Source organism: Melanerpes formicivorus, unplaced genomic scaffold (genome assembly GCF_026170545.1).
Source record: "Melanerpes formicivorus ecotype bairdi unplaced genomic scaffold, bMelFor1.0.p_v2 SCAF_3, whole genome shotgun sequence".
NCBI lineage: Eukaryota > Metazoa > Chordata > Aves > Piciformes > Picidae > Melanerpes > Melanerpes formicivorus.
In genome coordinates, this window is record NW_027142355.1 from 35842054 (window position 1) to 35914142 (window position 72089).

General features: G+C 42.6%; 2 protein-coding genes across 2 annotated transcripts; one reads left to right on the forward strand and one right to left on the reverse strand.

The window, feature by feature from the left end:
• Positions 1-12691: 12691 nt before the first annotated feature.
• Positions 12692-36557, reverse strand: RPAP3 (RNA polymerase II associated protein 3). The gene is made up of 17 exons (XM_068170372.1): positions 36422-36557; positions 35172-35366; positions 34462-34602; positions 33863-33985; positions 32043-32170; positions 30228-30349; positions 29822-29892; positions 28523-28654; positions 26495-26622; positions 24426-24547; positions 23894-23964; positions 23643-23759; positions 20444-20655; positions 18123-18318; positions 16812-16909; positions 15303-15403; positions 12692-13185 (listed from the first exon to the last, which is right to left on the reverse strand). The coding sequence occupies exons 2-17, from the start codon at positions 35322-35324 to the stop codon at positions 13094-13096; spliced, it is 2007 nt and encodes a 668-aa protein (XP_068026473.1). The 5' UTR covers positions 35325-35366; positions 36422-36557; the 3' UTR covers positions 12692-13093.
• A 173-nt stretch (positions 36558-36730) lies between these two features.
• Positions 36731-42228, forward strand: ATP23 (ATP23 metallopeptidase and ATP synthase assembly factor homolog). Its single transcript, XM_068170374.1, has 6 exons — positions 36731-36942; positions 37616-37661; positions 37770-37851; positions 38922-39059; positions 39355-39438; positions 41824-42228. The coding sequence occupies exons 1-6, from the start codon at positions 36765-36767 to the stop codon at positions 42025-42027; spliced, it is 732 nt and encodes a 243-aa protein (XP_068026475.1). The 5' UTR covers positions 36731-36764; the 3' UTR covers positions 42028-42228.
• Positions 42229-72089: the final 29861 nt, after the last annotated feature.

The following is a 72089-nucleotide window of genomic DNA, read 5'->3' on the forward strand; positions in this document are numbered from 1 at the left end:
GAGCCATCAGTGTGCACTTGCAGCCCAGAAGGCCAATTGTATTCTGGGCTGCATCAAGAGATGTGTGGCCAGCAGGTCAAGAGAAATGATTTTCCCCCTCTACACTACTCTTATGAGATTCCACTTTGAGTGCTGTGTCTAGTTCTGGAGCCCTTGGTACAGGAAAGATATGGACTTGCTGGAATGTGTTCAGAGAAGGGCCACAAGGATGATTAGAGGGATGGAGCTCCTCTCCTATGGAGACAGACTGAGAGAGTTGGGGCTGTTTAGTCTGGAGAATAGAAGGCTTTGAGGAGACCTTATTGTGTCTTTCCAGTATCTCAAGGGGGCCTACAGGAAAGCTGGGGAGAGACTTTTTAGGATCTCAGGTAGTGATAGGACTAGGGGGAATGAAGCAAAACTGGAAGTGGGTAGATCCAGATTGGATGTTAGGAAGAAGTTCTACACCATGAGGGTGGTGAGACACTGGAACAGGGAAATGGTGGAATCCCCATCCCTGGAAGTTATTAAGGCCAGGCTGGATGTGGCTCTGGGCAACCTGATGTAGTGTGAGGTGTCCCTGCCCATGGCAGGGGGGTTGGAATTGGGTGAGCTTTGAGGTCCCTTCCAACCCTGACAAATTTATGAGTCTATGATTTTCTCCTGATATTGGATTTTATGGCAATTCTGTGGAGTTCCCAAGTGTCCTGTCAAAACACACATTGTTGGTAGGCTGTTTGGTACGAAGGTGAATTGGGTTTCTAATTTTTTAACATTAGTTTGAAGAGGAAAACTCAACACTGATCTTGTATGACAAGATGATCCAGGTCTGTGTGATAGGAAGCAAATATCAGGCTGAGACTGAAATAATTGAAGTCAAAGGTTTTCTTTGCTGGCAGAAATAATTCAGTGAAGATAAAGGCCTTGTGTTCTATTTTCCTGCTACCATTTCTTTGCCCCCAAGCTGGGTCATGATCAAAGCTTGTCAAATAAATTAAATACATCAAATATAGTTCATAGCTATCCCTTCCCAAAACCCACTTCATAAATAGTCTGCAGATATTCTTGAATTGTCATGCCAGCTAATTAGGAAATGAAATGGGTATTTCATGCAAATTTCATCAAATATGATCTTCAATGAGTAGCACTTCTACCTGTGACATGAGCCCAAATGTTACCTAGAGGTTTTCCCCTCCTAATTTGCAGTTTTCCTCTGGCTCCTATGAGAATCTTCTGCCCTACCATGAAGTTCAGTGCACCTCTGCCCATCCCATCTCTCCCACAGACTAGAGCTGCCTTCCCCAGCACCAGAAAACATTTTTGCCTTCTCCTGCCAATGAAGAGAAGCTCATCTTCATTCCTAGGCAACATTCTTCTAATTACCTCTGAAAACCTCAGAAGCTCCTCCTCCTGTGTACAGCAGACTCCAGTTGCACCACTGCATCGCAACTTCACATGCTGATGATTTGTTTCTTAGGCAGAAGTGAAAGCATGTGAGTGAGTGATACAGGTATGGTGAGATGACAGAGGCTTCAATGCCAACTTAGTAGTACCATAGTATCATAGTATCAGTCAGGGTTGGAAAGGACCACAAGGATCACCTAGTTCCAACCCCCCTGCCATGGGCAGGGACACCCCACACTAGATCAGCCTGGCCACAGCCTCATCCAGCCTGGGCTTAAACACCTGCAGGGATGGGGCCTCAACCACCTCCCTGGACAACCCATTCCAGGGTTTCACCACTCTCATGGTGAAGAACCTCCTCCTCACATCCAGCCTGAATCTCCCCACCTCCAGCTTCATTCCATTCCCCCTAGGCTGTGCTCAGGTCCAAAGCCTTCGACACTGTCCCACACCACATCCTGGTCTCCAAACTTGATGCCCCTTTCAAAGCCTTCACTTTGGGAAAGTTTTACCATATCTATTTTTCAAATTTCCAGCAGCTTTAGCAAAGAACTTAACCTGGAGGAAGACTTCAATACAGGTTTGCAGCCTGATGTCAGATTTGACATACTTAAGAAAGGTAAAGTTGAAAGGCGTTGAGAACAAGAGACATCAGGAAAGCAGGCATCATTTATCTAACATGCAAGAGCACGTAAGTGAACAGCCTGGGAGACAATCTGAAGAGACTAGCATCCCAGTGGGGTCACACGGCTGTGGCATTGTTGTAGGACTGGAGAGCTGCTAGAACTGCCTGCTTGGATGGGCACCAGCTCTGCAGGTAGGACAGGCAGTGAAAAGAGAGGAGACACCTTCTGTGTGAAGATGCAGTTCAGAGGTGTAGAGCATTTCCATGGGACAGATGGTGGGCTGGGTGTGGAGTCACGAATCATAATTGGAGGAGAGATTGGTAAGGGTAGTATTACAGTGGGGGTATGTCGTCTCACATGATCAGGGTGAGGGCAAACACAAAGGCTTCTTTAAACAGTTCAAGCCTCTGTATCACAGACACTTGTTCATTAAGGCAATTTAACCTCCTTTAATCTGCTGGAAGGGCAACGCAGAAAGACACCAGTGCTGAAGGGGAGTTGTGGAGGTGACAGGGCAAACTTCTTGATACAGGTACTGGGTGTGCCAAGCAAGGCAATGCTCTCCAGCATCTGGAGGCAGAGCTGGATGGCAATGTGATACCCAATGGCAGCCATGGCTCTAGTGACCACACAATAGAGGAGGGTCAACATTCTGTGAGAAGTGAGAAAAGAGTGCAGAGCAACACAGATACTGAACTCCAGCTGAGTAGACGGCTGCTTGTTCAGGGGATGGCATCTCTGAAAGGATCTCAGGACAGCTGGCAAGCCCTTGAGGACAGGATGGTGTTAACAGGAGACTTTCAGCAGACCTCCAGTACAGAAAGGCAACGTACAAGAAAACAGCAGGTATGGGAAAGAGAATATTTACTGGAAATAGTCTATTTTTGACATGGAACAGAGTATTTATAAGAACCTAGGGGGAAAAAAAAAAACACCACACAACACAGGAAGAAATACCAGTCTGTCCTCAGGCAGAATTATCTAAAAAATATTTCCTGAGGGAAATCTCTGTAAATGTCTCACGTCATAGATGACAAACAGAAGCTCCTGTGGCCTGCAATACTGGTGTGGCAAATCCAGAATGGTTCCAATAATAAGAACAAAAACCTCCCAACTACCAACACTTGCAAATTAGCTCTTTGAAAAAGGTTTTGTAGTTAGCAGGGTGACACAGTCAATTTCTGTTCAAAGAGAGACCTTCCATGACGGTGTCTTTTCAATTTTCCACATGACTTTCAAACTAATCAAACCTGCTTTCTCCTTCACGAGCCTAACAGTTCCAGGAGCAAAAGCCTAAGCAGAAGGATAAAGCAGCACAGCCATGTCTCACCAAGAAAGTGGAAAACAATAACAATTTCCAAATCTTGAACTAGTACTTGTCTGAGGCACGGGACTGTGCACAGAAGTGGGGCAGTTCTCAACACTGCACAATTCATTATAAACATGGAAGATAAGGACGGATCTTGTCACTCACTAAGTCACCTGGTTTCCCTTCTTCACTCCAGGCATAAAACTGCACCTAGTACTGCTTCTGTAGGCTGTATAATGCAGTTGTTTATGGTTTCTTCAGACATTCAGAACAGCAGCTAGCTGTTATTTTTTGCCTTCACTGACCGCCCAACAGCCGCTCATCAGTTTGGAAATAGTCATCTTGTTAAGTTTTGAAATGTGTGGGTGTGCATTACTTGTACCCGGGGGAGTCCTGCACACAGAGAGTTTGAATGCACTGAAGCATCTGAAGCTGCTGCTTTGGTCTGTCATTCTGATTTAATTTGACCCATTCAAAATGCTGCCATCTTACTCTGATAAACACAAGGGCTCTATTCAGCCCTGAACTGGCAATGAGAGATTACAGGCAGGCTGAAAGATAGCAAGTGTCAGCCTAGAGAGTCAGCAGGGGAAGAAGGGAATGAAGATTAGAGCAAGATCTGGCTTACACATTAGGCAACTGAGAATGATAAAACAAAGTTAAACTTGCTATATCAAGCTCCAAGGTTTGAGAGTCTTAAGATGAAGATCCCTATATTGTTAGCTGAGGTATCTGAACAGGAACAAAAACCCCTAGAGTCAGTCTGGACATAGCAGCTGATCCCTATGATGTTATTTTGCATTGTCATTACTGTAGTTGAAGCCTTATGAAATGAGTGTGGAACTCTGCTTGTGCAGCACAGTAGATTCCTGTTTCTGTCAACATAAAGCAGGTAGCCTCTCCAGATGTTTTTATGCAGTAAATGGGGATCCTGATCAACCCAAATACATCCTCTTCTGCATCATAGATGATGTGATGCACCAGCTGATGGCCCTGCCTCCATCACAGCTCAGAGAGGTGTATCATCTCTTGCCTCTGACAGCAGGGTAGCCGAGTCCTTCCCACTTCAGGGAAAATCAAGTCAGTTCACCCACAGAAAGAGTTTTAGTACAAAAGGAAGTTCCTCCTCAACCTGTCTAGGCATTCAGTCCTGCTTCTCTGACAGTGGGGAAGCGTATGCTCAGTGTTGTCTGGATTGCAAACCCCTAGAGGAAGGACTTACCCTATGCAATCATATGCCAGGGACCACAAGCTGCTGGTATAAATCTTTTTGCAAGCCCAACAGGCCTCCACCTCATCCAGGGCTCTGTGAATACATGGGAGACAACCAGAAAGCAGAGCCACACAGACTACCCAGGGTCTGTATTTCCAGTGTGCAACACGGTTACAGTTTGACCAAAGCAAAGTGTTTGCTTTGTCCAGATATTACCTCTGAAATGTAAGAAATTAGGTAGAGGCAGCTCCTCAAAAAGGCTTCAAGCTTGTAAGATCCCACTTGCTGTGGTCCCTACCCATTTTAAGGCAGCCCTGTGTCGCTTGCAGCACAGTCGGGGGTGGGACACAGGACAAGGGCTCTCTCAAGGTCAGTGCAAGCCAAAGCTTGGCAATTGCAAACCAGTGCAGAGAGTGAATCTACTTCTCTCTCTTAGAGTCTAGTGATGAAAAAAAAACTTTAAACAAAGATGATGTTCTCAAGCTCAATTAATGCTTGCAAATTTTGAGGTGAGAGATGCCATTTTACCAATCAATCAGACAAGCTTGTCCACAGAGAGAGTGAAACATGAAGAATCTCCAAGATCTGGCACATCCTTAGGCAGTTATTTTGTGCCTTTTCTTTGTTACAGATTGTATGGAAAATATTCCCCCAAATGTGTTTACCCATCTGTTGAAAACACACACACACATTTCCACTTAACTACTGCATTTAATAAGATGTAACCCTGTAACTGCCTTGCTAATTTTCACAACCACCAGAATCCAATCACAAAATGTACAGAAATCTAAAACCAAGGACAGAAGTGGAATCGGCAAGGCTCGTGTGCTGCATGGTATTAAGCACAGGCTCCAGCACACAGCAGTAGCTCATTATTTCTTATTTCAGTCTGAACTTCAGACTACAGTTAAAAAAAGCTGGCAGCATTTCCACTCTCCAGTGAGGATGCTGGAGTGCACTTATCTGAAGTCAGCAGAGTGTTCCTGATTTTTCCAAAAGCAGTAGCAATTTATTACGAACCAAGCTCAAGATCCACTTGTTACCCTGAGTACTCAAACCAGGGAGAGCCTGGCGCCAGATTTTCACTTAAAGAGTCAGATATTATTATCCCATCACTGTCACAGCTGTGTAAATGAACCACTTAATTCTTCTCTCCTTTTTGGTGATATTCTTATAGATGACTTTCAGGAGGAAGGTGCCTCTGAGGGCATGCCTTTGCAACCTAAAGTATGAAGAGTCAGACTGACGGAGTTGGGGCTGTTCAGTCTGCAGAAGAGAAGGCTCCGAGGTGACCTCATTGTGGCCTTCCAGTATCTGAAGGGGGCCTACAGGAAGGCTGGGGAAGGACTTCTCAGGATCTCAGGTAGTGATAGGACTAGGGGGAATGGAATGAACCTGGAGGTGGGGAGATTCAGGCTGGATGTGAGGAGGAGGTTCTTCACCATGAGAGTGGTGAAACCCTGGAATGGGTTGTCCAGGGAGGTGGTTGAGGCCTCATCCCTGGAGGTGTTTAAGCCCAGGCTGGATGAGGCTGTGGCCAGCCTGATCTAGTGTGGGGTGTCCCTGCTCATGGCAGGGGGGTTGGAACTAGATGATCCTTGTGGTCCCTTCCAACCCTGAATGATACTATGATACTATGATAAGAGTCATGTCTGCAATACACAGAAGACATGCATGATTTTGGTTTGGTTTGGGGGGTGGTGTTTCCTTAGGTTTTGTTTTGTTGGGGTTTTTTTTTGGTTGGTTGATTTGACATTTTTTGTAGGTTCCCTCAGTTAGACTAATCTGCTGCTCAGCTCACCGTGGCAGACCTGTCCAAGTACATAGCCACAAACCACAGCTTTAATAGTTTATATAAAACACTAATCCCTTCCATCTCTCCTCAGGCATCAGGGCAAGAAAGACTCTGCATACTCCTTTGTTGGTTAATGTAATCAGTATTTCCCACCCCTGGAAGATTTTAAGGCCAGGCTGGATGGGCCTCTGAGCAACCTGACCTGGTGTGAAGTGTCCCTGCTCATAGCAGGAGGGTTGGAACTGGATGATGTTTGAGGTCCCTTCCGACCCTGACAATTCTGTGTTTCTACCCCACATTACATTCCTTGCTTTAAAATCCACATAGACTTGGCTTGTATGAAGAAGAAAGGAATCAAATTTGTATTTTATGCCACCATCTGTCCAAAGAGACAGTGGAAGAGCTTGTTTGATGATCAAGTCTGGAAAACAAACAGTAATTCCTGCTACTATTAACAAAGAAAAAGATTCCACTGTATCCAACCACAATTTAAATGCAGCAACCACTTGAAGGGGGAGAAAGGAAAAAAAGGTAATAAAAAAAGTATAGAGATAAGGAATTCCCTTAGTTTCTATGCTATTTTTGCTTCAGTTTATATAGCCAGACATTAAAGTGGAATGTGGGTAGCATGGAGCCAGAAGAAGTAGCACTTTTGGAAGGAACATTCAGAAAAAGTAAGCCTTGAGCAGAATTTTTTAGAAAACTAAAAGGATCCTTCCAATAACACTTCCAGAAGCAGAGCTGCTTACAATGACAGGAGAAGGAAGGCAATGGAGAATGATGTTTTGAACAGAAAGGGGACAGTGAAAATGAAGGCAAACTCAGAATCAGCCCAATGATGACAGATGCAATATGACCTGATACAAACTGTTCATGTGAAACACTACAAAGGAACAGACAGATGCATCTGGATGAGGGCATTGAGTCCATCATCAGTAAATTTGCGGACGACACCAAGCTGGGGGCAGGAGTTGGTCTGCTGGAGGGTAGAGAGGCTTTGCAGAGAGACCTCAACAGGCTGGACAGATGGGCAGAGTCCAACGGCATGAGATTTAACACATCCAAGAGCTGGGTTCTGCACATTGGCCACAACAATCCCATGCAGTGCTACAGGCTGGGGTCAGAGTGGCTGGAGAGCAGCCAGGCAGAGAGGGACCTGGGGGTGCTGGTCGATGGTAGGCTGAACATGAGCCTGCAGTATGCCCAGGCAGCCAAGAGGGCCAATGGCATCCTGGCCTGCATCAAGAACAGTGTGGCCAGCAGGACCAGGGAGGTCATTCTGCCCCTGTATGCTGCACTGGTTAGGCCACACCTTGAGTCCTGTGTCCAGTTCTGGGCTCCTCAGTTTAGGAAGGATGTTGACTTGCTGGAATGAGTCCAGAGAAGGGCAACGAAGTTGGTGAGGGGCTTGGAACACAAGCCTATGAGGAGAGACTGAGGAAGCTGGGGTTGCTTAGCCTGCAGAACAGGAGACTCAGGGATGACCTTATCACTCTCTACAACTACCTGAAGGGAGGCTGTAGACAGGCAGATGATGGTCTCTTCTCCCAGGCAGCCAGTACCAGAACAAGAGGACACAGTCTCAGGCTGCACCAGGGGAAGTTTAGGTTGGATGTTAGGAAAAAGTTCTACACAGAGAGAGTGATTGCCCATTGGAATGGGCTGCCTGGGGAGGTGGTGGAGTCGCCGTCATTGGAGGTGTTCAGGAAGAGACTTGATGGGGTGCTTGGTGCCATGGGTTAGTTGTTTAGGTGGGTTGGATTGGTTGATGGGTTGGACGCGATGATCTTGAAGGTCTCTTCCAACCTGGTTTATTATTATTATTATAAACCCCAAACAACTTCATGGCTGCTATCAGGCTCACTTCAGAGATGTGACAACAGTGAAAACCCCACAATTTTACCTTTTTTGTTTTCCACCCCAAAAAATGTTGTACTTTCACTAAGCCAAACAAGCAAAGCAGATAAGGTCAAATTAATCACTAATGCAATTAGACTGGACAATATGGAAAGTTTTTTAAGGGAAAGAGTGGTCAGGCATTGGAAGAGGCTGCCCAGAGAGATGGTTGAGTCACCAACCCTGGATGTGTTTAAGGCATTTGGATGTGGTGCTGGGGGATATGGTTTAGGGACGAACTTTCTAGAGTAGCATTATAGGTTGGACTTGGTGATCCCGAGGGCCTTTTCCAACCTGAATGTTTCTCTGATTCTGTGAATTACATGTCACTTGACAGACATGCACCTGCCAATATTAAGCAAAGTCTTGACTCAAACTTGGAATACGTTTCTGAGAGGTCAGGCTAGTGTCCTGCTCTCTCAAGGGTAACCTGCAACAAAAGGATTTAGCAGGATAGTTCTATCATCTGAGTACCACAATCCTGAGAAGTACACCTTAAGGAAGTTACTAAAGCATCTTGCAAAGTCAGCACTGATAGAATGCAGTTCAGAACAACTTTGGCTCTTTAAGATATGAGCAAAACTATTGTGTGATTGACAGCTACCACAACAGAAAAGTTACAAGGGAAACCCCACCTGAGAAGCAAGAGTCAACAAATGCACTGCCCTATGCTTTTATTAAGCCCTTCTTGGTATTCCTAGGAAAGTACTAAGTAGCTGAAAGAAAAAAACCTATACAACACAAAAAAAAATCCCCAAAACCCAAACCAAACCAAAAACCAGAAGGGAGTAAGAGAAGCAGCAAAAACTTCTAGACCAGAGTCAAGATCATTATTTATTATTCCAAAAGATTCTGGAATAAGTACTCAAATTAGACACATTTATACCTTCCACAGAGACTGACACAACTCAGCCAAGAACGAGCTATGTTAAAATCCTTTCTTCCTCAGTAATGAAAAAAGCAGCAGATGAAGCAACTGATGCTGACTACCTGGACCTGAGCAAAGCCTTCGACACTGTCCCACACCACATCCTGGTCTCCAAACTGGTGACACATGGGTTTGATGGGTGGACCACTGGATGGATAAGGAACTGGCTTGATGGCCGCACCCAAAGAGTGGCTGTCAATGGCTCCATGTCCCAGTGGAGGCCAGGGACAAGCGGAGTCCCTCAGGGATCAGTCCTGGGACCTGTCTTGTTCAACATCTTTGTGGGAGACATGGACAGGGGCATTGAGTGCACCCTCAGCAAGTTTGATGATGACACCAAGCTGTGTGGTGCAGCAGGCACGCTGGAGGGAAGGGAGGCCATCCAGAGGGACCTTGACAGGCTGGAGAGGTGGGCACAAGCCAACCTCACAAGGTTCAATAAGAGCAAGTGCAGGATCCTGCATCTGGGTTGAGGCAATCCCAGGCACAAATCCAGGCTGGGCAGTGACTGGCTGGAAAGTAGCCCTGAGGAGAGAGACTTGGGGGTGCTGGTGGACAAAAAGCTCAACATTAGCTCTCAATGTGCACTTGCAGCCTGCAAAGCCAATCAGATCCTGGGCTGCATCAGGAGAAGTGTGGCTAGCAGGTCGAGGGAGGTGATCCTCCCCCTCTACTCAGCTCTGGTGAGACCCCACCTGGAGTACTGTGTCCAGTTCTGGAGCCCCTATTACAAGAGGGATGTGGAGGTGCTGGAACGTGTCCAGAGAAGGGCCATGAGGATGATCAGAGAGCTGGAGCACCTCTCCTGTGAGGACAGACTGAAGCAGATAGGGCTGTTCAGTCTGGAGAAGAGAAGGCTCCCAGGTGACCTAATTGTGGCCTTCCAGTATCTGAAGGGGGCCTACAGGAAGGCTGGGGAGGGACTTCTTAGGATCTCAGGTAGTGATAGGACTAGGGGGAATGGAATGAAGCTGGAGGTGGGGAGATTCAGGCTAGATGTGAGGAGGAGGTTCTTCACCATGAGAGTGGTGAAGCCCTGGAATGGGTTGTCCAGGGAGGTGGTCGAGGCACCGTCCCTAGAAGTGTTTAAGCCCAGGCTGGATGAGGCTCTGGCCAGCCTGATCTAGTGTGGGGTGTCCCTGCCCATGGCAGGGGGGTTGGAACTAGATGATCCTTGTGGTCCCTTCCAACCCTGAATGATACTATGATACTATGAACTACCTGACACCTGACTGTGACAGGACATTCTTAAAAAGCAAGAGAAACAGCTCAGATGAAATCTATTAGAGTACAAATGCAGAGCTAATGTTATCAGAGAGGAAAAAATACAAACAAAGTCACAGAACAGAAAGCTGGTAAAGATATTCTGCAGAAGTATGTCCTAGAATCAGTTCCATCAATATTTTGACAAGCTGGATGATGAAATGAATGGACAGTATGTCATCTGAATGTCTCCCAAACCTACTAGAGGACAACATTCAAATTTAAAAGTTATCTTGATGGGTTGTCTAGAAAAATATTACCCTTCAGTACTGAAAAATGAAGGAATGATTCAAAACTCAAGTCTGAATTGGTCATGGCAGCAAACACGAGCTCAGATTTTTGACACTCTGAATGGTTGTAACTTCACAAAGGTTTATTCAGCACTGTTTGATTGCCTCACACTATTTACCTCAGACTTTTTTCTCCCAGTACCAACATAACCACTGAGAGGGTGTTGGATTTGAAAAAAAAGAAAGTTCCTTCTTCCCTCAGAAAATGTTTGACTTCAGATCTATGAATCTTCTCCATGTTCTATTCAATGTTTAAAGATGTCACCCTTTCATCATTTAAAAGGGAAAAACACTGCCATCTGCTGGAGCTAGTGAAGCTTAGCAGCTCTCTGAATGCCTCTGCTCAGCTCTTGATCTTGCATTGCTTTCTATGCACCCAAAAGAAACCTCAGGGACTCGGCAAGTCACTGTCAGATGTTTTATTTAGAAATGTCAGCAAAAGGCTACAGTAGCATACCATTCCCAAGATAAATCTTGGTGGCCTTTGTTCAGTAGCAACATGAATCAGGTCCACCCATCAACTCCACCAAATTCTTTATGCTTGAGCAGCTTCCTATCAATCAGCAAAAGCAGGAATGGGATCAGAAACCAAGTATTTCAGCTTACTCTCATTAAAAGCATAGCAGAATGGGTGGAATTGTAGGTGACTTCTGGCCTACAATTTTCAAGCCTTTCTGCTATCATTTTGCTTTTACTGTCAAGGATCCACATCACAATCCTAGCTTTCATCCAGCAGCCTTTGAGTGAGAAGCAGCTTCTGAGAATGTATCAGGTACTCTGTAACACAGTTACCCGTACACCTCTGCCCTACATTGCACAACTCATACCAGTCCACAAGAAGGTATGCTGTACCTACAAAGACACAGAAAATTACTTTGGTAACTACTCCTGCCCCACTTCTATTCAGCAGCATATCAGACAAGAAATAGTGAACAGTTAACCACATAACTTGGGACACACCCATTAATAACAAATCATATTGTGGGTATATAAAGGCCCTCCCATTTCCCCAGTAACTATTCTGCTAGGGCTCAGTTCCAGGCTAATTAGAAGTTAACCTTGGGGATTTGGGTGCTCTATTCATGTCAGCTGCTACCTAGCCCACGGTTGTAGCTCAGTTGCTTTTTGTTTTTAACCTGGATTATATCTGAACTAGGATATCACACACCTGCAAATGCTTGTGAATTAGTTGTCTAATAGTGACTACATAGGAAAAGGTATGAAAGTTATCTTCCATTAACCCATCTTGGAAATATGAAATCTTTTCAAGCTCTACAGCTGTTTAGTCATTCCTCTGAAGAAAAGCTCAACTACCAAAACAAAAGCATTCATGTCAGAAGGCTTCCCAAGTCAGTACGGGGTGAGCAAGAGAGAGAGAAGCATCAGTAAAGCACAAAGACTAACAAGGATGAAAGCAATGTGACAGAATATTAGGCAGGATGAAAAGAGGTAGTGGTCAACCCTGGAGACACAGCCAACTATTTTAGACACCAGTGCTTGGATAACAGTTAAATCTTACAGTATACTTGACAAGAACTGTTCTTTCTTCTGGCCATGTGAACAGTATGAACAGGTGATTATGACTAATGCTATTTCTCACCTAAGAATTTCAGGTGATTCTACACCTTTTTCTTCCTCCTGGGGGACAGATACCTCACTTAGCTTCCTGAGGTTTCATAAACCCTTTACCTGGTTAGGAACAACTGAGCCAAAAGGTAGATGTCATCATCAACCCACAAAAAAGTGTGGGTTTTCTCCCTAGACTAAGTTGACAGTATTTGGCTTCCTTCTATTCTGCAATTACAGCTGAAGTTTCACAGCAACATCTCAGCTGTCAATGCTAAAAATTCATCCTTAGGGTAAAAACCAAGCAAAAGAAACCTGGAAATTTTTGTCCACTGTACCTTAGGCTTGGTATATGACATGGGCTGGTGTGGTGTACCCTTAGAGAAGAATGATTCAGGCAGCTTAAAAATAAATGTAGTATCTTCAATTCAACATTCAGTTTATTTCCTAAAATAAAAACTGTGCACATTTGTAGTATATACCATTTGATTCTTAGCAAAGACATGTTTATAAATAATTATTTTTTCCCCTTTTATTAAAGACCTCTATCTACAATCCAAATTCTATACTCTAACCTGCCCAGTTGTTTTCTTAGGCAAGCAGATTCCACTGAAGACAATGTAGACCTCTACTGTTTCAGGTGCTGGAAAGCAATGTACCTGCAGAACTAGACAATTTTCTCTTCAGGCACTTGCCATTTGGCTAAGCCAAGTTTAACAGTTTCATTACTTATACAAAAGGAGCAAAATTCCAGTCTTTAGAGGCTTCTTCAGATGATTTCCACATTAAAGAGGTGTGGAAACAGAAATTTGTCAGTTATCTCACTACGAGGAAACGCCATACTTCCTCTCCAATTCTTCAGCAGCAGCATCTTTCAATCCCATATGGTTCACATGGTTGAACAACGCTTGTGTAACTGTAAAAGAACATCACAACAAACTGTTAGCTTTGTTATTCACACTCTTCAGGTAAGTTATTAGAATAAACCTTTATTAGAATAAACCAAACCAGGTTGGAAGAGACCTTCAAGATCATCGTGTCCAACCCTTCAACCAATCCAACCCACCTAAACAACTAAACCATGGCACCAAGCACCCCATCCAGTCTCTTCCTGAACACCTCCAATGACAGCGACTCCACCACCTCCCTGGGCAGCCCATTCCAATGGGCAATCACTCTTTCTGTATAGAACTTCTTCCTAACATCCAACCTGAACCTCCCCTGGCGCAGCCTGAAACTGTGTCCTCTTGTTCTGGTACTGGGTGCCTGGGAGAAGAGACCATCATCTGCCTGTCTACAACCTCCCTTCAGGTAGTTGTAGAGAGTGATAAGGTCATCCCTGAGTCTCCTCTTCTCCAGGCTGAGCAACCCCAGCTCCCTCAGTCCAGTTCTTTCTTCAGTGAGAGCAAGAGCTGGATTATATAGCTGAAATATGAGGAGGTTTTTAGAACTACTGAGAGAATGAAAAAACAGTAGCAAAGGGAAGCTCTCATTTTGTTTTGATGCCCACAAGCTGCCCAACACCATTTCTTTAAACAAGTGTATAATCCTGACAATGTAAACAGGCAGCTTTTTACTTTATTACCTTGGCACTATGACATTAAATGCAGAAAATAAAAACTAATGCCAGATGGCAGATACAGCTGACATCATGTTAATGGCGTGAATACAACTCAGGAGAGGAATTTCAGAAGGAGACTTGATGGGGTGCTTGGTGCCATGGGTTAGCTGTTTGGGTGGGTTGGATTGGTTGATGGGTTGGACACGATGATCTTGAAGGTCTCTTCCAACCTGGTTTGGTTTATTCTAATAAAGGTTTATTTACTTGCACTTCAGTAAGTCACAGTATCACAATATAACTAAGGTTGGAAGAGACCTCGAGGATCATCAAGTCCAACCTATCAACACAGACCTCATGACTAGACCATGGCACCAAGTGCCACGTCCAATCTCCTCTTGAACTCATACCTGCCTAGTTGTCTTTTTCATGTGCAAACCAGCTGGCAGTTTCTATGAGACTGCTGAATGCTGAAGGATGGAGCTTGCACTTGAATCACCTGGCTCTAAGCTGTGTGTCACAGAGCCACTCAGCAGCAGGTGCCCCTGTTTCTCTGTGTTAAGTCACAAGACCTCGTGTGAAAAAAGGCTGTATAGAGCAGTGCAGGGAATGAGCAAAGACTGAAGGGAAAGCCTTGGAATGGTCATCACATTTTCTATAAACTGCACTTTGCATCCTCCTTTACCCTTTGTCTCTTGCTTCGGTTCCTGTGTGACCCGCACTAGATTCTATGGTCCTGCTGTGGCAGGGGGGTTGGACTATATGGTCTTTGAAGGTCCCCTCCAACCCCTAACATCCTGTGATCGTACGTGATCCTGAATTTAGCGTCATTTCAGCAGCGTCCTGTTTTCTACAGTCTAAACTGCCAGTTCTCCTTGGCACTCGGGCAGTCAAACAAATCGTTTATTTTAGGGAGAGGCAGGTATCAAGATTTTGGAAGTATAGTGGTTATTAGTGCACCTCAGCTGTAGACAGTAGATTTGACATGATTTGGACCCTAACAAATGTTTTGCTTGCGTCTCACTGCTACATATTCTGTAGATCATAGGCTCAAACTAATGTCAACCTGAGCTGCAAACTCATCTAGGCGATGCTGCAAGAGCAGGACAGATGACAGGCTGAGTTCTGTTGGCAACACCTCTCAACCAAAGTCAAGATTGCCAAGAAATGGTTGCAAATTGTGGAAACTCTGTGATTTGGGCATCTTGCATCTCATATCAAAGCTTTCATACATATTTCATAAACCCCTAACAATGCCAGCTACAAACTGAAATACCAGAGGAGCTTCCTTCGGACTAAAATGCAGCGTTATTACTGATAACAACAAGAGGATTTACCTGCAGTTTTCAAGTCTTAACAATTAATAAAGAAGCAAAAGATTCAGAAAAATCATATGACATCCCTATTAACCTTTAAAGCAATCAAAAGCTAGACATCACAAATGAGGTTTCAAAAGACACTATTGAATTACTTACTTTTTTTCTCCGAGCCCGACATAAACATTACTGCCATATCAAATCTTTTTAATTCAGATAGCCTCTGGAGGATTTCAAGAATGAGTGATGGCTCCTCTTTCCTGGGGATTATTAGAAATACAAAAAGAACCATGGTTGATTAGATAGATTCAGTAGCTCCAAGAATATCAAAGACAGCAGGAACAATTAATTTAAAGGACCGGTGGAATTCCCTTCTAAGCCTCTCTCCTATTTTCTGCCTGTCTCATCGTTCCTGTTCATTCTTCCACACACAAAGTAAAAAGTCAACATCCAGAAATCTTTATATGCAAGTACCATTCTGATATAGGGCAAGAAGGGAGAAATAGAAAAACCTAGACTGATGCCAACTGACTATTTTTATCCATTCCAAGATGATATTCATTTCACATTCATGTGGTCAAGAGTAAACAAGAGTCTCCTTTGTTAAAAATGCCACTTGCTGTGAGTATTTGCATTTCATAACTTATCCTGTCTCCCTCTGAAGGAAATATCTTGTACCTTGCTGCAAACAATTTAAATATCTTAGCCTTTATATGTCACACCACCAAAACATAGAATTGTATCCCTTGAGAAGTCATGTTTCACCCCCAGGAAGGATATTTACTTATGAAGAAATGAAGGGAAAGGTTAACCTTGTTTTAAGTTTGCTTTTCTCCATAAAGCACCACCCTACAAACATTCCAAGTGTGTGCTCTCAGAATAACACAGAGAAGCTGCACAGTGTCTCTGAAGGCTCAAGTGGTAGCATGGATAGGAATTTCAAAGATAGCTGTCAGGTTCTTTTGCTCAAACACAGATTTACTACAGGCTACTGTAAAATGCTAGGAAGTAACTAAAAATAGAAGTCAGAATGTATCACAATAAGCAGCACACAAAAATGAAACTGTGTCTCAGCTTCAGGAAGTCAATGTAGAAAGCTAATGTTGTGCACTTATATAGGACAACAGAATATACACAGTAATACAAACAACCATTACTTTATAGGGTCTATTATTCCATTTCCAATGCTATTTATCAAAACTGATTTCAACAAGAGAAAGTAAAAGCTATTTATTTGTTTACCTCTTTAAGGACAAAAGGAAATGGGATTAAGTTGTGCCAGAGGAGGTTTAAATTGAGTATTAGGGGGAAAAAAATTTACTGAAAGAGTGGTGAGGCATTGGAACAGGCTGCCCAGGGAGGTGGTGGAGTTGCCATCCCTGGAGGTGTTCCAAGCAGCCTGTAGATGTGGCACTTCAGGATGCAGTTTAGTGGTCATGGCAGTTGGGTTACATTTGGACTCAATATTAAAGGTCTTTTCCAACCTTAATGATTCTATGATCCTAAGATTTTAAGATATGCTTCATTTCTTAAGAAGGAGCAAATGAATCATTCCAATTACTGCATCATGCTGCATGCTGGAAATAAGTTTATAAACCCAAGGTTGTTGCTGGGGAGGGGAAGGAAGCAATAGCAAAAAAAAAAAACAAAAGGAAGAGTTAAACTTACTCAATGTAGAAGTCATGCAGAATTTTCAGTATCTGGTTAAACAAGTCTGGATCTAAGGATTTCTGGAACAGTTTCTGATAGAGTGAAGGCTCTATTTGCTGTGGAAACATTAAAAGAAAAATTATTTTTAGAGACATCCAGTTGAGTCATGAGAATTACAAATGAGTTTTTAGATGTCTTGGACAATACATTGGTTGCATTGGTTAGGCTGCACCTTGAGTAGTGTCCAGTTCTGGGCCCCTCAGTTTAAAAAGGACATCAAAACACTTGAACGTGTCCAGAGAAGGGCAACAAGGCTGGGGAGAGGCCTTGAGCACAAGCCCTATGAGGAGAGGCTGAGGGAGCTGGGGTTGTTTAGCCTGGAGAAGAGGAGGCTCAGGGGTGACCTCATTGCCTTCTACAACTACCTGAAAGGTGGCTGTAGCCAGGAAGGGATTGGTCTCTTATCTTTAGCAACCAGCACCAGAACAAGGGGACACAGTCTCAAGCTGCACCAGGGGAAGTTTAGGCTCAAGGTTCTTCACCAAGAGAGTCATTAGTCATTGGAATGGGCTGCCCAGGGAGGTAGTGGAGTCACCATCCCTGGAGGTGTTCAAGAGGGGATTGGACGTGGCACTTGGTGCCATGGCTTAGTCATGAGGTCTGTGGTGACAGGATGGACTCGATCCTCGAGGTCTCTTCCAACCTTGGCGATACTGTGATACTGAAGTGCATGAAAACAAAACCAAATCACTTGCCCTGTTTGATTTGGGGGTTTTTTGGTGATGATAACTGCTAACTTCTTTTAAAAGGATGTTCAGCAGTATTTTTTGTAAAATACATAGAAGCCAAACTACAGAGTATGTAGATCTATGTTCCAAGCATTTTTTTCCAGTTTGAAGAGATAGGAATGTTGTCATATCTGACTACCCTAAACCCACTAGTTTGAGAAATTAGTTACTAATAAAGTCTTTACAGCATCAGGGCCTACATTTGGAAGACTAGACAGATTATGCAGAGGCTGCACTCAAAGGGAGGTAAGGCACAAGAGAAGAAACACTGAAGTGTGCTCTGGCCAGCCTGATCTAGTGTGGGGTGTCCCTGGCCATGGCAGGGGGGTTGGAACTAGATGATCCTTGTGGTCCCTTCCAACCCTGAATGATACTATGATACTAAACTACTTAGTGTTATGTAAAGGCAATTAAAGAAAGGCACCACTGTGCACTGTTAAGACACTTGAAATATTCTTTCCACCTAAATTTGTGCAGTTTCTTCAATGCCAGTTGAAGAAGCCGTCCAAACACCATCAATCAATAATGTATTATTTCATACCTTCAGGTACAAGTACATGTTTTCTGGACAATCTTTCAACTTCCTGAAGTCAGATTCAAGCTGGAAAGAATTTGCAGGAACGGGAGGGATTGGAGAAACAGAGCTAAATGACCTTTTGATTTCTTTTTCTCTCTGTTTGTTCACAGGGAAAGATGGATGCACCACCGAAGAAATTCCTTTCACGCTAGCAGGAAGCCTGCAGAGAGATTTTGAAACACATTTAAGGAAACCCAATACTTTGAGCTAACTAGAGATCCTTCAATCCATTAAAATGATAAAATATTATATACATAAAAAAAATATTTTAGTTTAAGTAGACATTTAAAAATTCCTTTCAAATTAAGGAAGCTTTAAACTTGATCCAACTTGATCTCTATCTACATTGAAATTTAACACATCCAAGTGCTGGGTTCTGCACATTGGCCACAACTACCCCATGCAGTGCTACAGGCTGGGGTCAGAGTGGCTGGAGAGCAGCCAGGCAGAGGGACCTGGGGGTGCTGGGTGATGGTAGGCTGAACATGAGCCTGCAGCGTGCCCAGGCGGCCAGGAGGGCCAATGGCATCCTGGCCTGCATCAAGAACAGTGTGGCCAGCAGGAGCAGGGAGGTCATTCTGCCCCTGTACACTGCACTGGTTAGGCCACACCTCGAGTACTGTGTCCAGTTCTGCCCCCCTCGGTTTAGGAAGGATGTTGACTTGCTGGAGTGTGTCCAGAGAAGGGCAATAAAGTTGGTGAGGGGCTTGGAACACAAGCCCTATGAGGAGAGGCTGAGGGAGCTGGGGTTGCTTAGCCTGGAGAAGAGGAGACTCAGGGGTGACCTTATTGCTGTCTACAACTACCTGAAGGGAGGCTGTAGCCAGGAGGGGGTTGGTCTCTTCTCCAGCACCAGAACAAGAGGACACAGTCTCAGACTGGAGGTTAGGAGGAAGTTTTACACAGAGAGAGTGATTGCCCATTGGAATGGGCTGCCCGAGGAGGTGGTGGAGTCACCATCGCTGGAGGTGTTCAGGAGGAGACTTGACAGGGTGCTTGGTTGCATGGTTTAGTTGGTTGGATGGTGTTGGATGATAGGCTGGACACGATGATCTTGAAGGTCTCTTCCAACCTGGTTTATTCTATTCTATTCTATTTAGCAACATGCTTGGCCTTTCTCTGCTTTGTTCCCAGAAATAACTGTGTTTTAAGGTATAGATTTTTACCATGCACAGCTGCAAAATAAATGTTGCATTTTCTGCAGTTTCACAATGCAAACCAGTGAGAAGGTAATGAGCAAACCATTTTTAACATTGATTACAGTAGAACCATTTTTGGTCCTTTAATTTGCCAGTTAGGTCAATTTGTTCTTCAGAAGTTAAGACAATTGTTTCGTCGACACTTGACAGAGAAAAATTGATGAGTTGGAAAAGGTGGGTGCAGAGGGTGTTTCTCATATAAATTATTCAATCAGAATTTTGTAAGAAGTCTTTATTATCAACAGAATGAGATGATGCCAGTGTATAGAGCACTTCCTTAAGCAGACTCCTAGCCCCTGCTAAAGCTAGGACAGTGGCTTCTGTGCTTCACTCTGGTTTCAGCCAATCTTACTTGAGTATGCCCAGCTAACAGGGTAGAACTTGGAAACTTGGAACAAATCTCAAGTTATCAGCTGCTTGCTCAGCAGAGGAGAGTGGTGACACTCACCTTCTGTTCTCTCACAAAACTGGTGCACAGAGAATAGAATAGAATTAACCAGGTTGGAAAAGACCTTTGAGATCATCGAGTCCAACCCGTCATCCAACACCATCTAATCAACTAAACCATGGCAAAAAGCATCCCTTCCAGTCTCTTCCTAAACACCTCCAGTGATGGTGACTCCACCACCTCCCTTGGCAGTCTATTCCAATGGCTTATCACACTTTCTATGAAGAACTTCCTCCTAACATCCAACCTAAACCTCCCCTGGCACAGCTTGAGACTGAATGTTTGAACTTTTCTCAGAACTGACTGTAAAATGTTACAAACAAAAATCAAAGCTGGGGAGAATGAGGTGCACAAGGAAGAAAGTCTATCATGCATTCCAAATGGAAGGCAATTCATAGTGTTTTCCTGTATGAACAGGACTTACTTTTCCACCTGGCACTGAACAGATCATACTTGTGCCAACTACCACATGATCAGAGACAGACATGCAACAAAACCATTTCTTTTGATGCTTTGGTTTTATTTTAAATTCCCCAAACCATGTTCAGTAACTGATCACATGTAGAAATCTGAAAATGAAGACTACATTTCCACTACACTTACCTTTTAAAACAAGGATCACAATTTTTTATACTTACTGCAATGGTGAAGCATCACTGATTTCTTCTATTTTCAAGTGCTTTGCTTTTGGAATGTCTGCGGTAGTCAAATGGTCATCCTGATTCTCTGTCGTTTCTATACTCACTGAATTCTTCCAGTTGTTGACTACAGAAGTAGTGCTGGGCACTGCTGGTGACACTGATGATGTGTCATCATCAATATCTTCAATGGGTATTCTTTGCAAAGGTTTCTAAACAGAACACATACCTCATGTCACACACATAGCCTCAACAGCAGCGTACATACCGGCCCCAGCAAAACAGGTGGGATTAGTTTCATACTAATAATAGTATCTTATGATAATCAATGTCATCTGTAGTGGTGCACATGGAATATACTGATACATGGCTAAAAAAAAAGAAGCTTCATGCCAAGTCTGTGGGAAGCCTTGTATGATCACTTTATTACTTTACCCTTGCAAATCAGTGAATTCTTACTCTGGATGATTTCTGACCATGCAGTCTCTTTTCCCAGTAATAGGAAAAAACACAAAACAAACAGTGTGTTTTTTTTCCACCCAGTAAGGTTGAATGGGCAAGGACCAGCATGTATTTTGAAACCTATGAAGCAACACAGGCCTTGACCCTCAAATTAAAATGTTAAGATAATATATATTTGTAACTGAGCCCTGCTGGCTGATCAAGTTACATACATCACAAGGCAATTAATTCCATCACTCAAGGACACGATAACTGAAATGCTTCATCTTGTTTCATCTCTTCATGATCACCACTAGTTTTTATCATCACCTAGCACCACCTTCAGAGGTCTTATTGGGAAGCAACATTTGGAGGGGGACAAGAACTGAATATGAACATAGGGTATACTGCCTAGAAATACAGAGGAAAACACACACAAACATACTCAATTTAAGACTTCTAAATGGTAGATTTTTCTGTTTGACTCTAACACAATCCTTAAGTCTCCACAGCAGTTTGGAAACCATTTAAAATCACAACAAAACCCCCTAATCTTCTTGGTGTATTAACAGAAAATACATCATGTCATCACTGCACCAAAACTGGGAGGCTGCCTGCTAGACATGAAGCATATTACACATCTTTGCAACCCCTGGACAGTACTAAAAGCACACGTGCTTCATCTGTACTTGTTCTACCTTAATAGAATTACAAGGAAAAAAACACAATTAACCTACTACCTCCACTTAATTTAGCAGCCAAACTGAAAACCTAATATAATTGTCTATAATCTGCCAGTTCAGAAATTCATTTAGGTTTCTAGAAATGCTCTATCTGCTTATAGAGAATACATAATTCCTTCCTCTCCATTAAGAGGATCAAAATAATCACACATTTTCTACTGAAACCATCCCTCTAAATAATTTGTTTAGTGGAAGTAAACATTTTCAAATCATCAAAAGCAGAACACTACAGTACTCCATACAAAGTGTGAGCAAGTCTTGTATTTAAACAACTCACTGCTGAATGTATAAAGATTAAATGTTCTAAGAGGAGAACTCATGCATAAAGAAAGCTGCTATTACTCTCCATATTGCATTTTGTCCTATGCTAATGCAGAGTTAGCTTGGATGCTAGCAAGAAGTTCTTTACTATGAGGGTGGTAGAACACCAGAATAGGTTGCCCAAGGAAGTGGTAGAGACCCTATCCTTGGAGACATTCAAGATGAGGCTTGATGGGGCTCTGAGCAGCCAGATCTAGCTGGGGATGTCCCTCCTTACTGCAGAGGGGGTTGGACTACATGATCTCTACAGATCCCTTCCAACTCAGTGCATTCTATGATTCTATTATCTGATTACAAGCACTAATAATTCACAGACTAAAATATCAGGGTATTGGTTCTCAAAATTCAGACTATGTGGATAAAATGCAGCCCAAGGCTCTTACCCTCAGTGACACCAGCATATGACATGGGTAGGCAACATGTCTTGCTACCACTGCAGCTGCTATAGAAATTTTAAAGAGCAGATGGAAAGAAGAAAGTTTACCCAAAGCTTCCTCAAGTAGGGCATCAAAACTAAACTGCATCCCCTTTATTTTCAACCACAATACTAGCTATGGACCCAGGGCAGAGTTGAGGGTTTGTCTTCCCATTTCATATTAAAGTCACACACTGTGTTTCCAGAGTGTGGCACTGTAGGCAGAATGCTTACACCAATGCTACTGACATACTGCATGGAAATACTCAAGTTATGTTCTTGGAAAACATCAAGAGAGAATGTGTAAATTTTGGACTTTCCAGCAGCAAGATGTATCTAACAGGCATTAGCCTCCATAAATAAGCAAGAACTGGATTTCAACTTGTATTGGGTTTAGTTGAGCTGGAATTTATTCTCCTCAGAGCATCCTTCCACTGCTGTGTTTTGCAGCGCTGTATCTGGGTGTTGGTAACACACCAATCTTTTAGCTACTGCTGAACAAGTACCCAGGCTGTGCTTTTCCAACAATTCCCTAACCCAGGAGTACACTGAGAGGTGGGCAAGACCTTTGGAGGGAACACAGGAGAGCCAGCTGACCCGAATGGGCCAAAGGGGTATTCCATGCCACATGACATCAGCTCAGATATAAGAACTAAGTGGAAGAGGGAAATGGGGGATATTTGCTCATAGCATCTGTCCTCCAAGGAAACCACTATGTGTGCTAGAGCCCTGCTTCCTGGGATGGAAAACTGTCTGCTGAAGGGAAGTAGAATAGAGAACAGAATAGAATTAACCAGGTTGGAAAAGACCTTTGAGATCATCGAGTCCAACCCATCATCCAACACCATCTAATCAACTAAACCATGGCACCAAGCACCCCTTCCAGTCTCTTCCTAAACACCTCCAGTGATGGTGACTCCACCACCACCCTTGGCAGTCCATTCCAATGGCTAATCACTCTATGAAGAGCTTCTTCCTAACATCCAACCTAAACCTTCCCTGGCACAGCTTGAGACTGTTTCTTCTTGCTCTGGAGAACAGCATCTCTTTTTGCTTTTGCTTCCACCTGCAGTCTTTTGCCTGTGCTTGGGATTATTAAATTGATTCTACCTTATTACCAGCCTTTTGTTATATTTTCCCCTCTCCACTGTTCATCCAAGAAGGGGAGTGATAGAGTAGCTTTGGTGGGCATTTGGCCCTCAGCCAGGGCCAAACCACCACACAGCTTTAAGCTCTACTTTTCCCATCATTATTGAAAGCAACTCATAAAACAACTTACTGTTGATTTCAGGTACAATGGATTATCAATCAGTTTCACTATATTTTTTTTTTCATCTTCTTTTATCAATACTGCAGGGTAATCTTGACAAGTCCACTTTTCTTTCTCAGCTAATTCCTGAAAAATTAGTAAGTTGTGCAAAAGATCAAAGTTTGAGGAATAAGATGAAGTTAAACATTATGCAATAAAGAATGAAAACATTTGATTACTAGAAGCTTAGCCAAAAAAAATATAGACACAAGCATACATACATTCCTTATTTTAGTCAGTTCATTTATTGCTTGTTTATTTCCAGGTTCCAACTTCAGAACAGCTTCAAAATCTGAATGAAGAAACGAGATAGACAAACTGTAGACATAAGAAGTTGCAAAGTGCTCCTGGCAAACTTTTAAACCTTTTCTTTTCCTTTCACAGTTCTCAAATAAAGGCAGGTAAATCACCCCATTACTTACATCATGACCTAGTTTCTAAAAACATTTGACAAGCTTTCTTAGTACTCACTGTTAAGTGACAATGGTAATTTCACACAAAACTATCATCTGATGATGCAGATACCAACACCAAAGTTTTCATAAAGGTGTCCCTGCCCATGGCAGGGGGGTTGGAACTAGATGATCCTTGTGGTCCCTTCCAACCCTGAATGATACTATGATACTATGAAATCCTTCAATTTTACCTTGATAATTTCTATTAGTCAGGAATTGAGTTGTTACTAGAAGATTAAAACAACAGGATACCCTTACACTCATCTCTTACCTATCACAGGCTAATTCAAAATCATACCTTGCACAGCTTCTTCTAGCTTTCCAAGAGCAACTCTGGCAGCTCCTCTTCTGGCAAAGGCTTTAGAATAGGATGCATCTAGGAGCAGAGCTTGTGTACAGTCATTTTCTGCCTCTTCATATCTCAGCAAAAGATTAGTACAAAATTAATAATCACTTTCACAAGGCAATTTCAAATGGAAAGCAGAGCTACCCAAAACAAAGTATGAAAATAGATCTTAAATACCTACATACACATCATTGGGCTAAAAAGTAAAATTTCTCAGCACCCTGAAATTTCAGCCAACTCTGACGTTTAGGCTGGATGTTAGGAAGAAGTTCTATACAGAGAGAGTGATTGCCCATTGGAATGGGCTGCCTGGGGAGGTGGTGGAGTCGCCGTCATTGGAGGTGTTCAGGAGGAGACTTGATGGGGTGCTTGGTGCCATGGGTTAGTTGTTTGGGTGGGTTGGATTGGTTGATGGGTTGGACGCGACGATCTTGAAGGTCTCTTCCAACCTGGTTTATTCTATTCTACCTCACAACACACTACTGACTCATCATCACAAATAAATGCAAGCATGTAAGCAAAAGTTTCTCTACATCTGAATTTCTGTGCCTTGTCCTTAGCTACTTCAGAATGAGAAATCAATATATCCCTACATTAAAGCAATTTGTTTCATTTTAAGATCAAATTTACCCACCCCAGTTATTTTTAATCATGATTCCACTATGTGTATATTAAAGTATTTTCATTCATTTCTCTTCCCCTTCTTCAAACTACCATTACATTTATGGAAACAGTTGTTTTCTTGGTTTGTTTTCTTCTTTTGCAGTTCTTACCACTTCTAGGGGTCTGTAAGAATACCAATTAATTTCTGTTGCACGTTATGTTTGGGTTCTCTAAGAAATTTATAGATGCATACACTGATCTATCCTACAGAATTGATTTTCTTGCAAGGTCATTGAATTAAAGTATCATTTCCTCAGACTCTGAGAACATTATTTGCATTGTAATGTCCTCTTTGGCTTCAGTACTAAATTACAAATGTTGTATCAGAAACACAGTGCCAGTTAGTTTATAATCTCATAATTTAAGATTAGTACTTTGTTTCTTCACATACCCAGCCACCCTGTGTGAAAACAGATGACCAACATAATGCTCAGCTCCCTGCTTTTCATATTGATAAACTACTTTAGAATAGAATAGAATTAGCCAGGTTGGAAAAGACCTTTGAGATCGAGTCCAACCTATCACCCAACACCATCTAATCAACTAAACTATGGCACCAACACCCCATCCAGTCCATCCAAACACCTCCAGTGCTGGTGACTCCACCATCTCCCCAGGCAGCCCATTCCAATGGCCACTCTATGACACACATTTCAGACTTGAAAAATGGTCATATGTAATCTCCCATACTCTCCCATAGACTGATTGCCCATTGGAATGGACTGCCAAGGGAGGTGGTGGAGTCACCATCGCTGGAGGTGTTTAGGAAGAGACTGGAAGGGGTGCTTGGTGCCATGGTTTAGTTGATTAGATGGTGTTGGGTGATAGGTTGGACTCGATCTCAAAGGTCTTTTCCAAACTGGCTAATTCTATTCTGTTCTATACTTGTTAGAAAGGATTTGTTTCCTATTGTTTCTGGATTACTTGAATAAAGCTGAATTAAAAATAAAGTACATGTGCATGTCTCCACTGGCAGAATTACAGAAAAATACTTTAAAAGATGACAGTGTGTGGAAAAAGCTCCTACCCATTCCCTTAGAAGTCAGAAGTTATAATCCACATTTTTACAGTGCAGTATTTATCTGACTAGGTTTTACAGGCAAAAAAGACAAAGCTTTGGGCAAGTCCTTTGAGAGAGGTGAATACGTAGAATTTTGTGCACATCAAGAACAAAAATCAAACATTAGAAATTGGGATTTAATACTGAAGCTGTTTTATTCTCTCAGAACTTCCTTCTACGGAATGCATTTTGAGATCACACACACTGATTCCCTTACTGAGTGAAAATCTAGTGGATCACCATTCCATCTAGTTCAAAACAATGAAAGAAACGATACAGGATATGTAATCTTACTTACTTTTCAATCTTTAGGTAAGCCATTGCTCTGTTAGCTGGCAGAAGAGCATTGGTGCCATCTGCTGCTATACCACGGGTGTAACATTCTATTGCAGCCTCGTACTTCCCTTCTTTGAAATAGCCATTACCCTGTAATATTTAGGTTAGGGAAAAAAAAGTAGTGTTCAGAAAGATCTAGTGAAATGGTCTTTTCTTATCCTTTTTAGCAGACAGGGTCACAGTATCAAGAACAGGAATCACATCAGGAACAGTGTGGCCAGCAGGACCAGGGAGGTCATTCTGCCCCTGTATACTGCACTGGTTAGGCCACACCTCGAGTACTGTGTCCAGTTCTGGGCCCCTCAGTTTAGGAGGGAGGTTGACTTGCTGGAGCATGTCCAGAGAAGAGCAACAAAGTTGGTGAGGGGTTTGGAACACAAGCCCTATGAGGAGAGGCTGAGGGAGCTGGGGTTTCTCAGCCTGGAGAAGAGGAGACTCAGGGGTGACCTTATCACTCTCTACAACTACCTGAAGGGAGGTTGTAGACAGGCGGATGATGGTCTCTTCTCCCAGGCAGCCAGTACCAGAACAAGAGGACACAGTCTCAGGCTGCGCCAGGGGAGGTTCAGGTTGGATGTTAGGAAGAAGTTCTATACAGAAAGAGTGATTGCCCATTGGAATGGGCTGCCTGGGGAGGTGGTGGAGTCGCCGTCATTGAAGGTGTTCAGGAGGAGACTTGATGGGGTGCTTGGTGCCATGGGTTAGCTGTTTGGGTGGGTTGGATTGGTTGATGGGTTGGACACGATCTTGAAGGTCTCTTCCAACCTGGTTTGGTTTATTCTAATAAAGGTTTATTCTAATAAAGAATGCTCATAGCATGGCAGCTATTCACAGCATATTTCTAAATATCTAAGCTTGGAGGAAGAGCAACAAAAAAAGGTTATTTTTTTCTAGTACTTTGGGGGGAAAAAAAAAATAAAAGTCTTGCTACATGCATAGTTTAAGTGCAGACTTGTAAGGCTGTAACTTCTGATTGCTTTTGATGTTCAGGATAAAGCATCCTGAATCGCCTGAATTTCAATGCAAGCTCCACAAGGCTGAACCTTTGCAGTTCTCCTTTCAAAATAGCTGCACAAATCTGTTTCTGTCCTGCTACATCCGTGACACTTCCCCTCAAATATTATTTGGGCACAAATGTGGCTGTTATTTCCTAATTAATGCTTCCTAAAATAAAATTACAGCACTTTTTGTTTCTTTCCAGAAGACTAAAATTACCTTTTGCTCCTCAGTACTAAAAATGAAGCCATGTACTTAAACTTCTTGACTACTCAATGGCAAGAAAGTGCCACAGTTCAGACTTAACAGGATCCACATTGCCAGGAACAGGACCACAGTGAATGAACTGCTACTAATGAAGTATTGCATTAGACTTAAATTTCTTTTCTGTGGCCTCTTCAAAATTATAAGAAACATGACTATCAATATATTAATAAATCAACCAAGTTACATAGCTAGAGAGAACAGCAAGAAAACTGTTTTAGCTGATACTATTATTTCTTAATTGAACCAGTAGAGCGACTGAGAAATCCATAAGCCAGCTACAAGTCAGGATCATGTATTTAAAAATACATTTTTAATGTCACTATTGCCTGTACTCCCTCAGCTCTTCTTTATAGCTACCTTTCATTATGTAATCAGAGGTTTGAAAGAGAAGAAACAGTCCAAAACTGTCCTTGGAGGAGGTCAAGATGCACATACTACTGCAGAAATGGGATTTTTGTAAAATACAGTTCCAGTTCTACTTATTAAATAGTTGAAATTTATCATATAATTTGGGCTGTGTAATTATTCCTCCAGAAAAGTCCAAACAGAACTCATTAACAACCTCCTTACAGAGCTCAAAATGGGAAACAATTAAGGTTAAAGATCAAGAACGTTGTCTTTGAGATTCAAGACAGTATTCAGGTTTAATTTACACATCTGCACTGCTAATAGCAGAACACAATGCTTTTTCTAGTTCTCTTCTATTCCACCAGAACCAGTGACTTACCAGATCTTTTTCTGTAATGGCCTTCTGCTTGAGCTGCTGCTCTTCAATGCGCTGCTTCTCGGCATCTGTTAATTCTGGTCTGACAGCATCTTCAACCTCTTTCTGTTCTGGATGTTCTTCTGATGACAGAGCCTGCAAAGATGTATTTTTTTTTTTTCCCCCTCTCAAGAAGCATTTCCCCCAACAGCACACTTGCACAAAACAGATTGCAATATATTCTAAACTTTAAAGACACAGAAATCTGCCAAGTATTTTAATGGAAGAGGTTGTAAGCTGAAGAGAAATTGAAGAGATCATTCTAGCTATTGAAAATGAACTAGTAAATAAAAGGTGCTGTAGCACAATGTAAAATACACCAGGAAACCTGATCTCCATATATTCCCATTCACAAATCATTCAGTTTTTCAATTACTAGAGACTTTTGGATCTTCATCTTGAAAATTAACTTTTCAAGCAGTTTCCAAATTACATGTGAAGAGGTATAGGTGTATTCACACAGTAATGACAGGTAAACTTGTCTACTAAGGTTGTCAGAAGCAAAGTCCCTGTCATGACATAGATGAGCCTTACAGCAGAGTATTATGTTCTGCCCTATGAGGAGAGGCTGAGGGAACTGGGGTTGCTTAGCCTGGGGAAGAGGAGGCTCAGGAGAGATCTTATTGCTGTCTACAACTACCTCAAGGAAGGTTGTAGCCAGGTGGGGGTTGGTCTTTCCTCCCAGGTGGCCAGCACCAGAACAAGAGGACAAAGCCTCAAGCTGCACCAGGGGAGGTTTAGGTTGGATGTCAGGAAGAAGTTCTTCACAGAAAGAGTGATTGGCCATTGGAATGGACTGCCAAGGGAGGTGGTAGAGTCATCATCACTGGAAGTGTTTAGGAAGAGACTGGATGGGGCACTTGATACCATGTTTTAGTTAGAGTTGGATGACAGGTTGGACTTGATGATCTCAAAGGTCTTTTCCAACCTGGTTAATTCTATTCTATTGTAAACCACTTTCTGATTTCCCAGGCCACAGCAATCAGTGGCACTACATGCAGGCTAGAAGTACAGCTTTATGGCCAAGGGAACGACAACAACCAAGCCGCAGACAGTGGTGCAGACCTTCAGGCTTAGTCTACCAATCCGTTATTACACTGACATTCACACTTTAGTTAATCCAGAAGAAATTCAATTTTGACATCAGTGAACTCCAAAAGCCAAGAAAACCATGAGATTTTGCTGACTTCTTGCTATAAATTCATACAGAAACAAACTGTCCAGGATAAATTAATTTATGGTAGGGCCTATTAATGTTGTTACCTGATAAATTTTCTTCAGTTCATTTTTTGCTTCGAAGTTATTTGCATCCAGCTCTAAAACTTTCTCATAATCTATCAAAGGTGAGAAGACAATGTTTCAGGTAGAAAATACAGGCTACCAACCAGCATATAAAGTAAGAGCCTTCTTTTGAGATAACCCAGCTACCCAGGAAATCTGAGTTATTACAAGCAACACATATTCTAAGATATTTAAAGCTCAATTATTCTAGAACTAATAACTACAGAAGTAATTTGGACTTGCTGCTTGAATTTCACCTTACCAGAAGAATATGCAGTACTTTTTTGTTTAGAGGAAATGAAATCTGAGTTCCTACACCAAATAAGCAAAGCACACCAACTTTAATCAAACAGACAGACAAATAGTTAAGACATCTAAAAAGACACACCTTCTTTAGCACCTTGAAGATTTTTCAAAGCAAAGCGAGCAGCTCCTCTTCTGGCATAAGCCTTTGTGTAATTTTTATCTAAAGCAAGTGCTAAGTTACAGTCAGATTCTGCAACAGAAAATCTATAAAAAATAAGGAGAGGTTATTTTAGACATTTCATAGTTTCATTCAGGGTTGGAAGGGACCACAAGGATCATCTAGTTCCAACCCCCCCGCCATGGGCAGAGACACCCCACACTAGATCAGCCTGGCCAGAGCCTCATCCAGCCTGGGCTTAAACACCTCCACGGACGGGGCCTCGACCACCTCCCTGGACAACCCATTCCAGGGTTTCACCACTCTCATGGTGAAGAACCTCCTCCTCACATCTAGCCTGAATCTCCCCACCTCCAGCTTCATTCCATTCCCCCTAGTCCTATCACTACCTGAGATCCTGAGAAGTCCTTCCCCAGCCTTCCTCTAGGCCCCCTTCAGATACTGGAAGGCCACAATTAGGTCACCTGGGAGCCTTCTCTTCTGCAGACTGAACAGCCCCAACTCCTTCAGTCTGTCCTCATAGGAGAGGTGCTCCAGCCCTCTGATCATCCTTGTGGCCCTTGGCCCTTCTCTGGACACCTTCCAGCACCTCCACATCCCTCTTGTAATAGGGGCTCCAGAACTGGACACAGTACTCCAGGTGGGGTCTCACCAGGGCTGAGTAGAGGGGGAGGATCACCTCCCTCGACCTGCTGGCCACACTTCTCCTGATGCAGCCCAGGATCTGATTGGCTTTGCGGGCTGCAAGTGCACATTGCGAGCTCATGTTGAGCTTCTTGTCCACCAGCAGCCCCAAGTCTCTCTCCTCAGGGCTACTTTCCAGCCAGTCACTGCACAGCCTAGATTTGTGCCTGGGATTGCCTCGACCCAGATGCAGGACCCTGCACTTGCTCTTACTGAACCTCATGAGGTTGGCTTGTGCCCACCTCTCCAGCCTGTCCAGGTCCCTCTGGATGGCCTCCCTTCCCTGCATCGTGTCTGCTGCACCACACAGCTTGGTGTCATCAGCAAACTTGCTGAGGGTGCACTCAATGCCACTGTCCATGTGACCCACAAAGATGTTGAACAAGACAGGTCCCAGGACTGATCCCTGAGGGACTCCGCTTGTCACTGGCCTCCACTGGGACATGGAGCCATTGACAGCCACTCTTTGGGTGCGGCCATCAAGCCAGTTCCTTATCCATCTAGTGGTCCACCCATCCATGTGTCACCAGTTTGGAGACCAGGATGTGGTGCGGGAAGTGTCGAAGGCTAAATTTCAGTGATTTAGCCTAATTAGAAGCTCTGTAAGTTCTCTTTCAAGTGGCAATCTTGAGGTATAGAACAAGTATTTAAACAACTCAGAATACATTAAAATATGAAAAGAAAACAGAGATTAAGGACCTCTACTGCAACAGAAAGAGTAAGTCTCCCTACCCTTTCTTATGCCAAAAGAAATCAAAGCTTTAGAAATAGAGCTTACTGAATCTGAAAGGCAAATTAGACAGTGAACTTTTTTTCCCTGTTTTTGAACTCGTTATGGTGTAATACAGAAGACTGTGAACTTCTAGCATGAAAGCTGAGATAAAAAAAGATGAGAAAGTCTCCCAGATTCCTTTTCCTGGCCACTTCTATTTCACTTTGAAAATGCAAAAGCGGGCTGCAAAACCAATCTCAGACTGTATCAGAGCATGATAAATAACATACATTTAAAACCAGATGAAAAATATGAAGGCAGAATTTCAAAGAAAAGGAAAAAAAAAAGGGGGGGAGGGGGGTGGTTAACAATACAAGTCTTACTTTTTCATCCTATAAAAAGCTGATGCTCTGTTTGTGGGCAATACTGGATTGTATGGATCAGAATGCATCCCTCTAGTATAGCACTGTATAGCTTCATCAAAGTTCCCTTGTTTAAAGTAGTTATTACCCTGTGAAGAGAAAAAAGCCTTTTTAGAAAGTTACTACACATAGACCCATTGCTAACTTTTGGTGAAAAAACATCAAAGCTTTTACTTTAGAATGCTCACACATTTGTGTTCAGTATTTCTCATACAGCACTGCTTTACTGAGAATGTTTGTTTACAAAGAAGTATTTCCAAGTACCCCATATGAAATGTATCACAGTATAACTATGGTTGGAAAGGACCTCGAGGATCATTGAGTCCAACCTATCAACACAGACCTCATGACTAGACCATGGCACCAAGTGCCACGTCCAATCCCCTCTTGAACGCCTCCAGGGATGGTGACTCCACCACCTCCCTGGGCAGCCCATTCCAGTGACGAACGATTCGCTTGGTGAAGAACTTTCTCCTCACCTTGAGTCTAAACCTCCCCTGGCGCAGCTTGAGACTGTGTCCCCTTGTTCTGGTGCTGGTTGCCTGGGAGAAGAGACCAACCCCTTCCTGGCTACAACCACCTTTCAGGTAGTTGTAGAGGGCAATGAGGTCACCCCTGAGCCTCCTCTTCTCCAGGCTAAACAATCCCAGCTCCCTCAGCCTCTCCTCATAGGGCTTGTGCTCAAGGCCTCTCCCCAGCCTTGTTGCCCTTCTCTGGACACGTTCAAGTGTCTCAATGTCCTTCTTAAAATGAGGGGCCCAGAACTGGACACAGTACTCAAGGTGCGGCCTAACCAAAGCAGAGTACAGGGGCACAATGACTTCCCTATGTTGTTCATTATTTATGCAATCACAATTTTTTTTACACATATAAACGTATACACTCATTTTCAATATCTGTAGTTCATTTTAAAGAAGCCTACAACAAGCACATGTATAATTGCTTAGATTGCCAACTTTGACCTTTTAGTAACTAAATTGCACATCTTTGTTTTCCAACATAAATATTCTAATTTCTGCCTGCTTCAGAACAGAATTATCTTGTGTGCCCTCAACTGCCTCCCTGCAGCCAACATGGTAAGGGTCGAAGACTTCAATTTCTCAAAGCAGACTGCAGGTTATAAATCAAGGAATTTCCACGGGAGCAGATCAAGAGCACAGATGTCATCCACACAGAAAAGAAAGAAAAATAAAGTAATAAACTCCACAAATCTACAGACTGACAAATGGTGCCAGGTGATTGCTTGTGAACAAAAGAGCTTCTTGGGACCACACAAGCTGCTACAAAACTTAGCTTATCTCTCTCATATGACAATGAAGTATGAGGTAGGTGTTGCTGCATTCTACTTGCAAAATCAGGCAAAAACTGTACTGGCATGAACCTGCCACTACCAAGGCAAGGAACACATGCAAGCTCATCCACCACTCACAGGTGTACTGGCCTCACAGAGGGACTAATCTTATAGCCTTGGGGAGTTTGGGGTACTCAGACTGTGTTCAGACAAATGCAGTTTGATCCATACAGTAACTCTATATAGAAACCCAATTTCTCAAAGCAAAATACATCACCCACCCCCTGATCATCATAAGACTCTATTAAGCAGAGCCTGACAGGCTTTGCGGCAATCAGTGATGAGAAGAAAAATAAACACAGTGAAAATCTCCTTTCAAATGGGCACCACAGCAGAAATGGGATACAAGTGGACAATCTTCTAAAAGACACTGTGAATGCCCCTACATCTAAATTGCTGCTTTGCAAATAAAGACTTATCATGACACAACCTTTTCCTTCTCTGCAAGAGCCTTTTCGGCATCTATACGAATTCCATCTTCTTCAGAGTCTGATTCTGGAGACACCGAATCATGAGTGCTATCATCTTTGTCAAGTTCTTCAAGTATTTTATCCTGAAATCAGATAAAATAAACCATTACTTCATTCTAATTTAACAACACAGAATAAAATGACTTTAAGAGTCAGCAGCATGCTTTTTAAAATCTCTCCTAGTAAGTCTTCTTTAGTAAAAGATGACTTTAAAAGTGAAAGAACTATCCTCTAATATTGCCAGAGGTGGTTAGCCTTATATTCTAGTAGAATTATGACCTTTTAAGAGACTTATTAAACATTTTTATTTTGTTTTTAATGTTAATATTACAGTCAAATTCAATCTGCTGGAAGAAAGCACTGCCAATAGAAAACTCGAATATTACTCATTATTCCAAATTTTAAACACACCACCTTTTTGGGGAGAAAGCTACTTTCCATAATACAGTAGCCAAGATACTCACTTGTGGACTGACCTCTCAGCACCATAACAAAATCTTACATGAAACACAATCAACTGGGGACAAGACTCGGTTAACAAGCAAATATTCTGACTCACCACATCAAGTTTTCCCCAAGCTTCATAATCATAAGACTTGATCTTATTTTTCTTGTTTTCCTCAGTGGTTATCTTTGAAGGGACTTTACTTTTGCTTTTCTTTTTTTTCTTAAAAGCCTTGCTTCGAATTGGTGGCAAATTCTAAATTGAAAGAAGTAATTTGTTACAAAAGCAATGTGTGAAAGTCCCTCTCATTACAGAAATTACAGTACCTATACCTAGATACAGTATTTATCTACTGGCTACTTTTATTTAGAAACCCATCTGGCAAGCTGTTCTCAGGACCTCCACAAAACCCACTTAGAGCAGCAACTATAACTCTTGCAATTCGTAACAGCAGCAAGGATTACAGGTACAATACAAAGCCAAGTTTCAGAAGAGACTGCACAATATCACTGAAGTACCCCATCAATATATTAAAAGCCAGCAGCTAATACTGATGCGGCAAACTGAAATATTCTCCTAGATCTAACTGGAACTGACTAAAATGTTACTGTCTCAACCACCTACAGAGGCTACTGCCCCACAGCTCTGCTGGTGACGCAGTTTACAGAGGAAATTTTTGGTATGCTTCAGTCCAAGGAGGAACTTCTATTCAGGTATCTTAAATCAACATCAGCATCTTGCTAAAGCAACAATAGTAACTATGATAAACACCATCACATTATGACTAGCTAAGTTAACAATGACACTGGACTTGTGCTTTTTACCTCTTCTGGGACACCACTCTGTTTCCTTAGTTCGGAATCCACTTCTCTAATGTCTTTTTCCCAGCTCTCCAGTTCTCTCATAAAATCTTGCAGCTCTTCAGCGTTTTGCTTCATTTGCAGCTGTAGTTCTAGCGCTTTATTTGGTGCACTCATTGTAATCTGCCAGACTTCAAGGCAAAAGCTTTCTAGGGAGGCCTTGAAAGTATGGAGGGAGACAAACTAGTTATTTCCAAACTATGAAGTCTGACTTACATGCCACACAGGCTTCCCAACAGCACAGAAGCAATATTAAATACCAAGAGCCTAAGAAGAAACACAACTGAAAAGTCTTTGAAATAAAAGGAAGAGAACCCACACTATTAGATGAGACAAAGTATGTAATAATGAAAAACCTAACTAGGTGTATGGTAAAGTATCCAATAAGCCAGTGAAAATCCTGAAAGACATAACATGGTGATCTTACTTTGAAGAAATTTCTGCAGGTTTTTTTCTAGCTAGAATGTAGCAAGCTGACATGTTAACAGTTAAGTTTTAACATGGGGGGAGGGGGGAAGTATCAATACATACATTCTGCTCTGTATCTGAACACAAACAAGGCACCAAACAAGACAAACCAACCACCCAAATCACTTTCAACCCCTACAAGTAAGTATACTTAAATATGCCCCAACATTTAGCATAGGCGTGAGTAAACACATGAGGTGTTTTATTAAGGAGTCTAGGAAATTACGAGCCCAGAATATTCTTTGGATGTGCTTTTTATACACATTTGTGTATCAGTCACAATCCACACCCAAGTGCTCACTCCTGTTACCAGCCTAACGCAGCGTGCGGCACAAAGCGTAGCAACGACATTAATCCACCCTTGTTCTGAGAGCTGGCTTCTTTCCCTTCTCCCTTTAAGGCGGTTTTACGTGAGTCTCATCGGCAGATCCTTCCTTTGCTTTGCCCAGCAGCCGAGGACTACCTCGTCCCAGCGACTCCATGGGCGAGCATCCGCATTACCCCCGAGGCCTGGCTGGCAGCCACGCAGCGGGCGCGCCCCAGGAGGCAGCCCCACGCCAACCCCGCGGCCCGGGCTAACACCAAAGAAGCCCCTGAGGCCAAGCCTACGCGCCCGAGTTTCCACGCCCGCCTCTCCGCCGCTTCACCGTTAGAAACGAGGCCTTGCAGGACGGATTCCGCCTCGCCTCACCGGGTCACGGAGAAGCGGCACTGAGCCACGGACCGCCACTCCCCCGGAGCCTCACCTGCAGCAGGTCCCACTTCTTTCTGACGCCGCCCCGCCAGACGCCCTCCCCGCGCAGCCGAGCCTTCCTCCAGAGTGCACCGCGGGCGCACAGCGGGACGGCCCCCACGCACCGGCGACAGGAGCAGGAGCGGAAGCAGCAGCAGGAGCAGCACTGCCAAGCGGCGCACGCGCGTACAGTCACACCGCGCCGCTCTTGGTCCTCGGCTCTCAGCCCGCTGCGCTGCCTGGCCACGCCTCCTGCGCGTAGCGGGGAGCTGGCCCGCTGATTGGCTCTGCCTCGCCTCTTGCCCTTTGCCCCGCCGCTACTGGGGACGGTGGCCGGCAGGCGGAGGGGGTTCTCCATGGAGCAAGGGGAGGCTGGCTCGCCGCCGGTAGCCGAGGAGAAAGCCGGAGAGGAGGATGACTTGGGTTACCGACTCTTCCCCGACCGGAATAAGAAGCCGCAGAGCTTCTTGGTCCGCAGCTTATTCACTTTTCACAACAAATGCCAGCTGATGCTGAGGATGACCCTAGACACGAGTAAGCGTCCCCGTACCCTGGAGGGCCTGGCCAGGCCCTGGCGCAGCGGAGGGCACCCCGGGTTGAACCTTGCTTGTCCGTGAACCCTGCTTGCTGCGGCTCGCCGTGGTGATCTTGGACTGCAGGGTCTGGGCTCCTCTTCTCCCGCTGTCACCGTCCCCTCGGGGCAGGTGCACGGGGCCCAAGTAGTTGTCAGCACGAACAGGGCTGCTGCGCCTTGGTTTTGGTTAAGACAAAGGAAGTAACTTGAAAAGTAGATGTGATTTTTATTTTTTTTTCCCTTCCTTCAGTCTGATCATTCTGCTTTTGAATATTTGAGGGGATTTGTTGATTTCTGGTTTGTTTCTGCCTTTCTCACTACAATAATGTTGACTGAATGTTATGGAAACAGTGGTCACTAAAGGCCAGTCTCTTGATGTCTGCTACTAATGGCATAATGTAGGCAGTGACTTGATTCCTAAGTAGCTCTGCATATGTAATTCTATTATCACTTTATGTAGCCTGAGCTGTAAGAGGTGCTGCCAGTTGCATTGCATTAAGGTTTAATACTGCAAAGCATAAATTGACATTGTCTAGTGCTTTCTCTTTTTTCCTTCACTGTGTTTATATTTTGATTATAGATGACTTTCAAAACTTTTGTCTAGAGAAATTGATTGCAGCAATGTTTTTCTAGATCCATACGCTCAGCTTCTTCTTGAGGCTATGAAGCAGTCTGGCTGGTATGTAAACTGATTCGTCTTGTTCTGTTGTAGCAACATCACTGTTATGTGGAGCTGCAAGCCTTTTTCAGATTTTTCTCTATAACTTCATTTGTTGGGCCCTTTCAGCACTGTCTTCAATGACCGGCACTTTTCTTGTGAAAACTGTGATGGCTGTGTCAGTGGAGGTTTTGATGCTGCCACATCTCAGGTAGGTGCTAGACACTGCCCTCTTTCAAAGGACTACTTTTCATTGATTTTTTTCTACCTTTTTGTTACCAGGATTAAATCCACCACTAATGCCAATATCTGAATTAGTCATGAAAACAATACAAATGAAAGGTGTGCCATAGTATTAAAGCTAGCACACTGCAGAATGATGAGGCTGTTAATGTTGTAAAGCACTGATCTGAGGTGAGGAAAAAGTTCTTCATAGTTTCATAGTTTCATTCAGGGTTGGAAGGGACCACACGGATCATCTAGTTCCAACCCCGCTGCCATGGGCAGGGACACCCCACACTAGATCAGGCTGGCCAGAGCCTCATCCAGCCTGCTCTTAAACACCCCCAGGGACGGGGCCTCGATCACCTCCCTGGACAACCCATTCCAGGGTCTCACCACTCTCATGGCTGCATCAGGAGAAGTGTGGCTAGCAAGTCAAGGGAGGTGATCCTCCCCCTCTACTCAGCCCTGGTGAGACCCCACCTGGAGTACTGTGTCCAGTTCTGGAGCCCCTATTACAAGAGGGATGTGGAGGTGCTGGAAGGTGTCCAGAGAAGGGCCACAAGGATGATCAGAGGGCTGGAGCACCTCTCCTATGAGGACAGACTGAAGGAGTTGGGGTTGTTCAGTCTGGAGAAGAGAAGGCTCCGAGGTGACCTAATTGTGGCCTTCCAGTATCTGAAGGGGGCCTACAGGAAGGCTGGGGAAGGACTTCTCAGGATGTCAGGTAGTGATAGGACTAGGGGAATGGAATGAAGCTGGAGGTGGGGAGATTCAGGCTAGATGTGAGGAGGAGGTTCTTCACAGAGAGAGAATGTGCTGCCCAGGGAGGTGGTGGAGTCACCGTCCCTGGAGGTGTTCAAGAAGGAATTGGACGTGGCACTTGGTGCCATGGTTTAACAGTCATGAGGTCTTGGGTGACAGGTTGGACTCGATGATCTCTGAGGTCTTTTCCAACCTTACTGATTCTGTGAAGAGCCTTTAAATGCTGTAGGTGATAATAAGTTAGGAAGATGTTGAAAGTTGGTGAAAAGACTATCTGTGTCTTTTTGTCTACAGATTGTTCTGTGTCAGAACAACATTCGCCAGCAATCCCACATGAACCGGGTGGTGACACATGAATTAATTCATGCTTTTGATCACTGTCGTGCACATGTGGACTGGTTTAAAAATGTCAAACACTTAGCGTGTTCAGAGGTAAGTTAAAGTGCTTCTGATGTTGTTGTTACAGTAATTGCTGGTGTTTATTAGCGATGCTTCATGTTTAAACAGGAGTGCTGTCACACACACTTCATTTGGTTTAATCCTGTTAGTCCATTTTGCCCTTTCTGTCAGATCAGCCTAAATTTGTACTTAGTAAGTAGAAGTGTCCCGGGGAATATTCTCTACCAGCAGTCACCAGAAAAAAATTGTGAGAAAAAAATTTGTTACAGCTTTTTTGAGTTTGCTTTTTCTTGTGTTTCTCTGATTGTGTGGCTTTTTTTCTCAACAGATTCGAGCTGCTAATCTCAGTGGAGACTGTACACTGATGAATGAAATGGCCAGGTTTAAATTTGGATTGAAAGGACATCATCAGGTAAAGACTGTAGATGTTGAAGTCTATTGATTTCTTATGAGCTCTCTTTACCTACTTGATCTCAGCCTTCTACACTTTCATAGTTGAAAACATCAGAGAAAGAAATAGATGCCATGCACTTGCTGCTCTCTCTTAATTAACCTTTAATAACTTATAATTATTAATAGAATGGTTTGGGTTGTAAAGGACCTCCAAAGGTCACAGAATTGTCAGGGTTGGAAGGGACCTCAAGGACCATCTAGTTCCAACCCTCCTGACATGGGCAGGGTTGGATCAGGTTGTCCAAAGCTATATCCAGCCTGGCCTTAAAAACATTCCGGGTTGGGGCTTCCACCATCTCCCTGGGCAACCTGTGCCAGTGTCTCACCACCCTTAAGGTGAAGAACTTCTTCCTAACGTCTAATCTAAATCTCTCCTCCTCTAGCTTGGATACAATCCCCCTAGTCCTAATGCTCACTGACACCGTAAAAAATCCCTCACCAGCTTTCTTATAGGCCCCTTTCAGATACTGGAAGGCAACAATAAAGTCTTCTCAGAGTCTTCTCTTCCCCAAACTGAACAACCCCAACTCTCTCATAGGAGAGGTGCTCCAGCCCTCTGATCATCCTCATAGCCCTTCTCTGGACACATTCCATCACATCCAGGTCTTTCTTGTAATATGGGTTCCAGAGCTGGACACAGGTGGGCTCTCATGAGAGCAGCATAGATGGGGAGAATCACCTCTCTCCAACCCCCCTGCTGTGAGCAGGGACATCCTCCATTAGATCCATCATGATAAATTTTTCCGCCTTGTTATTCTTGTTAAATTCCTGAGTACTTAGTCATGTTGTAAAGCGTTACCACTAACAATGGATGGTTATTAAGAACAAAAAACCCCAGGGTTTGCAGGAATGCTTTACCCACTACAATTGGATAAAACTTAAGAAAGTTTTTGGAAACTGGAGGAAGGAAAATGAGAAGGTTTCTAAGTAGCCATATGTGCTAATTCATATAGAAATGTATTGATTTGTTTCGTTGTTTTTAAATAGTAATGACGATGTAAGATTGAATCCAAAGTATTTGCTAATGTTTAAGTGACAGCTTGTAGCTGGGGATATTTCACAGTATCACAGTATAATTAAGGTTGGAAGAGACCTCGAGGATCATCGAGTCCAACCTATTAACACAGACCCCATGACTAGACCATGGCACCAAGTGCCACGTCCAATCCCCTCTTGATTGCCTCCAGGGTCGATGACTCCACCACCTCCCTGGGCAGCACATTCCAATGACGAATGACTCGCTCGGTGAAGAACTTCCTCCTCACCTTGAGTCTAAACCTCCCCTGGCGCAGCTTGAGACTGTGTCCCCTTGTTCTGGTGCTGGTTGCCTGGCAGAAGAGACCAACCCCTTCCCGGCTACAACCACCTTTCAGGTAGTTCTAGAGGGCAATGAGGTCACCCCTGAGCCTCCTCTTCTCCAGGCTAAACAATCCCAGCTCCCTCAGCCTCTCCTCATAGGGCTTGTGCTCAAGGCCTCTCCCCAGCCTTGTTGCCCTTCTCTGGACACGCTCAAGTGTTTCGATGTCCTTCTTAAACTGAGGGGCCCAGAACTGGACACAGGACTCAAGGTGTGGCCTAACCAAAGCAGAGTACAGGGGCACAATGACTTCCCTGCTCCTGCTGGCCACACTATTCCTAATGCAGGCCAGGATGCCATTGGCCCTCTTGGCCACCTGGGCACACTGCTGGCTCATATTCAGGTGGCTGTTGATCAGCACCCCCAGGTCCCTCTCTGTTTGGGAGCTCTCCAGCCACTCTGACCCCAGCCTGTAGCTCTGCATGGGATTGCCGTAGCCAAAGTGCAGCACTCGGCACTTGGACTTGTTAAATGCCATCCCATTGGACTCTGCCCATCTGTCCAGTCAGTCGAGGTCCCTCTGCAGAGCCTTTCTACCCTCTAACTGACTACCCTCTAACTGACAACATGTTTACATGTTTCTTTGTCTTTTAGTAGACAGACTGTGTAAGCAAAAAAAAAAAAGCCAGTGGAGCAGTAATGATTTATAGCATTTAAACTGGAACAATACTAGCTTGTATTCTGACATACTTGTGTGCAAGTCAAAGTGTAGAAATACTTGATACCTACAACTAATTCCAAACTGTATTTTAACTCTTTTGTTTAACAAATGTATTTCACTAACCTGAGAGTTTATTTGTGTGTGGAAAACTAAACCACACATTGGGGGCTGGGGGGGGGGAAGTAATTTAGTGCTTATTACAGGCATTGTTTGACTCTTCTGTGATACAGAATTGTTGCACATGTAGGGATTAATACTTGGCAAAATGTAGGAGACAGAATAAATGAATAATGACAGACTTTTTTTTTCTTCAATTCCCACTGCAGACATGTGTACGGGACAGAGCAATCCGTTCCATTTTGGCTGTCAGAAAAGTCAGCAAAGAGACGGCAGAAAAAGCTGTGGATGAAGTTTTTGATGCCTGCTTCAATGATCTGGAACCTTTTGGAAGAATTCCACACAGCAAAACAGATGCAAAACGTGCTTACAGAGACTTTCAGAACAGAGATCGCTACAATGCCAATTTGTAAAGGATAAAAATGGAAAACGATCTTAGCATCTAATTGTTCTGTAACATCTGGGTTAATTCTGTGCTATTCTATCTGGAGTTGCAGCCTATGCACACAGTGCTGGTGGAAGGGGCAGTTCTATCAAATGTATCAATACATTTTGTAAACTTGCAGGAGTCAGCTTCTATGGAAGTAAACAAAGTAAATGAACAAGACTAAAAACCCTGTTTCCTCACCTGTTGTTTCTTCAGTATAATTCAGCTCACCAACACCATTGGCAATGGTCTGCACATTTCAATGCACATTTCATTCTTCTCAGGCTGACTAGCACTTGATTTCTAGAAGGATTGTTGTTACTGACTAAATCTCTTCACATTTCCACCAACTTTGATATGGAGGAATAAATGTGATGATCTTCATCACTCCATTTTAAAAGATGGCCAATGGAGCTACAGCTCTTGCATCTAAATTCAGTAACTAAGGCTAAATGCAAAACTTATTAACTGCCAGATTTATTTTTAAGCACCTCTTGAAATTCTGTCTCATCTAATGTTAATTGTACAGGTACATAAAACCCTTTGGATTTTTAGGAATTTGGCTGACAATTCTGCTTGCAACATCAATCCTACAAGCTAGAGAAGTATTGCTGAGTCTCTCCACCAGACTGAACACTGCTCGAAGTGTTGGAGTAACTGATGGTCTTCCTATACTTCTTAGATGAACAGGTCCATCTGAGAGCAGCAAGAAACTCCTAGCTTCATCCCAAGTCAGCTTGCTGGGTCCAGAGAAGGGTAACAAATTTGGTGAGGGGTTTGGAGCACAAGCAGTATGAGGAGAGGCTGAAGGAGCTGGGGTGGTTTAGCCTGGAGAAGAGGAGGCTCATAGGAGACCTTATTGCTACCTGAAGGGAAGTTGTAGCCAGGTGGGGGTTGATCTCTTCTCCCAGGCAACCAGCACCAGAGCAAGAGGGGACAGTCTGAAGCTGCACCAGGGGAGGTTTAGGCTGGATGTTAGGAAGAAGTTCTTCATAGAGTGATTAGCCATTAGAATGGGCTGCCCAGTGAGGTGGTGGAGTCACCATCACTGGAGGTGTTTAAGAAGAGACTGGATGGGGTGCTTGGTGCCATGGTTTAGTTGACTAGATAGTGTTGGATGATAGGGTGGACTTGATGATCTCAACAGTCTTTTCCAACCTGGTTAATTCTACTCTATTCTACTCTAAGTCTGAGAGAAGCTGTCTCATTCCTCCATTATTTTCAAACACCAGATATAATTATTGTCATGGATGCACGAGAATCCTATTTTATTCTGCTTCTTGCAATTAAGGGTGCTATTCAAACACAGGTACAGTTCACTGACATAAATGAGATTTGGGTCCCAGTCAAAGTTTTGTAGGCATAGCTGTTCAACCAGTTACTGGATCCAGACTCAAGGGCAAAATTTATTTCCACATAAGGTGAAATGATAACCTGATTCTTACTGCTTCATATGAAGTGCAGAAAACTTCAGACAGGCTTTCAGCTCCGTGGGATGTCACAGTCTGAGTGGTGGAGGTGTCAGTTTTCCTGTGCAAGTTTCTTCACAGCTGTGGAAGCATAGAATTGCTGAGTTTGGAAGGAACCCCGGAGACAATGTCATTTCAACCAAACTGCACAGGGCAGTGTCAACTAAAGCATGTTACTGAGCAGCATGTCTAGTTAGGTTTTCGATATCTCCAAGGATGGAGCTTACAGCCTCTCAGGATTACTTGTTCCAGGGTTTGGTTGCTCTTGAAGGGTTATTTGGATTTTTAGCTTGAGTGTAAATGGAGTTTCCTGTATTTTACTTTGTGCCAGTTTCCTCTTGTCCTTTCTTTGGGCACCACTGAGAAGACTCTCTATGTCTTTTCTGTTTCCACTCTTGCCTTATCAGGTATTTATGCATATTAATAAGATGTCCATGAACTTTCTCTTCTCCAAGCTAAAGAGTCCCAGCTATCAGTCTCTTTTTATAGGTCAAATGTTCTGATCCTTTTAATCATCTTCACAGCAGTTTGCTAGACTCACTCTATGTCTTTCTCTTGCATTGGGAGGCCCAGAAATAGACCCAACACTCCAGGTGTATCGCCAGTGGGCAGTGTGGAGAATTACCTCACTCTTCCTTACGCAGCTAAGGAAGCTGTTGGCCTTGTTTGCTGCAAGGCTGCATCACTTGCATATCAGTTAGTCTTTGCCAGCATTGCCAGGGCCTTTTCTGCCATGTCTAGTTCTCTCTAGCAACACAAACCTCTGGTGTACCAGTTACAAACCTTAGTGTTCTTATGTCTGTCAACTTAGAGAAATTGAGCTCCTGTCTTCCAGGTTATTAATGAAGAGGTCAAACAGCACTGGTCTTGGTGCCAACACTTGGGGCACACCACTGATGTATGACCTTATGCTTAGGTGCATGCCAGATGTGGTTAAAGAATCAACATGAACTCAAGGACCTCTCAGCAAGAGAGGGTGCATACATTTTTCTAGAGATTTGAAAAGGTTGAAAATACCAATGTGAATTGTTCTGTTCACTTACCCCAAGTGTCAGAAAGCCATTCCAGTTGTTAATTTACTGCTGTAAGATGTAAGGACAGGTCGAGTACCCAGAACTTGGGTCCTAAGCACAAGAATCTGCCAATCCTGTTTTGTTCACATTGAATTCAGTCATGCAAAAACCCCTATTTGCTCTGCTCTAGCTTGACATTTCTCATCCCAGGATCAACCTTTCCCCTAAGCTTTTCATCCTCAGTATAAATAATGCATATTCCTAGTTCTCCATTGTATTTAGAATACCTCTACACTTCAAAGGTTCATATGCCATCTTCTAGATGAGTTTAAACTACCTAGAAATAGCAGTAGAAGGCCACCTGCTACCTTGACCAGCTTGGAAAGCATGTAGGGTTACCATGTAGGCTTAATCACTTGGAAGAATTGCTGTGTATGTACAGGCATTTTATTTGTCCTTTGTCTGTCCATTGTAAAATGCAGAGAGTCCTGGGAGACCTGGACGCCCAGGTCCTGCAGCCCAGGTTCTCACTCATCCACTTCTAAAAGAATGTTCCTGTCACAGGACCATAATTTTATCATTCTGCTCTTGCTTTCCTTGGTGCTGTGCATTTTGATTTCTTTAGTTCTCTTTCTGAACAAGGTTTGGAAAGAAAGTAAGAAAAACTGGAGGAGAATAGAAGTGATCCCTCTTAAAAATCCAGCTGCAAATACAATTACAGCACAAGGCCGAACAGGTCTAAAATGGTCATGATTAATTTAAATAGGAAATTGGAAGATGGCACATGGACCTTTGAAGTGTAGAGGTATTCTAAATACAATGGAGAACTAGGAATATGCATTGTTTATGCTGAGGGTGAAAAGCTTAGGGAAAAGGTTGATCCTGGGATGAGAAATGTCAAGTACTTCAGTATGCCAAAAACAATGAAATGAAACTAGATTGTTGCATGATCACATTTACTTGTGTTTTACTTCTATTGTAGCAACTTTGTATGTCATGATTTTTCCTGGTTATTGACAAGGTTTGTAAGGGAAAGGCTATTCTGCTGCTTCTGTCCTGTCCAAGCTCTGAAGATGTATCACTTTGGTTTCTAGTCCTTCCCTTCCCTCCCCTGCAGCACTAGGAAGGCCACAGTGGTAGTCTGAATAATCTTGCTTAGGACAAGCTGATGGTTTTGAGATCTTAAAACCTTATAGTACCACCTTGTTGTACTTTACTGACATGCTCAAGGTTAAACTAATCACCAAATCTGGGACTGGAAAGGAAATTTTCCTTGATGAATTTGATAGGGATGATGGGTATTTCTATTGAGTAGCTAGACACTATTTTGTGCTGTTCAGGCACTAGTGCACAGCTTTACATTTGCAGCCTCCAGACAAAGCGTACTGTGACAAGTCCAGTGCTGAGCTGATCTGTGATAGTGACAAGGCTGGGTGAATCTGGTCCTCAGAAATATATAAAACAGGCAATTATGCCTATACAGTATGATCTGCCAGACTGTAGTAACCACTGGGATAGTGGCCAGTGAGAAAGGCAGACCTGGAAGAAAGCTGTCTGAATCATCTGAGAATTTCTTGTTGAGTGATGGTCCTTCATGTTGCAGGAATGAAGCTCACTGCCTTTACCTTGAGTGCCTTTTCTTACCCAGCTGTGGCACATCCCAATAGGATTATTGGCCTTTTTACTTTATTATTTGACAGTAATGGGAAAGCTCTTATGACTTGAGTCCTTTATGCCCTGAATTGTTGCTCATGCTCTGCTTTTATCTGTAATCAGTGTTGCTTTCTCATGTTCTGTGTCACTATATATTTTGTGACAACAGGACTGTTAGTGTGTGAATTTCTTTCAGTAAGTATGTAATGGCAAGATTTGGCTGCAGTGGGGCAAAAAATTCTTTGGTGAAACTTAAGCAGGCCAAACTGAATTGCTCAAATAAGGGAAGGTCAGGACTTGCACAAATTTCACAGTATCACAGTATCACAGTATCACAGTATCACTTAGGTTGGAAAGGACCTCGAGGATCATCGAGTCCAACCTATCAACGCAGACCCCATGACTAGACCATGTCACCAAGTGCCACATCCAGTCTCCCCTTAAACGCCTCCAGGGTCGATGACTCAACCACCTCCCTGGGCAACCTGTTCCAATGACGAATTACTCGCTCAGTGAAGAACTTCCTCCTCACCTCGAGTCTAAACCTCCCCTGGCGCAGCTTGAGACTGTGTCCCCTTGTTCTGGTGCTGGTTGCCTGGGAGAAGAGGCCAACCCCTTCCTGGCTACAACCACCCTTCGGGTAGTTGTAGAGGGCAATGAGGTCACCCCTGAGCCTCCTCTTCTCCAGGCTAAACAACCCCAGCTCCCTCAGCCTCTCCTCATAGGGCTTGTGTTCAAGGCCTCTCCCCAGCCTTGTTGCCCTTCTCTGGACACGCTCAAGTGTTTCAATGTCCTTCTTAAACTGAGGGGCCCAGAACTGGACACAGTACTCAAGGTGCCTGATAGGTGCTAAACTTGGAAAGGAAAGGTCCTTCCAAGTACCTTCAGAATTAGGCAGCCTCTGAGGGGGTTCTTGGTTGACTGCAGCTTTGGGCTTCTGCAATCCATGTCTTTATTTTACATGCCTACAGTCTTTTGCATCTGACTGTCATTCTCTAATTTCCTCCTGAGACAAATTCAGTCATGTAATTAGTCTCCAGCCCAGTCAGCCTGCTACTAAGGTGTCATTCAGAAACGAGCCACATGAAGAAGGCAATATGAAGGACAGATGCTTCCCCTGCCCATTCAGCAGAGCCAGCAGTGTGTCACCATTTCCTGAACAGCAGCACTTTTTACAAGATTCAAGCATAAACATTGTCCTCACAAAGGACAAAACAATGCTTCCAAGCAGTGCCTGAGAGATCTGATCAAGCTTGACTTACCTTAGTTGTTCATGTTGGACTACCAGCGGATTGCATTTATTCCCAGTTACAGCATAATTCATACCCACAGGTACCATTGCTTCTGGGACTAAGCTTTGATGCAGATCCCTCAGAGAGTAATCCTAACTGTCTTGGAGGAAGCAATGTCTTGGCCAAGATTCCCTAAACCTGTGCTTTCAGTTGTTTTGCAGAATTTCAAATAGAAATTTCATAATCTTATTTTCTTGGGGTAATTCCATCAGTGACTGACGTGATCACATGGCTGAATAACTGAACAGAAAAAAATGGATATGCCCTACATATCCTACATATGGAGAAAATTACACAATGAATTCTAAGCTTCCCATCTTTGATGTAATCTAGGTAGACCTTTGGGGGTTTCTGAAATCCCCTGAGGGTCAGAGAGGCCTTAGAACACCATAATCTTGTGGGTTAATATTCCCTTAATCTTTACCACTTATCAAAGCTCCACTTTTGCCAGTACAAAATATGATACTGAGGTGGTTTTATTAATACTTCTCACACATATTTTGGCAGACAATTCCTTCCCTTCATTATAGCTTATTAACCAAAGTTCTGCATTAATGAGCATGTGTGTTTGTGTGGTTTGAAATGGCATCCTGGCCTATATGAGGAACAGTGTGGCCAGCAGGAGCAGGGAGGTCATTCTGCCCCTGTGCACTGCACTGGTTAGGCCACACCTTGAGCACTGTGTCTAGTTCTGGGCCCCTCAGTTTAGGAAGGAGGTTGACTTGCTGGAACGAGTCCAGAGAAGGGCAACAAAGCTGGTGAGGGGTTTGGAGCACAAGCCCTATGAGGAGAGACTGAGGGAGCTGGGGTTGCTTACCCTGGAGAAGAGGAGGCTCAGGGGTGACCTTATTGCTGTCTACAACTACCTGAAGGGAGGCTGTAGACAGGTGGGGGCTGGTCTCTCCTCCCACCAACCAGCACCAGAACAGCAGGACACAGTCTCAAGCTGCACCAGGGGAGGTTTAGGCTGGATGTTATGAAGAAGTTCTTCACAGAAAGAGTGATTGGCCATTGGCATGTGCTGCCCGGGGAGGTGGTGGAGTCACCATCATTGGAGGTGTTGAGGAGGAGACTTGATGGGGTGCTTGGTTGCATGGTTTAGTTGCTTAGATGGTGTTGGATGATGGGTTGGACGTGATGATCTCGAAGGTCTCTTCCAACCTGGTCTATTCTATTCTATTCTATTCTATTCTATTCTATTCTATTCTATTCTATTCTATTCTATTCTATTCTATTCTATTCTATTCTATTCTGTTCCATAATGCATTTTGACCAAAACATGGTTTGAATATACAAGGTTTTCTGCTCTCATGGATAAGGTTTGTGAAGTCTACTTAGAAGTGGAAAATAGACCAATAAAGACTAGAATATAGAAGCTACTGCATCTCTTTTTAAAAAGCATTTATAATAGATGAACATCTATCAAAAAGTATGGGAATTATTCTTCTCATTTGGAAAGAAAGTATTCCAGAGACATATGCGAAAGACATTCATAATTAAGAGTATATTGAGCTATGTAAATAAAGATTTATAGGAAATAAAATTACATGAACATGCACTGTCATCTTAAGCAAGAGATACATTTTGGCTACACCAAGTCAAAATGGAAGAATATATGCACTACAACTCACCAGAATTAAGAACTTGCTGGAACGAGTCCAGAGAAGGGCAACGAAGTTGATGAGGGGCTTGGAACACAAGCCCTGTGAGGAAAGACTGAGGGAGCTGGGGCTGCTTAGCCTGGAGAGGAGGAGACTCAGGGGTGACCTTATTGCTCTCTACAACTACCTGAAGGGGGATTGTAAACAGGCAGAGGTTGGTCTCTTCTCCCAGACAGCCAGTACCAGAACAAGAGGACACAGTCTCAAGCTGCACCAGGGGAGATTTAGGCTGGATGTTAGGAAGAAGTTCTTCATAGAAAGAGTGATTGCCCATTGGAATGGGCTGCCTGGGGAGGTGGTGGAGTCACCATCATTGGAGGTGTTTAGGAGGAGACTTGATGGGGTGCTTGGTTGCATGGTTTAGTTGATTAGATGGTGTTGAATGATAGGTTGGACGCGATGATCTTGAAGGTCTCTTCCAACCTGGTCTATTCTATTCTATTCTATTCTATTCTATTCTATTCTATTCTATTCTATTCTATTCTATTCTATTCTATTCTATTCTATTCTATTCTATTCTGCAATCAAAAGAGCCTCATGGGCTTTTTGTCATTCCCTGAGAAAAAGAGGGACATAACTGCATGAAGCTTTGCACACACTGTTTATCAATTCATGCAATCATTTCATTGCTTTAGGTGCAATTTTAATCTGGATCGTTCTTTCTTGTCAAAACAAAGGTTAAAAAAAACGAACTGAGTAGAGGCTCACTGCAAATATGAAAACTGTGGGAATCTCTTAAGCAGCAGAGGGTGCTGAAGGACCATGGAAATGCTCGTTGCTGTGCAAAGCCACCTGCAGACCACGCACAGCTGCTGCTCATTGTGCAGTTGAGTTTTGGTTTAAATCTCTGATTTAATCAAATTTGCATCACTCCAATGTTAAAATAGGTTAAAAATTAGGCATATTTAAATCGTGTTATTCTGCTTCTGCAGAATCTTTGCTTCCTGTAGAAGACCATCTCAAAGCATATATGAAAATCATTTTCCCATCTATGCTGTTTTGGAGTGTGATTGTGTTTGCAGATAAACACCGGGGTGCATGTGGCAGACGAAACCATTAAGCTATAATGATTCATCATCAGTAATCAGAATAATGCCGATTACTTTTGCTTAATTCCTTGTTCCTCATGCCTGAGTTTCCACTACAACAGCATCCTGGCCTGCATCAAGAATAGTGTGGCCAGCAGGAGCAGGGAAGTCATTGTGCCCCTGCACTCAGCACTGTTTAGGCCACACCTTGAGTACTGTGTCCAGTTCTGGGCCCCTAAATTTAAGAGGGACATTGAGACACTTGAACGTGTCCAGAGAAGGGCAACGAGGCTGATGAGAGGCCTCGAGCACAAGCCCTACGAGGAGAGGTTGAGGGAGCTGGGATTGTTTAGCCTGGAGAAGAGGAGGCTCAGGGGAGACCTCATGGCTGTTTCCAACTACCTGAAGGGAGGTTGTAGCCAAGAGGTGGTTGGTCTCTTCTCACCAGAATGAGAAGACAGTCTCAAGCTGCACCAGGGGAAGTTTAGGCTCAAGGTGAGGAGAAAGTTCTTCACTGAGAGAGTCGTTAGCTATTGGAATGGGCTGCCCAGGGAGGTGGTGGAGTCACCATCCCTGGAGGTGTTCAAGAGGGGATTGGACATGGCACTTGGTGCTATGGTTTAGTGGTCATGAGGTGTTGGGTGACAGGTTGGACTTGATGATCTTTGAGGTCTTTTCCAGCCTTGTTGATTCTATGATTCTATGACTTTTTTTTTGTCTCTTATAACAGAAAGATCTGAAAGCCAAAATGAAGGGGAAAAAGAAAAAAAGTATCATTGTCCAAATGCTAGAGAGATATAATTGTAAAAGGGAGAGCAATTTAATTGTATTTAGGTGTTTTCTTTTTCCTAAGGAAGAAGCATTAGCCATGACATATCTCGCTGAACAGTTACTTGGCATAATATTTTTTTAAGTCTATATTACCTAGATCTCACTTGCATGGAGGCCTGGCAGTTACCACAGGAGTCTTCATGTGCTCATTGTAGCTTTTCAGAACTGTTAAGGAACAGTAGCAATTAGAAGTGAAAATAACAGAAATCATCAGAAAGCAGAAAAAGTCAACTCTGATATAACAAAAATTTCAGAAGTTTTCAGGGCATATGCAGGGGTCTGGCTATTACTTCAACACTTTCTAGTTCTCATACACTTTTACATACTACAGGCAAAACAAAGATCTCAAGGATCATCTAGTTCCAACCCACCTGCCATGGACAGGGACACCTCACACTGGATCGGGTTGCTCAGAGCCACATCCAGCCTGGCCTTGGGAACCTCCAGGGATGAGGCTTCTACCACCCACCTGGGCAGCCTGCTCCAGTCTCTCACCACCCTCATGGGGAGGAAATTCTTCCTGACATCCAATCTGAAACTGCCCATTTCTATTTTTGTTCCATTCCCTCCAGTCCTATCATTGCCTGACACCCTAAAAAGGCCCTCACCAGCTTTCTTGTAGCCCCACTTCAGATATTGGAAGGCCACTTTTTGGCTATATTTGCTATATTTTTGTGCTGATGGGATTGAAGCTGTAGAAAACATACTGGAAAAACCAATTCTAGAATCTAGTGCATAAAATCAGCATTGTTTGCAGAGTGCTTTCATTCTTCTCTGACTGTATTCATCAGAAAGAGACTTGAGGGGGTGCTTGGTGCCATGGTTTAGTTGTTTAGGTGGGTTGGATTGGTTGATGGGTTGGATGCAATGATCTTGAAGGTCTCTTCCAACCTGGTCTGGTCTATTCTATTCTATTCTATTCTATTCTATTCTATTCTATTCTATTCTATTCTATTCTATTCTATTCTATTCTATCTCTTCAAAATATCAAGTCTGAATGGACATCCCCTGAGAGATGGAAAATTTGTGTTCAAACCCCCTTAGACATTTGCTTACAAAGGAAGAAATGCTCTGTATTTCAGACATGCAGAAGGCTAAGGAAACCTTCCTGGGCTCAGTTAGTGAATCCTGGGTACCTGAGTCCTTGATGAGGGTAGTTGTTTTAGAAATCCTTTTTGATTATCTACCTTGGGCAGAAAGCAGCTGTCAATACTCAGGCACATTTGCCACCATCTGAGATACCACTTAAACTAGTGCTTATGGTAGACCTTCCCCTTTTTTGCAATCCTCACAGCAGCACTGGAGATGCCTATAGAAATAGGCTTCTCTACATTTAGCTTAACAACTCTGTAGAAGCAACTAGACACATATATTTTGCCTGAATTTCTTCAGATATGAGTTAATCCTTTTTGTTTGTTTTGTTTTGGTTTTCTATTTAGCAGAACCTTTGTCCTCTTTAGCTGTAGCCTCATAAAGTAAATTCTCAACGAATGGGTGAAAGAACTTTGATGCTGTGGTGGGTTGGAAATTCCCTCCCAACATTAAGCCAGACCAGCTCACTTGGAAGCAAATGAAAGCTGTATTTACAATCAAAACTACAATCTACAATGAAATACAATGAATATGTACAAAGTATACAGTATTCACAATATTGACAGGTATTTGCAATTAATGAACAGCAAAAGGACCCCCCTAGTCAAAGATCAGGGGAGCTAATAGCTTCTCCCTCCCTGCCCACCCTATACACAAAAAGGACAAGAGAAAGGAGCAGGGAAGTTAGAACTTAGCCAAATCAATGCAGCCAAGGTCAAGCAGAAGCCAGCAGAAGCACAAAGTTAGGATCTCCCAGCCTGAGGAAGTGAGAAGAGAGAAAAATTGTTTTGCAAACTAAATCTTATGGTAGATAACTCTCCCACCACAAACGGGATTGCTTAGTACTATCATTATTTTCCTTTTTATACCCAACAGTGATTTGTTTACATTTTACTACTTTGTGTTCAAGATCTGTGAAAAAATTTTAAAGGCATGGGCTAAAACTACTGTAGATGGGAATTGCCTATTTCTACCCTTGCAAACTGTGCCAGTTAAAAATACCAACCTCTCTGCTTCTGTTTCTCCTTCAGGAATCTTGCTTTCAAGATGTGAATGTCAGGCTTTTAGGGAGGCAGACTCTTATATATCTCTGGAAATTCTGATCAGTAAAGCACTTGGGCATTTACATTTAATCATGTCACTTTTACAGACTTAGCATTTGTTGTCTTGTGAGCCACAGTACTCAGCATCTTGAAGAACTGTTCTTTAAGAGCATCAAGTGCACTTGGACTTGCTCAATGAGTTATTGGATATATGGCCCTCTCAAAACACAAAAGGAAGGTCATTAAATTGATGTGCCACACATCCTAAGTAGCCTGTTAACTTCAGTGGTCTCTGCATTTCCATTTGAAGTGTTGTTGTCTGCCTGCTGAGACTCTTCCTGCTTTATAGTAGTAATGTCTTGTCCTAAAGGGAACTCTTTACTGTGCATTGTTAAAAAGCGTTCAAGACAGAAGCTGCTGAAATTCAGTGATGAAGGACGAGATTCCTGTATGCAATTTGTCAAGATTTTGCAACACTGGGGTGGTCCTTTGACATGAAAACCACTCTACAAATGTAAGGTTGTTATGATTGCAACTTGTTTTCTTGCAGAGAGAAAATGTGGCTGCTCTAAAACATTTTAGCAACATCCTCATCTCATTGAAGCCTTGGGTTTTGTTCATTCAGTTCATAAATTTCTGAGCAGAAGTGGGAATAAGAGGATACTGCTTGTAATTATTTATTTTTTTTCCATATAATAACTATAAATAAGTCACCTAAGCCAACTTTTCTAACTCAATTTCAGTGTAGAAACTGACCTCTAAGTCCAGTGAAAGGAAAGGTACGGACATCATACAGATTAAGAATGGCAAGGGTTCCTTAATGCTTTTATAGAATCATAGAATGTTTTGGGTTAGAAGGGACCTCCAAAGGTCATCTAGTCCAAGACCCCTACAGTCAGCAGGGGCATCCTCAACTAGACTGGATTAATACTTCACTATCATACATTAAAGGAAGAAACATTTCACACACATTCAGAATTAAAAAGAAGGCAGGGACATACACTTTATATTGTAAAGCCTACATCATTGGAGGGAAAACAAATCACAAGTGGAACAAGAACCATTCTAATGGTAAGGCACTGTATTTGTAGATAGTATTTTCAATGCAAGATTTGATTTTCAGTATATTCATACCCCTTCTTTTATTGTCCTTCCCCCACCTGCCACCCCCACCACATAAAATTAATATTTGCAATGTTATATTTGTGAAGATACAACTTTAAAAAGCGAGATTTTAGGGGGGGATGAGAGGGTGGTTGTGGAAACCACTGTAAGAACTGAAGTAATGGAATATGCTTAAGGCTTAAGGCGGCTGTGCACACAATATCAGGCACTGAAACATGCACATGAAACACATGAAACACAAGGAGAAAATGTTGATGAGCATCCCTGATGCCAAAGTTTGCTTGCACGAAGTGTTTCTTGAAGAATTTTCAACAGAAATGTTTTCCATTAAAACTGCTGCTTGTTTGCCAAAGTAAATCTTTTATAGCTTCTGCATGTGGAATATTTTTTACCTACATGCAAGCACTCATGGGGTTCTGTAACCTCTGGCCTTGAAACAAAATGCTCACAGTAAAGGCAACGAAGTTGGTGAGGGGCTTGGAACACAAGCCCTATGAGGAGAGGCTGAGGGAGCTGGGGTTGTTTAGCCTGGAGAGAAAGAGACTCAGGGGTGACCTTATCGCTCTCTACAACTACCTGAAGGGAAGTTGTAGACAGGCGGGGGTTGGTCTCTTCTCTTACCAACCAGCACCAGAAAGAGAGGACACAGTCTCAAGCTGCACCAGGGGAGGATTAGGCTGGATGTTATGAAGAAGTTCTTCATAGAGTGATTGCCCATTGGAATGGGCTGCCCGGGGAGGTGGTGGAGTCACCATCATTGGAGGTGTTCAGGAGGAGGCTTGATGGGGTGCTTGGTGTCATGGTTTAGTTGTTTAGGTGGGTTGGATTGGATGATGGGTTGGACACAATGATCTTGAAGGTCTCTTCCAACCTGGTTTATTCTATTCTAAAACCCTCCAGGGTATGTTGGAGTTTCAGGACCTACTCACCGCTTTTGCTGCCAGTCTTGTCCTCTCCCTGTTGTTTCCCAATCCTTCCACAAAGGGAAGGAGAGATGACAGAGACATGATTCTTCACCTGAGTATTTTCCTATTTGTAGCAGTTTTGTGAGATCAAGGTAAGTAGATTATTTGGAGGTTTGACCTAAAAAGTTATGTACGGTGTAACTACTGTCAGAGAATTCCTTTTGTATAACATATTACATATTTGTTGTTATGTGATCGACTTTGGAACACAGATGAACTTTGACTGAAAATCTATAGTCCTCCTCTCTAACACTTTCTTTTTCTTTATTAATCCCGCTGCTGAATTGTTAAGTTTCGCTTAAATCCCCCACATTACCAAGGTCAAAACATTTAGCATGATGAAAGCCAAACTGAGATGACAAGAACTTCATGTACTAATGAAAAATATAGCTTATGTCTGTATATTTTCTAAAATGAAAATTATACAGCAGTGATGTATCTAATTGAATGTCACAATATCAGTAATTGTGCTGCCTATGAAAGAGATATGTTCCAAAGTCAAAGTGTCACCTTGCTGTCAAATAATCCTATAGATTACCATACACAGAGCTCATAAAATTGTACTGTGACTGAAAAGATATGTGATGTGAATCCTAGTCATTACCAAAGACATGACTTCCATTGTAATTATCTGCCTATCACAGTAGCTTCCTTCTGCCAGCTCTTGCTTACCTGCTGCCACAAACACTCATTAACATTTTTGTCGATGCGGTACCATTTGTACAGTTAACCTTTGTGCAAAGTGGGGTCATTTCTTCATCATGATGGATTCTGTAATACCACAACAACTTGCATTGAGGATTACTATTTCTCTTTTCTTCACTTATGGCTAAATTACAAATTAGTCTAACACCTGGGTTCCATTATACTGGGCTGCCTTTGTCATGTGTGCAAATACAATTTGGTTCACAGGTAGTTTCAGTGTTCTCCAGCTAAGAAAGGATTACTGATGTTGCTCGAAGCTACTTTTAAAGGCAGACAAATCCTTACAAATTTAATCTGATTTCTATTAAAAACAGAAACATTTTTCAAACTAAAATAACGAATTAGGGTTCTCACTTTTAGATATCAAACTTCAAAACCTTTGCTGTATCTGGACTGTGTAATAAAAATGTTACAATTGCTTTTCTAGATGGCTAAAGATTGATTTGGTATCAGTAGTCCAAATTCATAGTAGACATATTAGATTTTTACTTCAGACTGAAGGAGCTGGGGCTGTTCAGTCTGGAGAATAGAAGGCTCCGAGGTGACCTAATTATGGCCTTCCAGTATCTGAAGGGGGCCTACAGGAAGGCTGGGGAAGGACTTCTCAGGATCTCAGGTAGTGATAGGACTAGGGGGAATGGAATGAAGCTGGAGGTGGGGAGATTCAGGCTGGATGTGAGGAGGAGGTTCTTCACCGTGAGAGTGGTGAAACCCTGGAATGGGTTGTCCAGGGAGGTGGTTGAGGCCCCATCCCTGGAGGTGTTTAAGCCCAGGCTGGATGAGGCTCTGGCCAGGCTGATCTAATGTGGGGTGTCCCTGCCCATGGCAGGGGGGTTGGACCTAGATGATCCTTGTGGTCCCTTCCAACCCTGACTGATACTATGATACTATGATACTTTTTATGGCCTGCAAGCATCGCATCTTGTTGCATTTGTTGGACCATTGTAAACTGCAAACTGTTTCTGCAATACCTTTAGAGAGGTATTGCAGAACACATTCCACAGTTACTTGACACTTGTAAATTTAGATTTGAATTATTGCTGCCTGGCAGTTTTAAGATTGAAAGCAAATATAATTTTTAAATTCACCTGTGCTGAGATAGATAAAAAGAGGTTTAGTTCTAGCCAGAGGAAATCTATTATGGCTCAGGTCTTGGGTGGATCTGTAAAGCTTGTTGCAGTTGCAGTTTAGACAATAGATCTGACATTTCTCCTGGGAATTTTATGGATTATTAGGCACCAGGTATTTACATTAACTTTATATTTCTCACAGTGGTGTAGTTTGTAAAGCTGAAGGTGAACATGTTGCTAATTCTACATTTATGAGTTTTCATCCCTGTAACAGACACAGAGTTGTTTTCTTCATGATCCTGTCTATTCCCCTCCTGCATGTTTAGAGTTGTCACCTCCTGTTCTTCTAACTACCCTGTTCCTAAAAACTGCTTAATCCCTTTTTCTTTTCTATTTCAGCCCCACATCAGTTCCTTTCTAATTCTTTCCTAAGATTGCCCAGAGTATCTTTCTTCACTTTACTGTGCAAATTTCAGTCCCAATTGATGCAGCAGTGGAGAGGCAGGTCTCTCACAAGGCTGCATATTGGAGACATAAGAGAACTCCAGGCAGAAAGAGGGAGTGTTAGGTCAGGATGCATTCTGCACACTGATCAGAAGGACTCTGTTAAAATCCAAACCATGAAAGTTTGCCAGACAATAATTTGGCAGGGGAATTAGATACAACACTGAGTGGTCTCAGAAAATTGCCATGACACAAAATGTAAGTAAGATCTGGTGGGTTTTTTCATGAGATATAGTTACAGTTGCAAAACATGTACTTAACTTCGTGACCTTGTAGACCTGAAGTACAGTATCAATGTTACTAGTTTCTGGGCTTAAGCTTTGAACTGAGTTTTCAAGACAGGACAGAGTTGTGCCAGGCTTGCCTTGTCTGGACCATTTTTGTTTTACTTGGGTTAACTTAAAAATCAATTTTCATAATGCCCAGGTGGTTGTTGCTATTTTGCTCTACTTTGCTTTATCTTTATCTTTAGTTTTATTGGGATAAAAACAGTAACCACTTGTTCTATGTGGAATGAAATGTATACAACTGCCATAAAAATATCTTGTACAGAAATTCCAACTGTTGTTGGCCATTGGAACAGGCTGCCCAGGGAGGTGGTGGAGTTACTGTCCCTGGAGGTGTTCAAAAAGGGATTGGATGTGGCACTTGAAGCCATGGTTTAGTAGTCGTGAGGTGTTGGGTGACAGGTTGGACTTGATGATCTCTGAGGTCTTTTCCAACCTTATTGATTCTAGGATTTTATGATTCTATGATTAGAGTTCCTAATATGGAAAGTTTTCAAGGACTTTCTGAGTCTTTGCACCTATAGTGGGTAATAGACATTCAGTGCTTGAAAAGGTCAGCCTTAGGACTAATGTAGGACCTTTTCACAATGAAATTAAACAAAAAGGGCTCATAATTGCAGGTAAAAATATAAATATTAATTGCTTCTGATTAGGAAAAAAAAATAGATTAACCAAGAGAAAGGCATAAAAGCATTTTATTGCACAGACAGTTTGAAACACTTTATAATTATGGGTGCAAGGGTTAAACCAGATAGCATTCATTTTAAACAGGCACTACAGCAACATGTCAAATATGTCCAAATTTGCATATACTTTATTTTAAAAGCATGCCAGCACTGCCTCATGTATTCAGAGCCTGGCAAGTGGATGTCAAAGAGGTCACCTGTACAGCTGGTGCAGGTAATGGAATTCCCATTAGGCCGATTTAGAAACTCTGAAGAAATGTGCTGAACACAACACTCCATCTGTTTGTAACCTATAGAGGCAAACATGCAACTCCTATGTTTCAAAAAATAGACACTGTACCTTTTAGTATGTTACACATTTTCTGTGTCCTTTCATGGGCTTCAATATTCGTAACCTGGAGAACATATTAATATGCACATAAATAAATGAGTCCTGCAGACTGGTTTGTTATGGGATTTGCCATCCCAACTGGGAATCTGTTTAAAGACAATAGGAAGCATCATAATGATCTTAATGGTTAACACAACAAAACAAATGCTGTGAAATATTTTGTGTACTGTGCCAGGTGGTTGTTACTAAGGCCGCTTTAAAAGTGAACACTAAATGCAGTGATAAAATCCTCTGAAGAGGTGAAGCAACAATGATGGAGAGCATAAGACAAGTATTTTTGAGAGCTGTAATAGGCCAGATTCTTCTCTAAGACAGCCATGAAGAACTTTAGGTGGATATTATATAGTCATTTTGCCACAAAACAGAGTTGATAGCACCTACTCTAACTTTTAACTACAGTTTCACTTTGTAGCTTGAGACTATGACTGAATACAAGATTTTTGTATTGCACAGTAATTACTGTGTTGCAGCTTTGTAGTGTGCCCTGCCTGTAATTTTACAATTAATCTGTCCAGGTTGCCTCAGGAGCAGCTGAGATAATACACACCTGCTAATGTTACTGCTTTTGGCAGTATCTGATTGCTTTTATGTCTCACCTCCTGCTCTCCTACCAGCTTTGACCATTCTTTTCTGGGATTTCTGGATGCCCAGCAGTCCACTCAAAACAGCAGCAGAACAAATGACAGCTGTCTATGTTTAGGTCATTGATATTTTGCATAATTGATTGGTCCCATCACCTGCCCTCGGGTACACACATCCATTGTTAATGTGTTGACCACTGTGGAGGTGTTGTGGAGTCCATCTACTCACACATTGTCTTTAGTTAAAGTTGCTAAGGAAGTGCAGATTAACTGTGCAAACCACCCACACAGTACTCAGGATGTCCCAGCATATCCATATTTTAACCTGTGTAACAAATTAGAGAGGAAGTGGACAAATTCATGTCATAATGTTACGGTGAAACTTAGTGCCCATTTCTACTTCAGTGTTTTCCCCAGCTGATGTGTTGAGTAATGGGGATGTTGCGGTAACATCAGTTTTTATTGTGATGCACTTAGGTGAAAGATACTTAGGGGCCTATATGGACAAGAGGAGGGATGTACCATCAGGCCTGCAACATGTACACACGGACCATTAAATCCTGAGTTTTCAGGAGGTACATTGTGTAGTGTGGCTAGTGTGTCTGAATGTGTTAAGGAGTCCTCTGGAGGAACTGTATCTGTGAGAGGGCTCTGAGGTACAACTGGCAACCTCTGCTCTATGGTAGTGGATGCCTCTAAAACGTCTAGATGTCTAGAATGTCTAGATGTCTAGAATGGACCACCCCATCCAGCCTGATTGCCTAATGAAATATGGCTTATGGGTCCATGCTGGTTTAAAGTGATCATCCATCCATCCATCCATCCATCCATCCATTTATCCATCCATCCATCCATCCACCCACCCAACCTCTCCATTTCTCATGGTCCCAAAAAACACAGGAAATGGAGAGAACTGACAACACCAGAAGTGTGTTATTCTAAGAATAACTTTGGATTTATTCAAGAAACAAGAGATATTCTATATAATTGATGTAGTATGGCAAGATTTTCCTTACGTTCAGTTAAAGAACCTGTAAATTCCAGTTTATAAAAATGGGTTTGAAGAAGATACCTTAAAACCCACTCTTGCCACAAAAAAAATCATTTATCAGCACTTCACTGTTATTGTGTGATAACATCTCTCTATTTATGTTATAAGAGGAATTTGTTTGTAGACAAACATATGTATTTCTGTGTGTATATAAATGAATTTCTGTATGTATGTTGCAATTTGTATCAATCAAAGCGCAAGCTGACCCTTTTCTGCCACAGGGTAAATATTTTGGGGCTCTTATGCCCAGTCATTCATATAATATGTGGAACCCTTGTAAAACAGCTTCACTGAGTGTGGGATTTGAACAAAGACAAACTACTACAAAACACTTCAAGTTGAGATGTCTTTAACTGATAAACCCATGCTTAGTATTTTGAGGACCCTTACTATTAGTACTAGGAATATGCTAATATTCCTACTTCAAGCAAACATCAAGTAATTAGTGAATCTCAACTCTACATCCATTGTTGTAGTAGTATGTCAAGATTATTCTCATCCCGTCTTAGGTCAAAGAAATACTGTACAGACTCTGGGGTGTTAATAGGACATGGTAAGACAGATGTGGTTCACTAAGTGCAGGCTGACAAATTAACATTTTTAGGATGCCGTAGAGGAGATTAGGGAAGGAGAACTAGACTACTCTCTTATATTCATTACTGACATATTAACATATATGCTAATGAGAAGGGTACTACTTTTAAGAATCCTGGATGAGATGCATCTTAGAAAAGTGGAAGATGAAGGAATGACCTTATTCAAGTCAGAAATGAAAATTCTCAAGGAGCTCAGTGAAGCCAAATAATTCACTTTAAATAGGAGCAACAATTTATCTACTGTGATACTGCAATCACAGTTCTCATATGCTAGATTAATATAGGATAGATAAAAAAGCAATTTAATATCAGTCATACTTACTTCACATTTTCCTACAACAATTATTTTTATAGCCTCTCTAAATTCAAGTCTTAATTGAGAATAATTAGTGTCTTTAATACCTTTCACTCTCACTGTGAAAAACTCTTTTAAAATAACTGTTGCAAACTGCATTCCTACTGCTACCCTCAAAATATTTTCTGTATCTAAAAAAGCAAATGAAAGCATCATACAATTTTCTTGGGGGAGAGAGGGTACATAATTCATGCTTAAATGAAATGTCTAGTTACTGGCATTGCTTTCCATGTAGTTTTGGTCCAGAATAAACTATTTGCACTCCTCTGGAATCAAAGACGTGTTTACATGCAAGGTTTTATTTCAGAGTTTCAAATCAATAACACAATGTCACCATTCTTTAAACTGGCCTTTACTATATCATAAGTACTTTTTATTTGTAGGCATACTCTCCCTCCCCCACCCAGATACATAAATACACGTAGCCACATAACTAGAATATTGAATTGGAAGCTGGACTGAAGCTTTAACTTGCAATACAAATGCTGCAAGGTTTCAAGCAAGTTCTTTTAAATTTTGTAATTTTTATTTGAAATAGAAATATTTATTGATACTTTTAGTAGGAGGGAAAAAACAAGGATGCTATTTGTATGCCTGCTACATAGACTCTGCTCTGAGTGAATCGTTAACATATTATAAGCATCTGACTAGATACTCAGTGAAGTTGATATCACCTCCTTGAAATCTGAATATATGCAGGCAATATGCCTAGAACACTTGCCTTGGCTCCATCCCAGGCAATATGCCTAGAACACTTGCCTTGGCTCCGTCCCAGTTGTTGTCATACACTATATCTAGCTTCTTGATGTTAATTTTGCCTTTGGAGTGGAGTAATATGGGGAAATCAGCCAAAAGCATCTTAAGACTCTGCTACCCTACAAAAAGAGAATAAATTATCAGCAACCAACACCTACCATCCAAGGTAACAAGATTAATTATTAGTTACAAAATATTTCCACACTTTTATTCCTTTCATCCTCTTCTTATTGGAGCACTGAAAAACTTAACATTGTTGACCTAATTCTTACTCACCTAATTTATTCACATTGGAATAGCTAAATCAGACATAGTGAGGTGGATGATACTAAGTTGCTTAAAAATTGGATGGGATGGAGTTCAAGCAGGGTCATTTAAAAAACCCAAACCAACTGTTCTACTGTTTTTTGTTTGTTTGTTTGTTTGTTTCCTTGTCAACAAATAGACTTTGTGGTACATAGTAGCTTGTTCTGGCACTGGTGTGAGAAAGAAAATGTAAGGTCTACATTCCACGTAGTGATGATTATTTTGTTTTTCCTTTTGGATCTTAAAACCTTTGTTATATGCAGAGGTGACTCACAACCTGTACACCTAATTTATAATCCTTTAATCCATAGGTATTTTTCTCATACTAGGAAATGGAATGTTAGATCAATCTCGAGTCTATACTGTCACAAATATTATCCAGTTGACCTTTGTGGTGGGTTTAAGAGAAGGGCTCAGCCTTCTCCCCCCCACAAAGAGGAAGAAAGAAACCACAGCTAGCCAACCAGAGGAGCAAAAGGGAAAATGCTATATTTACAAGCAATTTTTAGGGAATGCAGGATATATACACAATTTACAGTATTTACAATATATGCACAGAAATATACAGCAAGATAAAAAAAGAAACAATAATACAGGAACAAAATTCCCCCCCCTCTGGAGGAGGGTTCCCCCCCTGTACCCCCTTCTCTCCCCTTTTTCCCCAAAAAGGGTTAGAAAGAGAGAAAAAGAGCAATTATTAATAAAGCAGAATATGTTAGTAGGCTTTAGTTTGCTTATCTGTCCAAGGTCAACCTGGCAGGGAGCCCAGAAGCAGAGGAGCTGGAAAGGAGAAAGGAAAGTAGCGAACTGAGGAAAGTCCCAGCTGCACCTAAGCTTAAAACTGCATTTTTACCAATCCACCAATGCAATTAGTTTAGAATATCTGGTTGTTTTCGTTAACATTCCAAAACATTCAGCCATAGTGTCCCAGCACTGTCTCTTTCTTAAAGGCAGAGCCTCACACGGGCATAACCTTTCTTTCACACATTGCTTATCTGGAAATTATACTGAAGGTATGTGCTTGACAAGGAATAGCAACAGATACACTTATAATGGCCAAATATCTCGTCATTTTCCATCAAATGTAAAAATCAATAAGCACTGAGGCAGAACAATTCTTTTGTCTTCAGTGTGGTATTTCAAGGTCAGAAAAAATCAAGTTTAAAGGGGTGATTTAGCATGTAATAAATAGGGCATTGTCGTTGCATGTGCTATATTTCTTCTACTGTCTGGATTTCCATTTGCTTTATTTTAGATCCCATCTCTTCATAAATAGCAATATTTAGGTTCTTAAAACCAAGTGAGTTGACTGTATAACTGTTTTTTTTTTTCACTTCAATACTGCCAATCATGTAAAGTGCAATGCTACAGTTCTCATTCCTTTTTGTATTTTTTATTGCAACATCTGAAAACAGAATATATCAAGGCAGATTTTCAAACAGAAAAAAAAAGAAGTATGATGACAATACTTACGAGTGTGCAAATATTTCAAGGCACTTACACGGCACTTGGGGAAAATATTGCAGACTGAAATACCAAAGGCCAAACTTTGCAGCTCTTACATATGACTTCTCTTTAAACTCAAAGCCTTTCTTGTGAGAAAACTGAGTGATATGTGGCCCTAGAAATGGGTGAAGGATGGCGCCTTTTGCAAGTATCCTGGTTTAACACAGCCCGCTCTCACAAGCAAGCCCCTCTTCCCCCTAGATAGGGAGAGAAAGTAACACAAAAAGCAGGAGGTTGAGATAAGGAGAGAGTTTAATAGAATGAGACAATGTACAATTACCTTAGCCCATTTCACAGAAAAAGCACAGCAAAAGAAGCAGCAGCAGCAAAAGCCAGAAATAAAGCATCCCCCTCGCCTCGCACCCCAAGCCCACAGCCAGCCTGCCAGAAGCAACAACCAGAAACAGGAAGCCATGTTACCATCCCAGCTACGAGCTATTTATGGTACTCTGCTCCAGCCAGCAATTTGTTTTTAAAAGTTTATTACTTGCCAAGTTGACTGCAGATGTGGCCCAAGTCCTGTGTAAAGTACTTACAGGTAAGAACTACTTATTCCTTAGGAGATCTGTCCTAAACTTGATAACTCTCTTTGCAATCAGTTAACTTGTGAATGGCAAACAGGACTTGGTCTGCAAAGGTGAATGCCTTTTTCATGCTTTAAGTACTACTGCTACTCTCTCAGTGGATGCTGTATCAGTTGCTAGAGAAACCTCAAAAGTTCATCATTGACAATAACAGTGTCATTATGTCACTTTTTGCACAGTAACTCATATGTTAGATTATTTGCCCAAAACTAACCCACTAAGCTCATACAACTACAATGCTTGAGGTTGGAAAAGACCTCTGGAGGCATCTGGTCCAATCCTATTTTTCAAGCAGGGCCAGCTACAGCCAGACATCCAGGACCACATCCAGATGTCTTTTTAATATCTCCATAGATGGAGACTACAAATCCTGTAGCAACCTGTGCCAGTGTGTGGTCATTCATACAGAAAAATATACAGACTCAGCTTCCTATGTTTTGATTTGTGCCCATTGTATCTGGTCCTTCCACTAGGCACCACTGAAAAGAGCCTGGCTCTTTGCACTTCCACTCATGTATTTATACACATTAATAAGATCCCCTTCAGCCTTCTCTTCTCCATGCTGAACAATCCCAGCTTCCTTAGCCTTCCCTCAAACATCAGATGCTCTGAGATGCTTCTTGTTACCTTCATTTAACTCTCTCCAGTATGACTGTGTCTATCTTGCACAGAAAAGCCCAGAGCTGGACACAACACTCCAGGTGTGGCCTCATCGGCACTGAATAAGGGTGAAGGTTCCCCTACTCTGATGTGCTGGCAGTGTTTTGCCTAATGCAGCTGAGGATACCATCAGTCTCCTTTGCTGCAAGTGCATGTAGCTGGCTTGTGTTCAACTGAGTGTCCACCAGGGACCCCTCCAGTGCCTTCTCTGCCAAACTGATGTCTGGCTAGGTAGCCCCCAGCAATATTAGTGTAGTGGCTGTTCTTCCCCATATGCAGGACTTTGCAGTTCTCCTTGCTGAAATTCATGAGGTTCCTATCAGTCTGTTTTTCCAGCCTACCAAGATCCTTCTGGCTAGAAAGATGACCCTCTGGCATATCAGCCATGCTTTCCAATTTGGTGTTGTCCACAAATTTGCTGAGGGTATACTCTGCTTCATCATGTTAAAAAGGACTGGATCTGATATTAATTCCTGGGGTATATTGCTAGTGACTGGCCTTCAACTAGATTTCACACTTCTAATCACTACCCTTTAGGACTGGCCATTCGGCCAGTTTTCAGCCTCCCTCACTGTCCACTCGTGCAGCATGTATGTCAATAGCTTCTCTATGAGGATCTTCTGGGTGATAGTGCAAAGGCCTTACTGAAGATTAGACTGGCAATATCCAGTGCTCTCCCTTCATCTATCAGGCCAGCCACTTCATCTTAGAAGTTGGTCAAGTATGACTTCTCCTTGGTAAAGTCATGTTGGCTACTGCTAGCAATTTTCTTGACGTTAATGTGCCTGGAAACAGTTTCCAGGAATCACTGCTTCACCAGTTCCCAGAATTATGCCCTAATAACAAAATCTACTGCATCCAAAACAAAATTAGGCTTCATTATGCCCCTTGAAACTCAACTTCCGAGCAGTCAAAGTGAAATAATCACAGGCCTTGAAATAGGTGAAAGAGAGCATATTTCTCAGTGAGTGGTTTACAAATTCATTAGGAGGGGGCAGGACTGAGATTCTGTTCCCTGTATGTGGAAATGGATTTATTTATTTTTTTTCCCATGGTCCATTGCATAAAATCACTTCTCTTCCAAGAGACCAAGCATTGGAAAATTCAGATTTTAGGTGTGCTGAATTGCTTCATGGAGCTGATTAGCTCCAGCTATTGATTAAGGGAGCATTTGGGATGCTCATTTCCTGGGCTGTTTCCATTGAATTATGTGCCTGACTTAAGTGAAGTGACTCTTGGTTCAAGAATTGCTGCTTACAGATTTGAAATCTCAGCAATCTACTTCTAATGCAACAACTTTCTCTGGTTTGAATGGATAATTGCTAACAGCATCTTTAAGGTACTTTTTGTAACATATATAAAAAGCTACTTTTGTTTTTGTGTTTGTTTGGGTTTTGGTGTGGGTTGTTTTGTTGGTTGTTTTTTGGTGGTATTGTGTTTGTTGGTTTATGTTTGTTTGTTTGGTTTTTTTTTTTTTCAGTTCTAGGAACCAAGTTTGTTCCCACTGATTTCAGAAAGTGTAGGGACAAGCCTCCAGTTCCCCACAGCTGTGATCTGTGTCAGGAATCATTCTGCCCCTGTACTCAGCACTGTTTAGAATAGAATAGAATAGAGTAGAGTAGAGTAGAGTAGAGTAGAGTAGAGTAGAATAGAGTAGAGTAGAATAGAATAGAATAGAATAGAATAGAATAGAATAGAATAGAATAGAATAGAATAGAATTAACCAGGTTGGAAAAGACCTTTGAGATCATTGCATCCAACCTATCATCCAACACTATCTAATCAACTAAACCATGGCACCAAGCGCCCCATCCAGTCTCTTCCTAAACACCTCCAGTGATGTTGATTCCACCACCTCCCCAGGCAGCCCATTCCAATGGGCAATCACTCTTTCTGTGAAGAACTTCTTCCTAACATCCAGCCTAGGCCACACTTTGAGTACTGTGTCCAGTTCTAGGCTCCTCAGTTTAAGAAGGACATTGAGATACTTGAATGTGTCCAGAGGGGGGCAATGAGGCTGGAGAGAGGTCTGGAGCACAAGCCCTATGAGGAGAGGCTGAAGGAGCTGGGGAATGGGCTGCCCAGGGAGGTGGTGGAGTCACTGTCCCTGGAGATGTTCCAAAAAGGACTGGACATGGCACTTGAAGCCATGGTTTATTTGTCATGAGGTATTAGGGAATAGGTTGGACTTGATGATCTCTCAGGTCTTTTCCAACCTGTATGATTCTACGATTCTATTCTATGAAATGTGTGATGCACTTTTCATAGCAAATGTGTGGGACAGGGCCAGAGGACAGTGTGATCTTTCAGGCCCAGATGCCTCATTGATTCTGAGACTTTCACTGATCGCAGTCTACTCTCTGTCTTTTACATCCATCTGTGGAGCAGCTAATAGTCAGCTCCCAGAGGCTCTCCTAGTCAATTTAAGGATGCACACACTTCTTTTTGTTTATGATGTGTGGACATTTTTATTTTCTGACATAGTTTACAGTTTTATATCTGGTGATAAGTGTGTCACATTCCAGAATAGCTCAGAGGCTATCTTCATGCCTGAGATTTGTTGCATTTACTATTGCAAAGACATTCCAAAACACATTAGTTAAATGGGGCTGAAAATCATTCATGCATATTTTATGGGAAAAAAATTACATCTATATCTCCAGCTATAAGTTATAAAATATGCCTTTTGTTGGACTATTAAGATAGTCTATCCCATTTAAAATAAGCTGCATAACGAAACTGATGTGCAGCAATTATTTTACAGTTCTTAATAACATAAGGCACTTTATCACAAAATGGTTTGAGAAGTTTTATGCATAAATTCAAGCACTTTTATTCAATTGTGCTCAGCAGATACAGTAAGAAAATTATATGTAGGTACTGTTTAAAACTAGAAAAAAAGCAGGGAGAATTTTTTTTAACAGAAGAATTTTGCTGTACTTGTAAAGGCTAGAGAGCTGGGCTTGCCTATCTTTGAGGGAAGCAGGGCAGAATCACACAATCAAAATTACCAAGCCCAGTCTAGCTAACAGATTTTTTTCAAATTTATGTTATAGACAGAAGGGAAATTTTACTGCATTTCATGTGTCTTAAACTGCTAGTTTGTGTGATTCAGAAAAGTTTACTGACCCTGAAAAGGAGCTTTGTGATTATCAGCATGACTTAGTTTCATAGTTTCATTCAGGGTTGGAAGGGACCACAAGGATCATCTAGTTCCAACCCCCCTGACATGGCCAGGGACACCCCACACTAGATCAGGCTAGACAGAGCCTCATCCAGCCTGCTCTTAAACACCTCCAGGGACGGGGCCTCGACCACCTCCCTGGACAACACATTCCAGGGTTTCACCACTCTCATGGTGAAGAACCTCCTCCTCACATCTAGCCTGAACCTCCCCACCTCCAGTTTCTTCCATTCCCCCTAGTCCTATCACTACCTGAGATCCTGACAAGTCCTTCCCCAGCCTTCCTGTAGGCCCCCTTCAGATACTGGAAGGCCACAATTAGGTCACCTCAGAGCCTTCTCTTCTCCAGACTGAACAGCCCCAACTCCTTCAGTCTGTCCTCATAGGAGAGGTGCTCCAGCCCTCTGATCATCCTTGTGGCCCTTCTCTGGACACGTTCCAGCACCTCCACATCCCTCTTGTAATAGGGGCTCCAGAACTGGACACAGTACTCCAGCTGGGGTCTCACCAGGGCTGAGTAGAGGGGGAGGATCACCTCCCTCGACCTGCTAGCCACACTTCTGATGCAGCCCAGGATCTGATTGGCTTTGCGGGCTGCAAGTGCACACTGAGAGCTCATGTTGACCTTTTTGTCCACCAGCATCCCCAAGTCTCTCTCCTCAGGGCTGCTTTCCAGCCAGTCACTGCCCAGCCTGTATTTGTGCCTGGGATTGCCTCGACCCAGATGCAGGACCCTGCACTTGCTCTTATTGAACTTCATGAGGTTGGCTTGTGCCCACCTCTCCAGCCTGTCAAGGTCCCTCTGGATGGCCTCCCTTCCCTCCAGCATGTCTGCTGGACCACCCAGCTTGGTGTCATCAGCAAACTTGCTGTACTTTAGTGTGGAAACACTGTACTTTAACATGCAAATTCACAGAGAGATGTGGTGCACTCTAATCTTTGAGGTCTTTTCCAACCTTATTGATTCTATGATTCTATGATCATCATCAAAGCCAAAGCATCTGACAACACATTAGATGCATTCTGCTGGTGTTGGCCTGTGGGAAACTATGATGAATCTGTGGACCCTTTGATGGGCCAAGAAGAGATTGACCTCGAGAATATTGCTGTGTATCCACAAGAAAATATCGTTATGTACCCGTGAATTGTCACATACCCTTGAATGTCTGGAAAGTCCCTGGGCTGAATGTGTAGTTTGTTTGAGGCAGAGATGCTGCAAGATCAAGATAGAAGAATAGCAGAAGAAACCTGGACTTAGCTCAGCAAATAATTATAGCAAAGTATCACTAAACAATAAGAATCTTGAGAAAAACTTGTTAACCAATCAGACACAGCTACACTGACATAACATGCATACAAATATGTGCTGCTTGCAGAAGTAAACTTACTTTTTGGACTCTGCTTACCACAAGTGTACGTGTTTGTTGAGTTTGCCCGTCACCTAAGCAGCCTAAGTTGGCTGTGGGCCCTAAGTTAGAATAGAATAGAATAGAATAGAATAGAATAGAATAGAATAGACCAGACCAGGTTGGAAGAGACCTTCAAGACCATTGCATCCAACCCATCAGAGATGGGCTGACATCTGGGATGTCAACCAACCCAACCCACCTAAACAACTAACCCATGGCACCAAGCACCCCATCAAGTCTCCTCCTGAACACCTCCAATGATGGTGACTCCACCACCTCCTTGGGCAGCCCATTCCAATGGGCAATCACTCTTTCTGTATAGAACTTCTTCCTAACATCCAACCTGAACCTCCCCGGCGCAACCTGAGACTGTGTCCTCTTGTTCTGGTACTGGCTGCCTGGGAGAGGAGACCAATATCCACCTGTCTACCACCTCCCTTCAGGTAGTTGTAGAGAGCAATAAGGTCACCCCTGAGTCTCCTCTTCTCCAGGCTAAGCAACCCCAGCTCTCTCAGTCTTTCCTCATAGGGCTTGTGTTCCAAACCCCTCACCAATTTCATTGCCCTTCTCTGGACTCATTCCAGCAACTCAACATCCTTCCTAAACTGAGGGGCCCAGAACCAGACACAGTACGCGAGGTGCAGCCTAACCAGTTGCCAATAAATAACAGAAGTTGTCAATAAATAAGTCAATAAGTCAATAAGTTGTCAATAAATAACAGAAAATAAAATGTAGCTGTAAACTCATAATGACTTTGTTGATGAAATAAGATTGAGATCTTGATGAAATAAATTTGTGCAGTAAATTTAAGGGCGATCTCTTTAGCTGAAAAAGCTATTCTAAGACACCCTTCAAAGCAGGATGTGAATTAAGCCAACCCTTTCAAGAGTAGCCTCCCCTAAGCCACAGGTTGCAATGCCTTACTTTGAGGAATCCTCTGTGTTAATGCATTGGAGCTGTAGTGTTTTAAACCTTCTCATCACTGTGCCTGTAGAGCAGCTGGTCTATGGAAGGATGGACATTGCTAAGGTCTAGACATTACTTGCGAGATTCTGGTCCATTTTAATCCTGTACTTATTAGCCTTCACTGATTTAACACTGAAATAGCTGCATAGAAATTTGTCTACTAAAACAGGAGTTGAAGAGAGTTTGGAAAATAAAATACACTTTTTTAAATCATAAAATGTTACATGGTGTCTTTGGCTTCTTTCCCAGTCTTGCTGGTTAGTATGACATGGAATTTTTTATAGCCTGAATTAAAAGTAATTACTGGAATCCTGGAAGTCATACGGTTACAAGATGTGTGTCTTGCAAATCAAAGCCTAACTGATTATGCTATTAAACAATTGTTATTGTCTAGTGACTAGCAAATGTGTGTTTGGAAATCAAATGAAAATGTGCTGTAAATTAAGCTTAGGTTCTATTAATTAAACCTAACAATGAATGATAAACTGCAAACTGGTATTTTTGCTAGGTGCCGTGAGTAATACTCCAAAACTAGAATTCTAAGCCAGCAAGCTTGCTAGCTGGGGATGGCTGCATAAAAACAATATTCAGGCAAACCCGTTTCCTCAGGACTGGTTCTGTTTTGAAACAAGCATTTCAAATAGTTGCAAAGAAGCTCTAAATACTGACGGCCACCTGCTGTGGGGTGATAGAAAAAGCTACAGAAAGTAGTAATTTTCACCCCCTACGTACAAGTTTAGTATCTATTTTTGTACATGAACACACAGAGACGTGCATACACACTTTGGGAAACATTTGGCAACATTGGATGTTTCCTAGTCTAAAAAATTAGATGGTTTTCTCTTCTAAAAACAGTGTTCAGAGGTCCATCTTAACCACAGTGAAGAAACCTCCATGAGGACTTACCTGAATCAGTGTCTGTTTTATCAGGCAGGAGTTTCAGTGGCTGATTTCCAACAAAGGATAAAAGGATTCCTAAGGTTATGTTTGTCAAACAGAATAAACCAAACCAGGTTGGAAGAGACCTTCAAGATCATCATGTCCAACCCATCAACCAATCCAACCCACTCAAACAGCTAACCCATGGCACCAATCACCCCATCAAGTCTCCTCCTGAACACCTCCAATGACGGCGACTCCACCAACTCCTTGGGCAGCCCATTCCAATGGGCAATCACTCTCTCTGTATAGGACTTCTTCCTAACATCCAACCTGAACATCCCCTGGTGCAGCCTGAGACTGTGTCCTCTTGTTCTGGTGCTGGCTGCCTGGGAGAAGA

What these genes read in the sequence shown, in the direction of transcription:
- RPAP3 (XM_068170372.1), bottom strand. Translation starts at nt 35,324, where the DNA reads ATGAGTGCACCAAATAAAGCGCTAGAACTACAGCTGCAAATGAAGCAA. An exon ending in CCATTACAGAAAAAGATCTG is followed by an intron (nt 26,623 to 28,522) that starts GTAAGTCACTGG and finishes TAAATATTACAG; the next exon opens with GGTAATGGCTATTTCAAAGA. An exon ending in CATTGTACCTGAAATCAACA is followed by an intron (nt 20,656 to 23,642) that starts GTAAGTTGTTTT and finishes TGTTCTGTTTAG; the next exon opens with AAACCTTTGCAAAGAATACC.
- ATP23 (XM_068170374.1), top strand. Translation starts at nt 36,765, where the DNA reads ATGGAGCAAGGGGAGGCTGGCTCGCCGCCGGTAGCCGAGGAGAAAGCC. An exon ending in TTGATGCTGCCACATCTCAG is followed by an intron (nt 37,852 to 38,921) that starts GTAGGTGCTAGA and finishes TTTTGTCTACAG; the next exon opens with ATTGTTCTGTGTCAGAACAA. An exon ending in AACACTTAGCGTGTTCAGAG is followed by an intron (nt 39,060 to 39,354) that starts GTAAGTTAAAGT and finishes TTTTCTCAACAG; the next exon opens with ATTCGAGCTGCTAATCTCAG.